The sequence below is a fragment of the Schistocerca gregaria genome, chromosome 5 (assembly GCF_023897955.1).
Source record: "Schistocerca gregaria isolate iqSchGreg1 chromosome 5, iqSchGreg1.2, whole genome shotgun sequence".
In the NCBI taxonomy this organism is placed as follows: domain Eukaryota; kingdom Metazoa; phylum Arthropoda; class Insecta; order Orthoptera; family Acrididae; genus Schistocerca; species Schistocerca gregaria.
This window is the reverse complement of record NC_064924.1, coordinates 156,163,930-156,236,018: the sequence shown is the minus strand read 5'-3', so window position 1 is coordinate 156,236,018 and position 72,089 is coordinate 156,163,930. Positions and strand designations below refer to the sequence as shown.

The 72,089-nt window shown below is 39.1% G+C and overlaps 2 protein-coding genes across 2 annotated transcripts; one reads left to right on the top strand and one right to left on the bottom strand.

Moving 5' to 3' along the window:
- Positions 1-16,799: 16,799 nt before the first annotated feature.
- On the bottom strand, positions 16,800-26,688 carry LOC126272077 (60S ribosomal protein L12). Its single transcript, XM_049974630.1, has 6 exons — positions 26,475-26,688; positions 26,322-26,395; positions 23,264-23,444; positions 20,503-20,621; positions 20,315-20,406; positions 16,800-16,835 (listed from the first exon to the last, which is right to left on the bottom strand). The coding sequence occupies exons 1-5, from the start codon at positions 26,509-26,511 to the stop codon at positions 20,320-20,322; spliced, it is 498 nt and encodes a 165-aa protein (XP_049830587.1). The 5' UTR covers positions 26,512-26,688; the 3' UTR covers positions 16,800-16,835; positions 20,315-20,319.
- Positions 26,689-26,718: 30 nt separating this feature from the next.
- Positions 26,719-70,788, top strand: LOC126272076 (NADH dehydrogenase [ubiquinone] iron-sulfur protein 4, mitochondrial). The gene is made up of 4 exons (XM_049974629.1): positions 26,719-26,857; positions 43,448-43,613; positions 64,241-64,416; positions 70,405-70,788. Exons 1-4 carry the CDS (start codon positions 26,799-26,801, stop codon positions 70,580-70,582), a joined length of 579 nt encoding a protein of 192 aa, XP_049830586.1. The 5' UTR covers positions 26,719-26,798; the 3' UTR covers positions 70,583-70,788.
- The last annotated feature ends 1,301 nt before the right edge of the window (positions 70,789-72,089 follow it).

Sequence of the window (72,089 nt, the reverse complement as noted above, 5' to 3'; positions counted from 1 at the left end):
GTATTGATTGTGTACGTTATCATTATTAGTTAAGAGAAATGTTTTTATTGTTTAGCATCAACATTTACTAGGAAATATTTACTTATGCTATTACATAGCTACTTACATATGTGACTGTTTTGGATTAAACATTAATCACTGTCATTATTTAAGATTGGTTTAGGATACTGATACAAATGCACAAGCATCCACAATAAGGGAATGGAATATATGCATCTTTTGTATCGATGTACCACAACCTAGGGTAGATACTACATCATTAAGCTTAGTATCATTTGTCAACATTAGAATGCCATTGAGAACCATAGAAAATTAAACAAACACAAAAGTTACCAACTTCATAATTATTACTAACTCTTCTTTGACATCGTAGGAAATGTACTCATCTTTAACTACAACACAAAAAAATTAAGTTAGATAATTTTTTGATAGTCCTGCTACTAATTGAAATCCCCATGCCACAGTACTGTAGCATGGCTCTAGACACATTTGGACTGGACAGACAAAGTCGCAATATTCCTTTTGTTGCTGGAAACGAATTACATAATGATACATCACAAGCAGTGGTGAGCATCATTTTGTTCTGGAACCTCTAGGAGCATGACACTACTGTGACACCAGTATTTCAGTGTGTACCTGTCCTACACATTTACCTGGAAATAAAAAAATAATAACTAGGTAACATTACATTCTCTAGGTCATAAAGGAAACTTTATGAATACCCATTGTGATCACAAATTAATTACCTACTTGTTCGACTAATGGAGCATACGAGGCTATCGGCGCTATAGTGGCCTAACCCACAGCACACTGGTTTGTGGGAATGGCCACTGGAAAACATTGACATTTGCAGAATTGATCTGTAAGGTAGTGATTGTGGTGTATAGGAATGATTGTGGTATACATAACGTGGTAGGGTGTCCAGTAATTGGCTATACGTGGAGTTAACTGTAATACTGTTTTTAGACTGCTTTTTGTGTGGTTTAGGCCACTATCGTTCCAGTGCACTCGACCGTAATACACGAAACATGTGGGATAAGCTGTCATTGCTTTACACACTAGTCAAACATTGGACAAGATACACATGAAGTGTTAATGTTCATAATCCGTATCATTATTTACAGGCATGGTGTTGCCACATGGCTGTGCAGATGACTTCAAGTTACGATAATAACCATGGCACACAGGGGGGTACGAATTGCAGCAAGGTCATTAAATCGGTCTTTTTCAACATGCGTGTCCATTGAGATATGGTACGTCCAGAGTCTCAGATACTTTCGACCCTCGTTCAGCAAAACTGACATCGGCAAACGGGACATCTGGCTCATTGGAGTACTTATAAAACATGATATGGAGGGAGGATGCTTTATATGGAAGGCACTGAATATGGAACCAGTGCACCCTGGTATTTTGTGTTGACACTTCACTGTTACATATGTTTCTGTCTCATCGTACTGTGGACATGAAAAAACTCCTTGTCATCAGTATAGTGGTGAAGGGTGGTTGTTTTTGTGCAGTGGTAATGACATTAATCCAGTTATAGGGTATGTATTTGTTCGTGTGAAATTTCCTGTTCTTCGCGATGAAACCAAAGTCCTGGTCACATGATAGGTATGAATGCCCACTGACTAGGAATTTGTGGTTGATTACTTCCGGTGTGAAGTCTGCATGCAGAACCATGAATTGACACAGGCCATTTTTGTATTCTGATTTTGCCTGCCACATTGATGTGAGTACATAATCAGTCTCTTTGTTTGGACGTTATGTTTGATGTAATGCACGAGACACGATCCAGTTTCTTGCAATCCTTGGGATGCTTCGCCTTCATACATACATGGTAGCTTTCTTAGTACATAGCTTGTGTATTCCAAGGCAGTATGTCCACAACTGCTGCTTGTATTACAGATACCTGTCTTGGTAAAGTCCTCATCAAATCAAAGGCAATCATGGTTGCATCATTGTCCTGATGCCTCCCTTCCGTTGCATCGTAATCCATTTCTGCCCACACGCTTTCAGCCTTTTATTTATGTAACTGTCTTTCACACTCCCATTTACCCTTCTCTTCCATGGTGTCGGCTGCAGCATGTTTGATATTATGGAGGCCACATTTACAGCAGGAGTCACTTATAGGTGGATGAAAGGACAGATTAAATCTTATATTAAATATCTGACCAAACATGTACTAAACCAGATCATCATGCTTGACTTTATATAAATGGTATAACTTCCCCATGCTCACGTCTGGTGACAAATACTTCCGATCCACTGTCTCATTCATTCGTGCATAATGGCTTCGATATGCTGGAAACCGTTTTATGAAGTTCTCTGCCGCAACTGTCTTTGCTATTGGTGTTTTGTTTTTAGCGGGGCATGCACCTCACTTATCGATGGGTTGGGTCTGGTGCTTCACTTTGTGCGAAAGAACCTTTGTAATCCTACCGTCCGATATCTGCAAAATGTTCTTAAAGAACATTTTACACACCTTCACATCCACTCCCTCATCAGTTTAGAAATGGTATAGGCATGTTGTTACTCGCCACGACTCTGTAGTACCAGAGGAACACACACACCTCTTTAAAGACATGGGTAAGGCATGAGAACTTTTCATAGCCAGGTTGTTTGTCATTACTTTAGGTTAAATTAAACTTTTATTTTTCCCATTGCTGGAACATTATTCTGGATTCAGAACCTTCCCAGCTACAAATTTTAGGTGTGGGCATAGAGAGGAGCCAATGTGCTGAACACCATGCATATTTTCCAGCCGTTCCATTGAAAAATCGCAGATGTGAGCAGACATTGGCCCAAGGAAACATTTATTCTTCACCAATGCATTTGTCTTTTTTTCGTCCTGTATTGCTTTACTCTATAATCAGGAAGTAGACTTTCGTATCCCCACAGAAAAAAAAGCAGTAGACCATTGTCTTCCTAGCTTAAATAGCCTTTTTCAAGGGTGTTACCAATTCATTCATGGAATTCATGGAATCAATTTCTCAAGGGAGTGGTTAGAACATGTGTCACTAATTAAGCAGCATTCAAATCCAGCTATAGATACTTCAACAGGTACAAGATGGTACAGATTTGGTTTTGGCTATTTCGTACAGCTTAACTGACTTATTGCTTTATTGTATATACAACATAATTTCACTTTGTCTTCATCTGTTTTAACACCTTTGATACATATGTGTCATGGAGCTAACCCTAAATTCATCTATCATTTATTTGTTATCTTTGTAAACCAACTCAGCAACAAAAAGTTAAAGACACCACAACATTCCATTACATATAAAGCTGACATGTTGCTGTCTATAATAAGAATATTTCACTGAGATGGATACAATCAAAGTTTCCTCCTCAATTTAATACAGCATTCATCGAATGACCCAAAGTTCATTGACCCATATTAGCACTAGTCTTAAATAGAAGCAGGGATGGGCTATGATCGCGCTCGAGAAACGCGCGACGCGAAGGCAATTTTTCGTGAATTTCCCGGGTACGCTCGAGAAGTTGACAGTGCTGTGCTCTCTGAGAAATTGCGCAAACCTTCAGTACACGAAGGTCGTATTCGTCGTACGTACGTGCTCGGAAATCTTTGAAATTCCATGATTGATATCAACTGTACAACCGTTATTAATGTGTGCTGAAGTATTAGTGTATGTCTCATAAGACCAAAAGCATAGAATTGTTGTTTAAAACAAAGCACAGAATTCGCAATAAAACAGAAGCTTTATGCTTACATAATAAATTACCTTGTAAATTCTGCTTGTATGCATGCATGCTTAACCGTAAGAGAGAACTGCTATATCCTTTTTATATATACAGAAACTGCGTACATGCGTTTACTTACTGAAGAAACAAAGGAAACAAAAGTTGTTTAGCAGAAGGCATTTTTACATCCCATTGCTACACTGCCGTCGATTTTTATTTATAAATGTGATTTTATTAACCAACTGGCCTTTTACTCTGCTTCTTTGTTTGGTTATAAGAAGTCCTGTTTTCGAAATTATTCTTTCACTGGGAACAGAAGTTGCAGGTATTGGAAGATATTTTTTTGCGACAACTAGACCTGGGTAACTGCTTTCACTTTTTTCCCAGTAGTGTAAAGGATTATCCGTGCGTTGTAGGTACGGTTCTTCCAAATATCATTGTACCTCCAGGTCTATGCTTTCACAACCGCTTTTCATCAGATTTTTATTGGAAACCTCTTCATCGAAAGAAGCCCATAAGGAACTACTGGCGTTTTGTAAGAAATGGTATTCGTGGGTAGTGGCGTTAGTAGCCGAATGAGTAGATCTATAGTCTCTACCACGTTTGTGCACTCTGAAATTAGGCTAGCAGCGGCATGTTTTGAATGAATGGGAATCTTAAATGGTAGCGTTTTGAACCTTGGGTCGAGAACTGTGGCAACAGCATGTACTTTGTTTCTATTAATCCTAGCCGGGCTATTAGTGAGTTGTGCAGATGTTGCTGGTAGCTCTTGCGCTGTCGTGGTAGCCCACTTCCCATTGCATACGGTTAGGATTAGCTGTCTTATAATTGGAATAGCTTTCGAAAGAGAGGTATAGTTTTCAGTTGAGATTTCACTTGTTACCGCTTCAAATGGCACCAGTACACAAACATTCGCTCAAAATTCGCCACTCGTCAGCTGTGAGGTTCTCTAAACCTCAATACAAAGATGATAAACAGGGTGCAATGCATTCCTTGCTCTACTAGACGTTGAAGCATATAAAACGTACCGTTCCGTCGGGTTTCGGTTCCTTAATCAATGTATGAACACGTTTTTTCATTAGATCCTGGATCTCATGGAAATTTTCATTAGTATTGCAACTTGTTTTAAAATAGCTCACAATTTTTCTGGCCTTTTCCCGCATTATGCAGAGCTCACTGTTGCTATTCAAAGAAGTTTTCACAAGTAAATTGACGTTGTGTGCTAAACAAGGCACATGTTGCATATCTATGTTGCAACTGTGAATAAGTTATATGGCTGCCATCATGTTGCTGGCGTTGTCAGTTGTGATGCTTACAACTTTGTTTTCGATGATCCATTTTGAAATCACGTTATCTAACGCCGCACTAATACTTAGCGCTGTTTGCTTTCCTGGGAAACGGAATGTCTCGAGAGCTAAAGCTTTCAGGCCCCAATTAGTGTTAATGAAATGACCAGTTACAGCAGTATATGCCTCATCCAAATATCGGTCGTCAAAGAAACACAAGTAGAGTCTTCCACGGACAAGTTTACAGCCTCTTTCTGTTTATGGTAATCGTCCTCAATCACGAGGCACAACTTTTTTCGATTTGGTATCGAGTATTGTGGGTCCAACAGTGAAACAAAACGTCGAAAACCAGTGTCCTCGACGATTGAGGGTTGGTGAAAATCGTCCTTTATCATGGCCACCAGTGCTTCATCTAGCTGTTGTTGCCGTTTACTTCCCTCTATGAAGAGAAACGTAAGATTTGGATCAGTGCTCCTGTGAGGGGATACGTTATGCTTGACAACTAGTCCAATAAAATTACATATCGTGTCGTGCAAAAGCTAGGATAGTATAGGTTTGATTTTGGGGTATGTTGTATGTTATCGGAGTACGATTAAAACATCAATGTTTTTTAAGCGTGGCGGGCCGCTTCGGACACTATTCGCAGATTTGCACGGAATTCACCTTTTGTTCTATACGTACCTGGATATTTTGTCTGCCTCGCACTATTGGAAGAATGAGCCTCTGTATCCACGGACGTCGCTGTTTTATTGGTCGATACATTGTGAAGTTTTAAGATGTCTAATCATGCCCGTCGTATTTTTTATACATTACGGAGATTTTTACGACAAATGTTGCAAGTAACCTTATCTCCATCCTCTGTAAGGTATTGCCAGCACCATGACGTTCGTTTTCGAGTGTCCATATTCATTTGAATAACAGCTTTAGTCGAATGAAACCTGAGACATACTAGTTTCGAGCACAGCGAGCGTGATTGCCTAGCGGCGTATGTTGTCGCAGCCACCTGGAGCGCAGCGCCACACGCCGCCAAGCCATTTCTCGTGAGCTTTTCGAGAACTGCTTGAGACCTAGAGGCTCGAGAAATTCTCGGTGCGCACGAGTCGCCGCGCCTCGCCATCCCATCACTGAATAGAAGTACAGAATGAGATTCACATAACCAATAGTCATTCGTTATAGGGAATTTGAGAATGTAATCTGATCCACATTAATCTTCTTCCAGAAGAAGAGTGCCAAGATTTTCATTACAATCAATAATTTCTTTTAATCTCTACAAAAAAGGGTAATCTTGAAAATTTTGAGCCTGTTTTCTATTAACTGCCGAGTGTCGACAGGATGAATTGCAGGATATGCCGCCGTTGGATAAGCAGCTGCAGCAGAAAGTCGTATAACCCTAGCTTACTTATTTGTTAGATAGTTTAATTAATTTCTTTGCGTGTTTTGGGTACTTGCATTGTTTAATTCATATATTTCGGGCGTATTATAGTATTTGACAGTGGTAGCATCGCGCTTTAGTTTTTACTTGGTAGATTCTTATTTAAATCGCGTGTGAGTTTCGTATAGGAGGTGCAATTTCGAGTTTTAGTTACTGTAAACGTAAATTCAGCAGATTGTAGCGCAGTCGTTAGGCATTTGTACAGGTTAGTTGACACATTCTTTGCGTGTTTCGCTTGCGTTATCTAGGCACGGACTCGTGTTTCAGTAACTGTTGTTCAACATCGATTAGCATGGACAGGGACTGCGATTGCTGTGTTCGGATGAGGGCTGACTTGGCATCCCTTCGCTCACAGCTGCAATCGGCGCTGACTTCGGTCGCGCAGCTTGAGGCTGTCGCCAATGGGCACCACTGTGGGGAGCCGGACTTGGGTATCACGAGGATGTCAACCTCGTCCCGTCTGTCCCCAGATCGGTCTGCCGCTGTAGTTGCCCCAGTTGCTGCCCGCAGTGGGGCTGAGCCCTCGCCTGTGGTTGATTGGGATATCGTTCCAAGGCGTGGTAGGCAGCGAAAGGCGTCCCCGGAGGCTGATCAGAAAGCCTCTCCGGTGCGTCTGACAAACCGGTTTCAGGCACTGTCTCTGGCTGAGCCAGATGCAGCTGCCTGCCCTGTTTCAGAGGATCATTCTCAGCCTTCAACGTGCGGGCAATCACAGAGGGTGGGCATATTGGTAGTTGGGAGCTCCAATGTTAGGCGCGTAATGGGGCCCCTTAGGGATATGGCGGCTAAGGAGGGGAAGAAATCCAGTGTGCACTCCGTGTCCATTCCGGGAGGAGTCATTCCTGATGTGGAAAGGGTCCTTCCCGATGCCATGAAGAGCACAGGGTGCAGCCAGCTGCAGGTGGTGGCACATGTCGGCACTAATGACGTGTGTCGCTTTGGATCTGAGGAAATTCTCTCTGGATTCCAGCGGCTATCTGATTTGGTGAAGGCTGCCGACTGCGGACCTTTGGTGCAGAGCCGGGTGGAGGGTCTGAGTCAGAGGCTCAGACGGTTTTGCGACCGTATTGGCTGCAGATTCCTTGACTTGCGCCATAGGGTGGTGGGGTTTCGGGTTACGCTGAATAGGTCAGGAGTTCACTACACTCAGCTGGCGGCTACACGGGTAGCGGAGGCTGTGCGGCGTGGACTGGGCGGTTTTTTAGGTTAGAAGGCCTCGGGAAAGTGCGGGATGGGCTGCAATGTCAAAGGGTGCATGGCAATTACAGGACGTGCTTGGATCAAGGAACAGTCGGAATTATAGTTGTAAATTGTTGTAGTTGCGCTGGAAAAGTCCCTGAGCTTCAAGCGCTAATAGAAAGCACAGAAGCTGATATCGTTATAGGTACAGAAAGCTGGCTAAAGCCTGAAGTAAGTTCTGCAGAAATTTTTACTAAGTCTCAGACGGTGTTCAGGAAAGATAGATTAAGCAGAATTGGTGGTGGAGTGTTTGTGTCTGTCAGTAGTGGTTTTTCTTGTAGTGAAGTCGAAGTAGATACTCCATGCGAATTGGTATGAGTGGAGGTTATACTTAACAACCGAATTAAGTTAAAAATTGGCTCCTCCTACCGACCCCCAGACTCCGATGATACAGTTGCGGAACAGTTCAGAGAAAGTTTGAGTCTCGTAACAAACAAATACCCCACTCATACGGTTATAGTTGGTGGGGACTTCAACCTACCCTCGGTATGTTGGCAAAAATACTTGTTCAAAACCGGTGGTAGGCAGAAAACGTCTTCTGAGATTGTCCTAAATGCTTTCTCCGAAAATTATTTCGAGCAGTTAGTCCACGAACCCACGCGAATTGTAAACGGTTGCGAAAACACACTTGACCTCTTAGCCACAAACAATCCAGAGCTGATAGAGAGCATCATGACTGATACAGGGATTAGTGATCACAAGGTCATTGTAGCTACGCTCAATACCATTTCTTCCAAATCCATCAGAAACGCAAAATAATTTTATTTAAAAAAGCGGATAAACTGCCACTAAAAGCCTTCCTAAAAGACAATTTCCATTCCTTCCGAACTGACTATGCGAATGTAGACGAGATGTGGCTCAAATTCAAAGATATAGTAGCAACAGCAATTGAGAGATTCATACCTCATAAATTGGTAAGAGATGGAACTGATCCCCCGTCGTACACAAAACAGGTCCGAACGCTGTTGCAGAGGCAACGGAAAAAGCATGCGAAGTTCAGAGGAACGCGAAATCGCGAAGATTGGCTAAAATTTACAGACGCGCGAAATTTGGCACGGACTTCAACGCGAGATGCCTTTAGTAGGTTCCACAACGAAACATTGTCTCGAAATTTGGTAGAAAATCCGAAGAAATTCTGGTCGTATGTAAAGTACACAAGCGGCAAGACGCAGTCAATACCTTCGCTGCGCAGTGCCGATGGTACTGTTATCGACGACTGCCGCTAAAGCGGAGTTATTGAACGCAGTTTTCCGAAATTCCTTCACCAGGGAAGACGACTGGAATATTCCAGAATTTGAAACACGAACATCTGCTAGCATGAGTTTCTTAGAAGTAGATACCTTAGGGGTTGCGAAGCAACTCAAATCGCTTGATACGGGCAAGTCTTCAGGTCCAGCTTCTATACCGATTAGGTTACTTTCAGATTACGCTGATACGATAGCTCCCTACTTAGCACTCATATACAACCGCTCGCTTACCGATAGATCTGTACCTACAGATTGGAAAATTGCGCAGGTCGCACCAGTGTTCAAGAAGGGTAGTAGGAGTAATCCATTTAACTACAGACCTATATCATTGACGTCGGTCTGCAGTGGGTTTTGGAGCATATACTGTACTCAAACATTATGAATCACCTCGAAGGGAACGATCTATTGACACATAATCAGCATGGCTTCAGAAAACATCGCTCTTGTGCAACGCAGCTAGCTCTTTATTCACACGAAGTAATGGCCGCTATCGACAGGGGATCTCAAGTTGATTCCGTATTTCTAGATTTCCGGAAAGCTTTTGACACCGTTCCTCACAAGTGACTTCTAATCAAGCTGCGGAGCTATGGGGTATCGTCTCAGTTGTGCGACTGGATTCATGATTTCCTGTCAGGAAGGTCGCAGTTCGTAGTAATAGACTAAAGTGATATCAGGTGCTCCCCAGGGAAGCGTCCTGGGACATCTGCTGTTCCTGATCTATATAAATGACCTGGGTGACAATCTGAGCAGTTCTCTTATACTGTTCGCAGATGATGCTGTAATTTACCGTCTAGTAAGGTCATCCGAAGACCAGTATCAGTTGCAAAGCGATTTAGAAAAGATTGCTGTATGGTGTGTCAGGTGGCAGTTGACGCTAAATAACGAAAAATGTGAGATGATCCACGTGAGTTCCAAAAGAAATCCGTTGGAATTCGATTACTCGATAAATAGTACAATTCTCAAGGCTATCAATTCAACGAAGTACCTGGGTGTTAAAATTACGAACAACTTCAATTGGAAGGACCACATAGATAATATTGTCGGGAAGGCGAGCCAAAGGTTGCGTTTCATTGGCAGGACACTTAGACGATGCAACAAGTCCACTAAAGAGACACCTTACACTACACTCGTTCGTCCTCTGTTAGAATATTGCTGTGTGGTGTGGGATCCTTACCAGGTGGGATTGACGGAGGACATCGAAAGGGTGCAAAAAAGGGCAGCTCGTTTTGTATTATCACGTTATAGGGGAGAGAGTGTGGCAGATATGATACACGAGTTGGGATGGAAGTCATTACAGCATAGACGTTTTTCGTCGTGGCGAGACCTTTTTACGAAATTTCAGTCACCAACTTTCTCTTGCGAATGCGAAAATATTTTGTTGAGCCCAACCTACATAGGTAGGAATGATCACCAAAATAAGAGAAATCAGAGCTCAAACAGAAAGGTTTAGGTGTTCGTTTTTCCCGCTCGCTGTTCGAGAGTGGAATAGTAGAGAGATAGTATGATTGTGGTTCGATGTACCCTCTGCCAAGCACTTAAATGTGAATTGCAGAGTAGACATGTAGACGTAGTTCAAAAATAAGAATTTTGTGGAAGTTGACAATAAAATGAACTTTTCTAAAAGATAGTGCCCATTCTGTTCCAACAGATGTTTCAAATATTATGCTGTGGCTAGTTGATTTTTTTTATTCCAGATATTTTATTAAGTAGTTTACATTTCATTCAAATCATTACAATACTATGACAAAAATGGATTATCCTTTTCGAGTTTATATGGTTCTTTTGTCGATATGAGTTAATATATCTTTTATACCCATTAAACCTAAAAAAGAATCTTACATAGCTTGTTATTTTCCTGGATTGTTAACGTAACTCCACGCTTAGAGCAAATGAATTCCAGCAGCTGGTTCACATCCATCTGTGCACTGTCATCTTCCTGATTTGTTTCACCTTCCAGCAATTCAGAAGCTCTGTTTCTAAGCAAACTGATGAGAGCATTGCACGAGTTACTGACTCGGCAGTGCCCATTAGCTGTAGTAGGTGGTTCAGTACCCCTTGATATTTTCACAAATTTAAAAAAAACAGCAAAATTGCTGAGATTTTATTGCCACTGAGACACAATTAGATCGGTCCCATATCTCAATCAAACAGTGAGGTCATGAGTCTCGGATTTTAAAGGGGATTACATAAGAGTCTGTTGCAAGTGAACGGATTCAGTCAGAGGAGTCAAATTATAAAAGAATGAACATTAAACACACACAGTACAAGAGTAAAAGGTGAGACCAAATCTACAAACTGGAATATAAGGGGCAGTCATGGGGTCACAGACTGTGAGAATGGAAAAAGAGTCCCAATCACAACCAACCCACCGCTGCTCCAAGACAAAAGGAGAACCTTATATCTGGAAATAAAATCCACTTTCAAGGAGGAAACTGAGGACCATGTCTACCACCTGTGGATTGTCTGCTAATAATAAAGTTAAGGAAGCAGGAAGACTATACTTAGCACGAAGGGTTGGAAGGAGGAGACGTCACCAATATGTAAGATAATGTTGGTCTGGTGCCACAACCACATTGTGGTGGTGGGTCATTAGGTAGGAGGAAACAATAAGTGAGCCAGGTACGGCCAATGTGTAAACAACATAAAACAGTGGACTCCTTCCGAGAGGGGTGGACAGAAGTGCCCAAACTTTAGTAGACTTCTTGATTGTGTGGAGTTTATTACTATGAGCAGTAGCCCTCCAGATGGCATTCCACTGTTGGGCAAAGGGAGATTTGACATTGGGGGGGGGGGGGGGGGGGGTATCTGCTTCCCTAGCCAAATGGTCATCCAATTCATTCCCTGGGGTTCCCATGACTGAATCCACAGAAAGACGACTGAACATGCGGCACGCTCAAGGGCAGAGAGAAGGTCATGGAGGGCAGAGACCAAGGGGTGACGAGAGTAGCATCGATCAATAGCCTGAAGGCTGTTCATGTAGTCCGAACAAATTAAAACACTATGGAGAGAGGCCTAAACTATTTATTGTCCATGTTTCACTTCCATACGTGGCTACACTCCATACAAATGCTTTCAGAAACAACGTCCTGACAAATCTATACTCTTAAATTTCTCTTCTTCAGAAACACTTTCCTTGCCATTGCCAGTCTACATTTTATATCCTCTACTTCGACCACCATCAGTTATTTTGCTCCCCAAATAGCAAAACTCCTTTACTACTTTAAATGTCTCATTTCCTAATCTAATTCCCTCAGCATCACCCGATTTAATTTGACTACATTCCATTATCCTCGTTTTGCTTTTGTTGATGTTTATCTTATATCCTCCTTTTAAGACACTGTCCATTCCGTTCAACTGCTCTTCCAGGTCCTTTGCTGTCTGACAGAAATAAAATGTCATCGGCGAACCTCAAAGTTTTTATTTCTTCTCCATGGATTTTAATACCTACTCCGAATTTTTCTTTTGTTTCCTTCACTGCTTGCTCAATATACAGATTGAATAACATCAGGGGGAGACTACAACCCTGTCTCACTCCTTTCCCAACCACTGCTTCCCTTTAATGCCCCTTGACTCTTATAACTGCCATCTGGCTTCTGTACAAATTGTAAATAGCTTTTCGCTCCCTGTATTTTACTCCTGCCACCTTCAGAATTTGTAAGAAAGTATTCCAGTCAACATTGTCAAAAGCTTTCTGTAAGTCTACAAATGCTAGAAAAGTAGGTTTGCCTTGCCTCAATCAAGCTAAGATAAGTTGTAGGGTCAGTATTGTGTCACGTGTTCCGATATTTCTACGGAATCCAAAATGATCTTCTCTGAAGTTGGCTTCTACCTGTTTTTCCATTCGTCTAAAGAATTCGCGTTAGTATTTTGCAGCCGTGACTTATTAAACTGATACTTCGGTAATTTTCGCATCTGCTTTCTTTGGGATTGTAATTATATTTTTGAAGCCTGTCTCTTACATCTTGCTCACCAGATGGTAGAGTTTTGTCAGGACTGGCTCTCCCAAGGCTGTCAGTAGTTCTAATGGAGTGTTGTCTACTCCCGGAGCTTTGTTTTGACTCAGGTCTTTCAGTGCTCTATCAAACTCTTCACACAGTATCATATCTCCCATTTCATCATCTACATCCTCTTCCATTTCCATAAGATTGTCCCGAAGTACATCGCCCTTGTATAGGCCCTCTATACAGGGTGTTACAAAAAGGTACGGCCAAACTTTCAGGAAACATTCCTCACACAGAAAGAAAGAAAATGTTATGTGGACATGTGTCCGGAAATGCTTACTTTCCATGTTAAAGCTCATTTTATTACTTCTCTTCAAATCACATTAATTATGGAAACACTCAAGAAAGTACCAGTGTGACTTCAAGCAGTGTTACAGGAAATGTTCAAAATGTCCTCCATTAGCGAGGATACATGCATCCACCCTCCATCGCATGGAATCCCTGATGCAGCCCTGGAAAATGGCGTATTGTATCACAGCCGCCCACAATACGAGCACTAAGAGTCTCTATATTTGGTACCAGAGTTGTATAAACAAGAGCTTTCATATGCCCCCATAAATGAAAGTCAAGAGGGTTGAGGTCAGGAGAGCATGGAATTGGTCCACCTCTACCAATCCATCTGTCACCGAATCCATTGTTGAGGAGCGTACGAACACTTCGACTGAAATGTGCTCCATCATGCATGAACCGCATGTGTCTTACTTGTAAAGGCACATGTTCTAACAGCACAGGTAGACTATCACGTATTAATTCATGGCGGTGAATCAAGGAAATACAGTACAAACTGACTAAACTAAAACGAGCTCTAACATGGAAATTAAGCATTTCCGGACACATGTCCACATAACATCTTTTCTTTATTTGTCTGATGAATGTTTCCTGAAAGTTTGGCCGTACCTTTTTGTAACACCCTGTATACTCCGTCTAACTTTCTGCTTTCCCTTCTTTGCTTAGAACTGGGTTTCCATCTGAGCTCTTGATATTCATACAAGTGGTTCTCTTTTCTCCAAAGGTTTCTAGTTTTCCTGTAGGCAGTATCTATCTTACCTTAAGTGATACACACCTGTACATCCTTACATTTGTCCTCTAGCCATCCCTGCTTAGCCATTTTGCACTTCGTGTGGATCTCATTTTCGAAACTTTTGTATTCCTTTTCAGCTGCTTCATTTACTGCATTTTTGTATTTTCTCTTTTCATCAATTAAAATCAGTATCTGTTCTGTTACCCAAGAATTTCTAGCAGCCCTCGTCTTTTTACCTACTTTATCCTCTGCTGCCTTCACTACTACATCCCTCAGAGCTACCCATTCTTCTACTGGGTTTCTTTCCCCCATTCCTGCCATTTGTTCCCTTACACTCTGCTTGAAACTCTGTACAACCTCTGGTTGAGTCAGTTTTCCAGATCCCATCTCCTTAAATTCCCACATTTTTGCAGTTTCAATCTACAGTTCATAACCAATAGATTGTGGTCAGAGGCCATATCTGCCCCTGGAAATTTCTTACAATTTAAAACCTGGTTCCTAAATCTGTCTTACCATTATATAATCTATCTGAAACCTATCAGTATCTCCAGGCTTCTTCCATGTATCCAATATAACATTTAATAAACAGTTAATGCACATTTCAGTGCATTAGGTCCTGCAATTGAAACCTGACAAGTCTTAGCACCAAAAGACAAGTGACTATGTGAACTACGCATGTATTTTTTCCTACAAGTGAAGAGTAACTTTCAAATGGTTTGTAATCTGTAAGACATCTTTCAATGTGCCCGTCTGCTGATCAATGCCTCCTCTACATTGTTAAAATATTGATAGAACTAGGCATCATACCACAGCTTCTTACATCCTATATGGAAATGCCTCTCCTCCGTAAGAGCCCAAGACCAAGTATAAACCATACCTAATATTTCATAACTACAAACACGCACTTCTGATTTCGAGAACTATATTCCTGTATGTAAATGAGCAAGCAAATATTACTGCATACAAAAACAATGTGCGTGTTTTAGCCAAGTGGAGTTATATTCTTGCTCTACCTACTGCTTCAGATTTGATTTTTCTGTGAAAATACCTTTACCATTAACTGCTATCAATGGCAGACACTTCTCTAAAATATGCTACTTCACAAGAGCAACATTCAAAGACATTAATTTACTTATTTTAAGGAAAGTAGGAAATTTAACGTGGCTGATAGATGAGCAATTGGCAGGGCAAGTGTGGGTAAAGCGGTAGTGCTGGGGGTGCCAGCAGACACTAGAGGAAATGCAGAACACTGTTCTAAACTGAATCCTATGCTCGCAGTTTTTGTAAGCATTTAGTGCAGCCCCTCCACAACCAGACCTGCACGGTATCCATACAAAAAGATGTATTTACATCTGCTTTGTTAGTATACAGAAAGAATTCCACTGAAAAAGCAACAATTTATTTTTTTTGTTACTTTTTAAATCATTTGTAACTTGCAGAGTGGCAAACTTTTGAGTAAAATCTACATTTCTTACTGCCATGTTAAAATTTGCTTATCCTGACAAAAACACAGCATAGTTTACACAATGTTTTACTACAACGGGCAAACAGAATTGCAAGATACACCTGAAACAGGTTTATTAAGTAAAGAACTGAGGAAAAGTTAAAATCAATAGGTTATGAAACAACACATGCTCAGTACAAAAATGTGATGTCTTCACACTAACATGTTAGAAATACCCACAACATTTTTCATTTCACCAGGTATCAATGGCCCTCAAAAAATAAATTCCTTCAAGAAAGTTTGTTATTCCATTAACATTGCTAGATAATCAAGTTACACATAAAAACTGTAAAGCAAATACCTTCCTCTTTGTGTACTATCATTTGCCATAATCTCAAAGCCTTTATGAAATATGAGGAATGTTGTGGATATTTCATTTTATCACTGATGCACGTGACTGCAAATGAGCATGCTACATCATATCAACTTTCTAAACTTGTTACCAGGAGGATCTCCAACCTAGTCTATACTGCACATCAACCCCTGTACCTTGCACAGACTCTGCAATGAATGCCAATGTTTCTATTTAGTGCCCTCCCCCAACTGAACTTTAACCTTTGTATGTATTTCCTGCTCAACATGTATGAAATCTAATGGATTTTTATCACATTTGATTACATCTTCCTTGGTTACAATAAAATTTAATGTAACAGAAAGATACCATCACAAATTTTCATTTCACACAGCCAAAATGTCTATGCATGTTGTGGCTCCACAACTTTTACAGGCTGAAGTATACCAGTCTAAATACAATTGCAAACACTGCAGAAAACTATAATAATAATAAAAAACAATTAGGACAAAGAACATTTAATTTTGAAGCAGGAAAGTAAGAAAAGGAGGAAAGTTTTAGCATCCATCAAATTTTATATTAAGAGGGAATGAAAAAGTGCTGGGGACCTCCCAGAAAATCAACTTCAAAGCATCATCTTTCAGTAATTTCGGAAATCCAAAAATCTAGACGACTGGAAGAAATTTGTTATTTATAAGAATACAAGTCCACAACCTTGGTCTATCACGAAGAAGGGAGTTACTATGTGTGAATGGATATGCTGGTAATAAAAATTCTGATGTATGTCTGATGCAGTGTTTGGTACCTTTTTTGCACCATCTTTAGCAGTTTTGTACTATTTCCCCTTTGCAGAGAGGATATATTCTGTAATACCACCTGGCAAATTTTCTATGTTATATACACCACATGTTACATTAGTAATTCAGTCCAATGCACCACTTTCATTACAATTTACACAGAGTAAATTCATGTTATCCAATCTGTAGGTTGGCACTTAAGAATTTATCAAAGTTTGCTTGGAACGAATATGGGTACAAAATTAAAAGGACAGGCAAATGAAAGAAAAATGCAATTATAGCAGAAAATGTAATTTTATTCCATCACTGACCTGGAAAGGAAAGAAAAATACATGAAAGATACAATGGTACTGAAGAAATAAATACCTATATGGGTGTACAAGTTATTAAAAGGTTAAATTAATGTGATTTGTTATTGGGGTTGTCTCCCCAATGGCAGTTGGTACCCACATTATGTCTCTCTTAACATGCCAGAACATTTCTAAGAAAGCTCCAAATTATCAGCTTTTCCAACAAGTGTGTGCAGTATGAGAATGCATTCTAAGAATAAATCTTTAAGCTGTTCTAATTATTCATTGCTCTACTCAAGTCTGAGTGAACAGTCACCAGCTGCTACAGACTGTAACAGCATGCATATTACTTCTTTCTGAAGGAAAATGTAGCTCCATTACTTTAATTTTTTCATATTGGTATACAGCACAAAAATAAAAACACTATCAAGAGACAAAGTGGGAGGATGGGATGCCAACCCCGACCTTGTGTTAGCTGCTGAGTACAGAGCTCTGGAAAATATATATGAACTGTAAACTTAAAATATAACAAGACAAAATATAACTATTCAAAGCTAGATATAACCCAGAATACTGGCAATCAGAACTCCTCCAGGCACCAGCCACAAAACAGATCCATTTTCCGATCATATTTTCATATCCACAATTACATAAGTAACACTCACTTTTTTCATGTTTTGTAATTAACTGAAAGGTAAAGCAGGAAAAACAAAGTCCATCTTTGGTGAAATTTGAAATTCTTGTACCAATGGATTCCCTGTAAATATTACTACACAGCAACAGATAAATGGAAAAAAACAATATGTAGACCATAAGGAATCAGCATAGAGAAAAGTTTCAAAGACAAAAAGTCATCTGTGTGAAAAAGAGACCACATTTATTCCAATGAGTAATTTACTACTTCAGGAAAATTTGTTTTAAATGTGGGTTTGCTTTTTTTTTAATTTGTGGCAACCAATGCACTGTTTGGCCTTACATTTTTTGCTGATAGCAAACAGCACTATTGTTCAATGAAGTTTATTTGACTGACGTGTACTGGAGCAATTTACATTTTGGCAAGGAATCAAGTGATAAAAATGTTACAGCGGTTCAATGAAGTGGAGCAAAGAAAAAAACGAAACATGACTTCAAGACGCAAGTACATGCATAAGAACACTGAGTCATGTTCCTGGTGAAGACTGGAAATGCAGAAACAGTGCTTCACAAAAATTTCAAAACGTGAATCCAATTTAATTTAGTTGGAAATAATATTCAGAATGCACACTTGTATTCACTAATTTTAGTTTTACCTGTGAAATGAAGACCACAGAAACCAGAGGCTAGTAATAATCTACTGTAGCCTTTATGGTACATCTTAACTATATTTGCCTAAAGAATTAATCATTAAAATACTGCACAAAATGTACAGACATTTCCAAAGTTTCCCACTTTGTATAGATTTTTTGTGAACATGTATCGAATGAAATATAATAGTGCTTTTGGGTACCCCATATTACACAATTGCTCTACATGTGATGAATTCAAAGCAAAAAAGTCACCTCTTCTGGCAATGATAGGTGCAGTGCAGAAGTAGGCAAAGAAATTAAGCAGCTAGAAGCTCTATTACCTAAGGAGGAGGCTGAAGTCTATCAACAAAAATGTGGAGAAAATTAAAACTAGACAAAGGAAACAGATTTCACTGAAAATCTTGCAGTGCTTAATATTAGCCCTAATGATTACACTAGAAGCAACAATTGTCTTTACACGTTTGATGTGCATGTTCTCACCTCCAGGGAAGTGTAATTTTTTACCTATGATGAGAACATACCCAAAATGGGAACTAATGTTGCAATGTTGTTTCACTTGACCCGGCCAGAATATAAATTATTCACATCACCCATACTACAATTCGTAGAAACAATGTGAATCAAAGTAAACAGAGCTAATAAAGGGCACAGTTACATGCAATTTGACAAACAATTGGGGATTAATCCATCACAAAGTCTACTTTGAAACAACCAAAAATTGGAATGGGGACATCAAAAGGTGCCACACAAAACCTAGGCCTTTTTCAAAGTTAAATGTTCAAGAAAAGTTCAAATTGTGGTCTTCATTTCTTGGTAAAGAATACAGAAAGACCAATTGAGACAGCACAAGTAAGAGTAACTGCAGTTATTGTGCCACATAAATTGGTCCTTGGGAGTCCTATGTTTTAAAGTGCAGGCAGTGACTGGCCAAAACATTAATATGAAAGTTTAATTCCACTCTCCATGGGAAAATAAGATGACCTTCAATCCTTTAAGAAATTCTTTTCTAAAGAGCTCTAGTTTGAAAGATTACCCACACTGACAAGTAATTTGATGTAGAATTTATATTAACTTCATTGTCTCTCATTGGTATCACTAAATAATATCCCACAAATATTGCTTACATTTTTCTGAGGCAAGCAGTTATATATTATATAATACATTGTAGGAAGTTGTCTATTTTTGTGAGCATGCGTACTTTCACTGTTAATAAACAGACTAACTCACACTACTAATTTCAAAAGAAGGATCTGTTAAGAACCTTGAGAACTGTTTTAGGAAAAAAAGGTTTTTTTATATATCTCACACACTAAACCTTGTTTTTCTTTAAACTTCAAATTAAATTACTGCAAAATATTAAGAAGTGGACTTTGGATTGTTTTCCCTTGTTTTCTTCAACTTTAATACACAACCACAAAAATTACACACCAAGATTTTAAAAAGATTCTGTCCGTGAAATTTGAGGGCTGATAATGGCAGGCTACTGAAATATTACTACCAGTTACAATCAATCGTGAAGACATTTATGTATGGTGTTAATAAACTGATCATTACACACACACACACACACACACACACACACACTTTCCTTTTCCACTTCTGGCCACGAACTAGTGCTCCTTGCCTTTATTACAAAAACAGACACTACGCTACGAAGATTACACTGCTTAAATAGGTGTACCAAATACTCTGTACAAAAATCTAATTCGTTGAACAGCAAACATGTCCAATAAGTTGCCCACTTGAATATGAAGACAAAAAGCTCTTATCTTCACGAAAGTGTATCACAATATATATACCCACTAATCTAATAGCCACAGATGGAACTTCAGTTTTCAGAAAATCTGTAGTAACTACCTTAACTGCATCAATTACACTTGCCAATGCTACGTAATGAATGACTATGGCTGCTAAGTGTTAGCACTGCAAGTGTATATCTCAAAATATGCTTAGAAATCATGCGGTCAGTCTATCCAATGACTGAAAAAGGATTCTTGTTTTCTTCCAAAGGATATTGTTCAAAATTTCATCAAAGAATACCGATGTATAACTACTGTCCTAGATTAATTAATGTAGTAAATTTCTGCAAGTGCACCTTGTATAAACACGAGAAACTTCGGCGACAGAAGATATTTCATTAACAAAAAACATCTTTTCATTGGCACACATTCTACTAGTGCTTTTCCAGAACTCTGTTCTCAACAGCATACTTACTCATTTCAATCGTCTGGAACTTCCAAATCACCAGCATTTATCTGATCAATTAAATCATGTGGTGGTTTCCCTTCAACAGTACATCCCACAGACTGTAACAGAAACAAAGCAATAACAACACACTTGGCAATAGTAACACACTTTACTTCTAAAGCATCATAATATGAAACAGCCATTAAAAAACTTACCTGGCAAGTCCCAAGGATTTCTTTCACCGTTCCTTCAAGTTTTCTCGACATGGATCTGTCCCTCATTTGTTTGGCAATATTTACAATTTCATCAAATGACAAATTTCCACTGTGTTTTACTGTAAATGAAAGAACACAGTGATGTCACTATTTACTAGCACATCAACCATATATACAATACTTGCTAAATTAGGACAAGAATAGAGATTACAGGAAGTACAAGACATTTATTCTGTCAACTACACCATAAAGACTGCTCCAGGCTGTTACAGCCAGGAACTAAAAGGCAAACAACTTATGCACGGACAGTTAAGGTTGTAACCTACATGATCCTACAGCCTCCGTCAAGCTCCTGTCAGCAAGGGTGACCTAGTGGTTTGCAAATGCACAGAGAACACATTCAACGTGACTGCCTGGCAATAACCTTTACTACTTGCAGCTGCGTAGTACGGGCCACATGAACTCTGTTCAGCACCACCAGAACAGCCTGCACTGCAGAGATTATCACTGTTACTATTGTCTGCGGTTTCACAACATTTCAGTAGCCAACCAAATTCCAAGGGCACATCTCTTAATAAAGGCTGAGATCAACAAATACTGGACAATTTTCCTTAGCCTATAGTTTTAGCTAACACTTCCTTTCAAATTTACAATGTACCATTTAGAAAAGCAAGGGCTCAATTTCTCACAGGTACTCACTGAAAAATCAGTTCACATGCTCAAATCAAGCAAATAACCAGGAATTACAAGCATACCCTGAAATTATATTTCACTATTAAATGAATTATCTAGATGAGGCATTCTACACTGCTATTAGCACAATCAAAATAATGCTATCTAATGTTCTCAGCCTTGTTGCCACACAAAATTAGAGTAAAGACTCATGCTTTTAATGATTGCCTCAAATGCCTGCCAAAGACAGCACCAAATTCTGAGAAGATCAGGCAGTATTGCACCAGTTTGATCAACTATGTAGTGTTTGAACAGTGTGTTGGCTTCCACTACACTATAGCCAATGTCCAAGTTCTTGTTGCATTGATCTCTAGGGCCTCTTTCATGATACTCCCAGTATGCTCAGATGGACAGTACTATGTATGCTTAGGTGAGAGGACAGGATACATATTCCACTGAATGTGATTTGGTGAGTTTTTACTCTGTAATAACACGTTTTTCCACATCTCCATTGTTAACTGGCTATGTGACAAAACATTCATTCAAAACTACATGAATGACATACTACTTGCTTTTGCATTCACAAAAGACAGTTTGAATTCCAGGGACCCTAAAGCCAATACTGAACTTCACACAGCATAGCTTTTTCTGGGTCTTATGCCTTGCCTGTCCAGGAAACTAACCATCTTTGTATATACAATACCACAGAGAGGAAACAAAATGAAAGAATCATTCTCCAATTGTTGAGCAATGTCTCTTTTTGGAAAGCACTAGCTCTTTTATGATTTTCGTTCTGTTTTTCCAGAACATGAGTGAGTTATTTAATTTCTGAATACAAGAAGTCCTTGGCAGAAATCGTTGCAGCTATCCAATTAAAGTCAGTATGTTTACACATGTCACAGTCAAAGAGCTGTTAATCTTATGCAGGCTAGAATAAAACTGTACAAAACAACTTTCCTTCTACCCCTCCCACAACAATGAATGTTAGAGAGTTTTCTATTTGTATTACCAAGAAAATGCTGAACAGCTATGATAGCAAATGGTCAGTTCATCAAACAAATGTGACAACTTTGATTAGGGCAAATCTACAGTTTGAGGAGAGCGAGCCAGATAAAATTATATTACGTCAAAGTGTCATCAACGGAGGAACAGTAGACAGGATGCACAACTACAGCTTTTACCTGGGCAGCAACCACCATCTTAACAGCAGGACTCTCAACAGGATAAACTAGAGAGAAATTCACATGGTAGGACTTAAAGACCTGAGGGTGGCAATGCCCTACAACTAATCACAGGCCATTTATATACTTGATTAAAGAAAATCACAAACCTGTTTTCTCCAGAAATATTAATCCATTGATGCCACCCATCTGCTATGATCCTTGATATCAAGACTGCTGACAACCAACACACAGAAACCCATACACTAAAATATGCACCATAAGAACTATGGATATTCTCATAACACAATCACTGACTCAGCAAAACTCTGGCATTTAAACATAACCTAGACCACCTTAAGCCAAAGCTGGGCTGATTAAGCATGTACCATACAGAGAACATGTAAAAGAAAGAAACTGCCAATACATATACTTCAGATTTTTCTGTGATTATCTATGAATGATTAGCACATAACATTTAAATTACATACACAGTGTACATTTGAACAACATATGTAATTTTCTTGAACTATTTTAGAGTGGTAAAGTGTGCTTTACACAGACTGTCACAGTGTTAGTGCAGATCAGGAAGCTACCATCTTTCCATACACTGCAGCTACAAAATTTCTGAGCTTTGTACAAAAATCTACTGAGGTAATTAAAAAAACCACAGCAGCACTTAAGTTACTACATGGTCAAATAATTGCATTAATTTATACCTCTCAGTTCTACAACAATACAGTACTATTTGATCACAAAATATGCAGTAACCAGTGAGGGGGAACATCTTGTTCAAGGATAACCAGGAAGCAGAACAGTGCACAGTCTACTTTTTCCTCCCAGTTTCAATGACAGGAGAGAGCAAACTACTGAAATTTTCCCCACTTCTAAATTTTACAGAATTTAACTTCCAAATATTTACTACTTACTATTCTTCTGCTTCTTTCTGTCTCGAGGGGGCTCCTTCAAAGCCTTTATAATGAGAGAAGCTGCAGATGGGCAGACTGAAATTGCTGCCTGCCTGTTCTGTATAGTTAACTTCACTGTTATCTTCAAGCCTTTCCAGTCAGCTGTTGCTTTGGCAATGTCATCACCAACCTTTTTAGGTGACTGTAAAAAGCATGTATTCACTTACTAAATCTTATTTATGAATTCAAACAGTAATACATAAAAAAGCAAGTGCCTGAAATGCATTTCAAAGCAAAAACCATTCAATAAAATGTCACAAGAGGAAGACAATACAGCATTTATAAATTATGACTATCACCTAACAGTAAAATGGCAGAACAGAACATATTGATATGACTAACACATTGATAATGGTTAATATAGTAATGCAAAGTCTCTAGTTTACTGATATATATCTTTCTGGTTGCCTGAGATGTCCTTTGTACTTGGATAATCAATGTTGCCACGACGACGTCATGGCCACTGCTATTGGTTTCGATGTGGACATCCTTAAGAAGGTCAGATCTACTTGGTGACATTAAATCCAATATATTTCCACAATGAGTGGCATTCCTAACTGTATTCTAGGTAGTTTTCAGATGAGGCATTTAGTAAAGTTTTAAACGATGTCTTATCAAGCCCATCACTAACAAAACTAATTTTCCATATTGATTGCCGGATGGTTTAAAGTCTTCACGAATGATTACAGTGTGATTGGGGAATTTATGTACAAGTGAACTGAGGTTTATTCTAAAATTTTCAGTTACATCAAGAAATCAGTCCAGCGGGTGACAAAAGGATCCACTTATTTTATGATCACCTCTGTTACTGAATCTTGCCCAATCAATCTCACATGCAGCTTCTATTTCTACCTCGATGGACTGTCTACTGTGACGAATACACCACCTCTATTTACCACTTGCCTATCATTTTGATACATACTTAAAATTTGCCCAGAAGTAACTTTGGATGTGCCCCACATGTGTTTTGGGACTCATGATTTATGTATCATAGTAATGGCCTTGCAGACAATGTTAATAGTAAAATCAGTATTTTTACAGATGATGCAGTTATCTGTCATTAAGTACTCTCTCAAACAAGCTGCATAACTCTTCCATCAAATCTTGGGTAGATTTCAAAGCAGTGCAGAGGTTGGAAGACTGGCAACTTGCTTTAAATGTTCGGAAGTGTAAAAAATGTGCACTTTACAAAACAAAAAACTCAATACCCTATAATTATATTATCGCTGTTGGAAATAGCCAACTAATGCAAATACCTGGGTGTATTACTTTGTAGGAATATGAAATGGAATGATCACATAGGTTCCGTCATGGGTAACTTAGGTGGTACTGTGGTTTATTGGTAGAATACTGGTAAGTTCAATCTACAAAGGAGATTACTTACAACAAATGCCTTGCACAATTGGTTCTAGATTGCCAAAATGTGTTACACCCGTACCAAAAAGAACCAACATAATACTGAACATATACAGAGGCAAGAGGTATAAATGGTCACAGGTTTGTTTAATCTATGGGAGAACGTCACAGATACTGAAGGAACTGAACTGGGAGAATCTTTAAGACAGACATAAGCGATCTCGAGAAAGTCTATAACTGGTACATTGGCACGTACCCTCTGCCATGCACCTCACTGTGGTTTGCAGAGTCTAGATGTAGAAGGGGCTAATGTATAGTTTTACGTACCTAGAAATGCGATGATCAATTTCTACCAGCAAATGGTCACATTTTCTACTGCAACCTGTCTTTCAAGATTGCAATATTCTTTAGTTGTAAGCACAGAGAAGCATTGGTTGTTATCAAATAACCCTACAGCCAATCAACAATATGCTTCATACAGCCAAGTTGTCAAATCTGCAGCCATTTCCAATCCACATGGGTATTAACTTTGTGCGCACCCATGACTGACATTTAAGCAATTTTACTCAAGCTTGCAAATTTATGTCCTGACTTTGTGCAAAATTAAAGGCCACAATGTACGATTTGTTTCTGTGAGTTAAGTCTACAAACTCAACAGCCAATTGTGGTACAGAAAGCATAATGACCCGCTCCATGCCATGCTATTAATGAAATAATTGTAGCTGTTAGTCTGTACACACCACAGTACTGGCATGTGGATGTTGGCTTTAAAGTAAGCCACGGACAGAAGTGATTTACTTTGTGTAACAGAACCATAGATAACAGGGATGCATTCAACAAGGCACTCAAGAGAGTAGTTTCCATTTGAAGGACCTATTTGATTACTGACATGTCTTGTCAAATTTAAGACTACTTTAAATATGTAATATATTCTGTGGAAAGTGGTTAATCGTTTCTATGAATTTGCCTGCCTCTTATTCGCACTGCTTCCTCCATTGTGGAAGGGCATAGGTTCAATTCATAGTACCACAGACTCTTTCTAAGCTATCGAGGTGCGTTAACAGCGTCTTTTCAGTCTTGTGGATCAAAACGAGAAGCTGCTTGAAATAGGGAAGCACTGGCATCAGGATTAATCTACTTGCATGGCAGCTGGAGGGACTGGCGACACACTGATCCCATGTCCTACAAAGATAAGATCAATCCTCATCCTGCCTCGTACGCAGCTGTCTGCCAAGCGAAACTGCTAATCTTTCAATGGTGTTTTACCAGGCATACCAACACGTTTACTGAGTGGCAAAATACATACAAAAAAAAAATCACTGCCGTACTTATCACTATATGTACAAATCAATCTTTCTATGCACTGTACCTGTTAGAATTTTCGGCTGGTACTATGATAAAAATGCAAATTTTACCAACTGCCCAATAGGTGTACGATAGGATTTCATACAGACAGTACGACTCGTTTTAAATCTATCATTCTGTACTAACAATTACACGGTGCACAAACAAATAGACTAAATTATTTATGCTCTACGGATTCAGATACATGCAGATCGACAAACATTTCGACAAGCTCTACATATGGGTGGAATTACAATACAGAACGCAACATGGCACACACAAATGTGCAAATTATTTGTTTTAAAAAAAGGAAGCTTACCAGGCCGAGGGGACCAATTTTTGGTGCAAGGGATGAGGTAGCACCCACTTCTCCACCAACGCACCTCAAGAACACTGTAATACATGTGCCAAATCAGTATAATTTCTCAACGTCAGGCATGTGCAGCGCAACAATAAATTCTAATTCACTTACCAATTTTAATTTCATTTGGATCAAGTTTTGGAGGCATTCTGATACAAATACGTGTAACGATATAAAATACAACGCACTTTCTACTTTGATTACAACAGATCACTAAACATACAACACGCACAGGCACACGCGCTTCACAGGCTAGCGGAAGCCGAAAGACCACGTTCGTTCAAAGATGTTCCAATGTACCCGATACAGAGATGAGAGACATTTCACTCTGCAAGTACCACAGGAAAATCTTTGGCGTGTGTCTGCAATATCTCTGAAGCTGTTCCGAATTTTATTGGTCGGTTGTAAATTATCGTGAGGCGAGACTCGAAAGACATGGCTGGGTTAACAGCGCTGCGAAATGTTGCTACAAAGCGTTCAACTGTATTAAATGGGTAAATCAGCGAATATAACTTCCAAATCTGGCGCAGCTCAATTGTCTCCGATGTTTTATAATTTGAGGGCATATCGTGTTGATGTTAAATTTTGGAACGAAAAAAACAAGACATTGAAATCCGATCAAAAAAAATCGGTGTTTGATCATAGACGTATAAATATAGCGATAAAATAAATGTGCTAAATTATTTTAACTTCTGTTTGTGGTATACCATTAAAATGAGGTTTTTGAATCCGGACAAGTCACTGTGAAGTAGAAACAGCGACCCAGTAATAACAAAATATTTCATTTAGCCCAAAGTTACAGTAAACTACCAGTCAATGGATCGTAAATCACTCCAATTTTGTTTCTGTGATTGGCGATTTATTGATATTTTAACTTAGTCTCTCTCAACTCGTGCCTCCCCTCGTCAGTTGTAATTGACGGCAGGGAATATGATGATTTACGCCTTTGCGAATGACTGAAGATTGCTGCCCTTCATATCTGACCGTTTTGAATATTGAAGATTGCTGCCCTACATATCTCACCGTTTTGAATACTCGATATAGTGAATAACACTAATGCCCCATTTTAAGTTTCCTTCCCGAAATCAATTTGTGAAAAATGTAACATCAGATCCACCGCATTTGCACTGTGTAATAGACCTGTCATGACTGAACATAAGTTTAGACGAGACTAACACATTCAACTCCTTCTGTGCTAACGGTTTTCCATTTGTCCACTTTTGATGGGGCTACTAATGGTAGCTCAAGATTCATTCATTTGTAGTGTTCTGTAGATGCCACCAAGTAGAACAACATTTAGTGACATGAAGCTACTCATGGTATACATTAATGTGAGGCCAAGATATCATAGAAACTTAATCTGTATACTTTAGTAAAATAAGCTGGACATGTCACTGTAAGCTTAATGCTGTAAGAAAAACCATGGGCCTCAATGTGTCCACTTTAGTTATTACGTGTCATGTGGGTATCACAGTGTACCTTGCTTGTCCGTCTAATCAATCAAGTTACTCATTTCTTAATATGTGTAGGCACCAGTATGACTCTTTCTGTATCCCTAGCCTATTGCATAATGAGTAATGTAACATAGTTATGCTTGTGAAAGTTGTGTTGTAATGTTTTGCTGTATCAGTGTGTATATGAAATTCTGTCTGACATTTTAGACTAAAAAATGCCAGTTAAAAAAAAATTAAAATAAATTTTATTTAGGCTTATGTCAGTTCCTATGTAGACCAGCTATTCAGTTGTGTGGAATTTTGAGAACATTCTCATATTAATATATTTCCACATAGTTTACTTATTTTCGTTAGTGATTTTGACATACACATCAAAATTGATTCCAGTAAGCTCATTTACATATGTCCCTATACTTTGAAAGCCACTATACGGTCAGAGCATGCACAGTGTGAGTATTGTTTTCCAGTTCATTTTTCTATGTTGTGCAACTGATGATAGTTTCGCAGTGGAATTTGTTTTAGATTTCATTGCTTAAGACGGTCTTATATCTTCTTGAATATGCTTCTATGTTTCATTTTGAAATATTAATTTTGTGAGAGACTTCATTATTTTACCTAGTTTTAACAAAACAAAAAAAGTATTGTACAGTATGATGACGTGTGCATCAGTGCTGTTGTCAGTGGTAATGTTGGTGACCAATCAATTCAAGCACAAAAAAAATTTTTGAAAGTACTCCACGTACGATTTGACAAGAGTTTCAAAGTATCAATGTTCATAGGGAGACTTTGATTCACTTGTTATTAACTGTCATCCATTCTCGATATTGTATAGTAGGTAGTGTGTCTGCAAGAATTATGTCTTTGCAACTTAATTATCATGTGTTTGTTAACGTGAAAAGAGCTAATCGGTTGATTTACAAATGAAATAATGTGTTCACATTACCTATGCGAAAAAAAAATCACTAATGAAATAATAAACACAGAATGTAAAATATGAGTGTTGGAATTCACAATATATTAAATTGAAAATATGAATCTTATTTAATCATTTTCAGTATGGGGATAATATTTAAAAAACAAAATTAATAAACTTTATAAATTTTATGTAGATATACTAAAGTAAGCATGATAAGAATGTCAGTGAACAGTGTCCTGAAATTCAGCCACTGTCTATGTCATTGTGGAAGACAAGGAATGTAATATATATGCTCTAGCTAATAGGGCACTTAGTATAATCAGCAACTGATTGTTAGGGAATAGATTAATGCTCAGCTGTGACCAAACATGCTGCAATCAGTTTCTCACTTGTGACTTTTGTATAAATGAAATTTTATTACCCCAAAGTAATCAAAAAGTCAGTGAAATCAGCAATTACATTCTAAGGACTGAGGGTAGATGAAAAGCTTTCTTAGAAGTATCACATTCAAGGTCTAGAGCAGAAACTGAATCTTCACTACCAGAATAAACTCTATTGCCCCTGACAATGAATTTCAAAGGCTTGTGTACTGTACTTGCTTTCACTCTTTTTGTGTTTCATATTTTGGGGTAACTGTGCACCACCAAAGAATATTTGGGTCAATGAAGGCGTCTGATTCTACTCGTCTGCTTTGACCCGTGACATAATGGTGGTGGTGGTGGTGGTGGTGGTGGTGGTGTGTGTGATGTCACTGTGGCCCAGAGTTTTTGAGTTGGTTGTGTTTGTAGATGTAGTGTTACTGTATTTGATGGTCTCCTTCGGTGGTGGATGTGGACGTTCTGAGTTTAACGCGTGGTGTTGAGTTCATTTGAGTTTTGGTTGTCATGCTAATGTAGTTTTCAGCTTAGGTGGGTGGTACAATAACATGGGCTGTGGAATTGTTTTCAGTGAGTTGTTAGTTTTTTTGTTAGATCTGATTAGTTTGGTGTTTGTTGTGTGGAAAGAAGCCTAATTTTTTTATTTTTATTTATTGCTTATTTGTTAGGGATGGATATGACATTTATGAGTGTATCATTATGTTTTGAGATGATTGATGATATGATGTATGTCATACAGTTTCTGCAGATGTTTGGTCTTATTGCTGAATATGTTAGGTGTCACATTTGTGACGACGACAGAACGTTGACAACAGCTATATAGGTCAAGGGAAATGTCCAATTCACCATTTCTGGCTTGTAGGTGTTGGTTTTTTTTATATTGGTAGCTGCAGTTGAGGTTAAGTGAAATGGCAGATTCCTGTGGTTTTGTTCGTGTAGTAGAATGCTATAATTTAATTTTTTTGTATTATTTGTTTTGGGATGATGCATTGGTTTTTTTTTAATTGTTGTGTATTTAGCTTGTCTCAGCCCTAAACCTCCAATTTTCTGTGGCTGTCACCCAACTCATTTAATTTTTGGAGTGAGGCATTATTGTGTCATTTTTATCTTCATTTGTGTGTGTATTTCCGCCATTTTGATGACGACATGGGCCAAAGCAAACAGGTAGAATCGGACACGTCTGTAATGCTGAAATGGTAATCAGGCAGATCTGCAATGTCAGTTTTCAAACTTCTTGTTGTCCATTGTTAAAGTTTTTTGGAGCTCCGACTTTACCATCCCTGTGTGTATATTCCATCATGGAGATTGTCGAAAATACTGACGCATTCAGAAGAAACTGCAACATTTATTCAGTGATCACTAGACTGAAAAACTATTTTAACTTGCATAAATTTTCTTAAGCATTGTACTGAAAGGCGTGCACTATTCAGCAGGTTTCATTTTTATAAGGAATCCAGAGAAAGCAAACTACAATTGAATGATAAACCATAGTCTAAAAAATCTAAAATGAAAAGTTTTTGTGGTGCCCTCACATACTGCTCAAGAGTTCCTCACTGTAGTTGAAAACAGTTCTCTGTAATGTGTTAATTTGTCATATACACTCTCATGCTTTATTAATTCCTTATATCTGCATCTACATATATACTCTACTAACCACCAAGTGATGTATGGCAGAGGGCACTATTTGCGGCCAAGTCATGTTCCCCCCCCCCCCCCCCCCCCCCTCCACCCCACAGTTCCACTTGCGGATTGTGCAAGGGAAAAAAACGACTGTCTGAACGCCTCAGTATGAGCTCTAATTTCCCATATCTTTGGATGGTGATCACTGCAAGATTTGAAAATTGGTTGTAATAATATATGCTCTACATCTTCGGCATGATCGGATTTTGGAATTTAGTGAGCAGTCCTTTCCATTTAGCGTGTCATCTGTCTGCAAGTGTGTCCTCCTTCAAACTTTCTATGAAATTTGTAATGCTCTCGCGATGGCTAAATGTACCAGTCACACATCTTGCCCCTCTTCTTTGCAACTTCTCAATCTCTTAAATATACCCAACTGGTAAGGGTCACATACAGATGAACAATACTCTAAGACTGGATGAACTAAAGTATTGTAAGCAATTTCCTTTGTTGAAGGACTCCATTCTACCAATAAACCACAATCTAGAGTTCGCTTTACTTGTTACTTGTGTAATTTGATCGTTCCATTTGAGATCATTTCGAATAGTCACTCCCAGGTACTTGGTGGATGTTACCGCTTACAAAGTCTGAACATTTATTTTATACTCGTACATTAATGGAGATTTTCACTTTGTTATATGCAGATTACACTTATTAATATTGAGAGGTAACTGCCAGGCCTTACACCACACATTTATTTTCTGCAAATCCTCATTGATTTGTTCACAACTTAAGTGTGATGCTACTTTTCTGTAGACTACAACACCATAGGGAAACAGTCTAATACCATTAACAAGATTGTTTATGTAAATCGTAAAAAGCAGTGGACCTATCACACTGCCCTTGGGCACACCTGATGATACGCTTGTTTCTGTTGAAGTCTCCCCATTCAGGACGATATACTGCTCTCTGTCTGTTAGATAACTTTCAATCTAACAGCATATGTCATTGGATAGACTGTAAGTGCGCACGTTTTGGAGCAAGTGACAGTGTGGAAAGAGTCGAACGCCTCTCAAAAGTCAAGGAATATGGCAACAACCTGGGAGTCGGTATGTAGAGCCTGTTGTGTATCATTCATAAAGAGGGCCAGCTGTGTCTCGCATGACCGCTGTTTCCTAAAACTGTGCTGGTTTCTGCAGATAAGCTTCTCAGAGTCTAGAAAGGTCATTATGTCTGAACACAAAATATTTTCTGTGATTCTCCAACAAATCGAAGTCAGTGAAATTGGCTGGTAGTTCTGTGCATCCGATTTTCCACCCTTTTTATAGATTGCTATGACCTGGGCCTTCTTTCAGTAGTGTGGAACTGCCCACTGTTCTACTGATCTCTGATAGATTATGGATAAGAATGGCACTATATTGATAGCATTGTTGTTGTGGTCTTCAGTCCAGAGACTAGTTTGATGCAGCTCTCCAAGCTACTCTATCCTGTGCAAGCTTCTCCATCTCCCAGTACCTACTGCAACCTACATATTTCTGAATCTGTTAAGTGTATTCATCTCTTGGCCACCACCGAGCGAGGTGGCGCAGTGGTTGGCACACTGGACTCGCATTCGGGAGGACGACGGTTCAATCCCGTCTCCGGCCATCCTGATTTAAGTCTTCCGTGATTTCCCTAAATCGCTTCAGGCAAATGCCGGGATGGTTCCTTTGAAAGGGCATGGCCGATTTCCTTCCCCATCCTTCCCTCACCCGAGCTTGTGCTCCGTCTCTAATGACCTAGTTGTCGACGGGACGTTAAACACTAATCTCCTCCTCCTCCTCCTCCTCCTCCTCCTCCTCCTCCTCCTCCTCCTGGCCACCCTCTATGATTTTTATCCTCCGTCCTGCCCTCCAATACTAAATTGGTGATCCCTTGATGCCTCAAAACATGTCCTACCAACCGATCCCTTCTTCTAGTCAAGTTGTGCCACAAATTTCTCTTCTCCCCAACTCTCTTCAATACCTCCTCATTACTTACGTGATCTACCCATCTAATCTTGAGAATTCTTCTGTAGCACCACATTTCGAAAGCTTCTATTCTCTTCTTGTCCAAACTATTTATCGTCCATGTTTCACTTCCATACATGGCTACACTCCATAAAAATACTTTCAGAAACAACTTCCTGATACGTAAATCTATACTCGATATTAACAAATTTCTCTTCTTCAGAAACGCTTTCCTTGCCATTGCCAGTCTACATTTTATATCCTCTCTATTTCGAGCATCATCAGTTATTTTGCTCCCCAAATAGCAAAACTCCTTTACTACTTTGTCTCATTTCCTAATCTAATTCCCTTAGCATCATCAGACATAATTCGACTACATTCTATTATCCTCTTTTTGCTTTTGTTTATCTTCATCTTGTATCCTCCTTTCAAGACACTGTCCATTCCGTTCAACTACTCTTCCAAGTCCTTTGCTATCTCTGACAGAATTACAATGTCATCGGCGAACCTCCAATATTTTATTTCTTCTCCATTGATTTTAATACCTACTCCAAATTTTGTTTTGTTTTTTTGTTTCCTTTACTGCTTGCTAAATATACAGATTGAATAACATCGGGTATAGGCTACAACCCTGTCTCACTCGCTTCCCAACCACTGCTTCCCTTTCATGCCCCTCGACTCTTAGGTTTCTGTAAAAATTGTAAATAGCCCTCCACCCCTTGTGTTTTACTCCTGCCACCTTCAGAATTTGAAAGAGAGTATTCCAGTCTACATTGTCAAAAGCTTTAGCTAAGACTACAAGTGCTAGAAACATAGGTTTGCCTTTCCTTAATCTTCCTTCTAAGATGAGTCGTAGGGTCAGTATTGCCTCACATGTTACTACATTTCTACGGAATCCAAACTGATCTTCCTCAAGGTCGGCTTCTACCAGTTTTTCCATTCGTCTGTAAAGATTTCGTGTTGATATTTTGCAGCCACGGCTTATTAAACTGATAGTTCGGTAATTTTCACATCTGTCAACACCTTCTTTATTTGGGATTGGAATTATTATATTCTTCTTGAAGTCTGAGGGTATTTCGCCTGTCTCATGCATATTGCACACCAGATGGTAGAGTTTTGTCAGGGCTGGCTCTCCCAAGGCTACCAGTAGTTCTAATGGAATGTTGCCTTTTCACAGGGCCTTGTTTTGACTTAGGTATATTTATTTTTATTTATTTATTGTTCCGTGGGACCAAATTAAGAAGTCTCCATGGTTATGGATCGAGTCAATACATGAAATTATAACATGATATTAGAAACAGATAAAATGAAATATAAAAAAACATATTCAGGTGACAAGTCGTAAGTTTAAATAAAGAAAATCAACAATGTAACACTGGAATTTGCTTAATTTTTTAGCTCTTCCTGGAGCTCCTCAACAGAATAGGAGTAGTGAGCCATGAGGAAACTCTTCAGTTTAGACTTAAGAGTTTGGGCTACTGCTAAGATTTTTGAGTTCTTGTGGTAGCTTATTGAAAATGGATGCAGCAGAATACTGCACTCCTTTCTGCGAAGAGTCAAGGAAGTGCATTCCACATGCAGATTGAATTTCTGCCTAGTATTAACTGAGTGAAAGCTGCTATCTCTTGGGAATAGGCTAATATTGGTAACAACAAACGACATTAAAGAAAATATATACTGCGAGGGCAATGTCAGAATTCCCAGACTATTGAGTAGGGGTCGACAAGAGGTTCTTGAACTTACACCACATATAGCTCGAACAGCCCGTTTTTGAGCCAGAAATACCCTTTTTGTATCAGAAGAATTACCCCTAAACATAATACCATATGACATAAGCATATGAAAATATTCGAAGTAGACTACTTTTCGCGTTGAAGTGTCACTTATTTCAGATACTCTTCTAATGGTAAATAAAGCAGCATTTAGTTTCTGAACAAGATCCTGGACATGAGCTTTCCACAACAACTTACTGTCTATTCGAATGCCTAGGAACTTGAACTGTTTTGTCTCGCTTATAATATGCCCATTCTGTCTGATCATAATTTCGGTTCTTGTTGAATTGTGAGTTAGAAACTGTAAAAACTCTGTCAAACTCTTTACGCAATATCATGTCTTCCATTTCATCTTCATCTACATCCTCTTCTATTTCCATAATATTGTTCTAAAATAATCCTTTCTGCTTTCCCTTCTTTGCTTAGAACTGGGTTTCCATCTGAGCTCTTGATATTCATGCAAGTGGTTCTCTTTTCTCCAAAGGTCTTCTTAATTTTCCTGTAGGCAGTATCTATCTTACCCAAGCGATATATGCCTGTACATCCTTACATTTGTCCTCTAGCCATCCCTGCTTAGCCATTTTGCACTTCGTCTGGATCTCATTTTTGAAACGTTTGTATTCCTTTTCGGCTGCTTCATTTACTGCATTTTTGTATTTTCTCCTTTCATCAATTAAATTCAGTATCTGTTCTGTTACCCAAGGATTTCTAAGAGCCCTCGTCTTTTTACCTACTTCATCCTCTGCTGCCTTCACTATTTCATCTCCCAAAGCTACCCATACTTCTTCTACTTTATTTCTTTCTCCCATCCTTGTCAATCATTCCCTAATGCACTCCCTGAAATTCTCTACAATCTCTGGTTCTGTCACTTTATACAGGTCCCATCTCCTTAAATTCTCACCTTTTTGCAGGTTTTTCAGCTTTAATCTACAGTTCATAACCAGTAGATTGTGGATAGAGTCCACATCTGCCCCTGGAAATGTCTTACAATTTAAAACCAATCTCTGTCTCACCATTATATAGTATATCTGAAACCTTTCAGTATCTTTGTGTGTACAACCTTCTTTTATGATTCTTGAACCAAGTGTTAGCTATGATTAAGTTGTGCTCTGTGCAAAATTCTACCAGGCAGCTTCCTCTTTCATTCCTTACCCCCATTCGATATTCACCTACTACATTTCCTTCTCTTCCTCTTCTTACTATTGAATTCCAGTCACCCATGACTATTAAATTTTCGTCTCTCTTGACAATCTGAATAATTTCTTTTATCTCATCATAAATGTCTATACAAGGGCGATGTTCTTGAGGACAATATTATGGAAACGGAAGAGGATGTAAATGAAGATGAAATGGGAGATACAATACTGCGTGAAGAGTTTGACAGAGCACTGAAAGACCAGAGTCGAAACAAGGCTCCCGGAGTAGACAACATTCCATTAGAACCACTGACAGCCATGGGAGAGCCAGTCCTGACAAAACTCTAGCATCTGGTGAACAGGATGTATGAGACAGGCGAAATGCCCTCAGACTTCAAGAAGAATATAATAATTCCAATCCCAAATAAAGAAGGTGTTGACAGATGGGAAAATTACCGAACTATCAGTTTAATAAGTCACAGCTGCAAAATATTAACGCGAACATTTCTAGCATTTGTAGACTTAGAGAAAGCGTTTGACAATGTTGACTGGAATACTCTCTTTCAAATTGTGAAGGTGGCAGGGGTAAAATACAGGGAGCGAAAGGCTATTTACAATTTGTACAGAAACCAGATGGCAGTTCTAAGAGTCGAGGGGCATGAAAGGGAAGCAGTGGTTGGGAAGGGAGTGAGGCAGGGTTGTAATCTCTATATTGAGCAAGCAATAAAGGAAACAAAAGAAAAGTTCGGAGTAGATATTAAAATCCATGGAGAAGAAATAAAAACTTTGAAGTTCGCCAATGACATTGTAATTCTGTCAGAGACGGCAAAGGACTTGGAAGAGCAGTTGAACGGAATGGACAGTGTCTTGAAAGGAGGATATAAGATGAACATTAACAAAAGCAAAACGAGGATAATGGAATGTAGTCGAATTAAGTCGGGTGATGTTGAGAGAATTAGATTAGGAAATGAGGCACTTAAAGTAGTAAAGGGGTTTTGCTATTTCGGGAGCAAAATAACTGACGAGGGTCGAAGTAGAGAGGATATAAAATGTAGACTGGCAATGGCAAGGAAAGCGTTTCTGAAGAAGAAAAAATTGGTAACATCGAGTATAGATTTAAATGTCAGGAAGTCGTTTCTGAAAGTATTTGTATAGAGTGTAGCCATGTATGGAAGTGAAACATGGACGATAAATAGTTTAGACAAGAAGAGAATAGAAGCTTTCGAAATGTGGTGCTACAGAAGAATGCTGAAGATTAGATGGGTATATCACATAACTAATGAGGAGGTATTGAATAGAATTGGGGAGAAGAGGAGCTCGTGGCACAACTTGACTAGAAGAAGAGATTGGTTGGTAGGACATATTCTTAGACATTAAGGGATCACCAATTTAGTATTGGAGGGCAGCTCAGAGGGTAAAAATCGAAGAGGGAGGCCAAGAGATGAATACACTTAACAGATTCAGAAGGATGTAGGTTGCAGTAGGTACTGGGAGATGGAGAAGTTTGCACAGGATAGAGTAGCATGGAGAGCTGCATCAAACCAGTCTCAGGACTGAAGACAACAACAACAACAACAACAACAACATGTCATCAATCTCTTCGCCATCTGCGGAGCTAGTTCGCATATAAACTTGTACTACTATGGTAGGAGTGGGCTTTGTATCTATGTTGGCCACAATAATGCTTTCACTATGTTGTTTGTAGTAGCTTAACTGCATTCCTATTCATTATTAAATGAACTCCTGCATTACCCTTATTTGATATTGTATTTATAACCCTTTATTCACCTGACCAGAAGTTTTGTTCCTCCTGTGACCAAAACTTCACTAATTCCGACTAACCTATTCATTTCCCTTTTTAAATTTTCTAACTTACCTGTCCAGTTAGGGGATCTGACATTCCATTCTGCGACCTGTAGAACGCCAGTTCTCTTTCTCCTGATAACGACGTCCTCTTGTAGTCCCCGAAATTCTGAATGGTGGACTATTTTACCCAAGAGGACGCCATCATCATTTAACCATACAGTAAAGCTGCGTGCCCTCTGAAAAAATTATGGCTGTAGTTTCCCCTTGCTATCAGTCGTTTGCAGTACCATCACAGCAAGGCCGCTTTTATTAGTGTTACAAGGCCAGATCAGTCAATGATCCAGACTGTTGCCCCTGCAACTACGGCTGTATCGCTGAGGCATAGTAAACATAAAATTGTACAGGGATACCGTTTGGGCCAGATGCCTTCCTGGCGTCTAAGGATGTTAACTGTTTTACAATTCCAGATACACTAAACACTATCTCAGCCATCCTTGCGTGTGTTCAATAATTGAAAGGGGGAATGGTGATGCAATTCTGTACCGTAAATGAGTTTTTGAAAGCTAGGTTTAGAATTTCGGTCTTCTGTTTATCATCTTCCGTTACATTGCCTGTACTGTCTGCAAGAGAATTTGTTGCATTTGTAGAGTTACGTACCACCAAATTTTTTGGGGGTTATTTTTAGAATCTGCAGATAAAATATTGCTTTCATTTCACATAATTTCTGTTTGTCAGCAGGGCAGTGACTACGTTTAAAAGGACTGTGCAAAATTCTCTGTTTTCTTAGCAACTTCGTAATATATTTGTTGAGCCGAGGTGGATCCTTTCCCTCCCCTAAATTTTTGCTACGTCCACATGTGTCTAGCACATGGTGGACAATATCTTTAAATTCTGGTCAAAGGTGCTCAATATCTGTGTGTCCTGCGGTGAATTCTTCGAGCTGACTATGAAGATAATCATTAATGACACTTTTGTTTTCCCAAACAAGAAAACTCTACACTGTTTATATATAAATTTCCATTATTTAAACCTTACAATGTTAAAGGAATTAAATAAGACATCAAAATCGGGTTCCAGCAAACCTGACATGCACAGAATAGAAAGACATTAAGTGAACAGCCATGTTACTTATCTTAGTAGAGCTGAGATAACTAGTCATGCTATGGGGTTAAAGATTTTTCAGAAGCTAGTACACTAAATAAAGAATTACAGTATGGCAAAGCTGCTAAACCTCTGTGCAAAGCAAGAGTGCTTTTGTATGTGGACACCACTTCAGGAGATGACCTGCTATGTTTAGGTTTCATAGAATTTTCATGATTGTGTCAGACAAGCAAATGTCAAGATGGTTTCTTGATGGAAAAATGGAAAAATCCTGTGTTATCCCAGAGAGAGAGAGAGAGAGAGAGAGAGAGAGAGAGGGAGGGAGGGAGGGAGGGAGGGAGGGAGGGAGGGGGGGGGAGGATGGTTTAGGAAGAGGCTGATGACCTCTACTGATTTGAGTTTTTTTTAATTGATCCCAGAAATCATTGTGTATAATACTGACAAGAAGTGAAGATTTAGATTTTGCTTGTTTTGTTGCTACAAATACTTTCAATATCTCGAGTAATGTTATGCAATGCCAAACTTAACAGGTCTTTTAATAGAAGTGAGGAAACTGACAATGTTAAAGTTTTATTTGTAGAAGTATTGGTCATCATAAAAGTTGCAGATGATTGTATACAGGAAAGAACTCATATACAGAAAGATATGCTCCTGTAAAGTATAGGATAACCTTTAAACACAGTGAGACTTCGGTCATAGGATATGGAATGTTGTTAATATGGAGCAGTCAGTAACAGTAATGGAAGAGTGTCTTAAGAAATGGTTGTGATGATGAAAGCAACTCTGGAAATTGTAGTAGGTAGCTGATAATACAAGTAGTCAAGAAGTGTCAATTGAAAGAGAGAGAGGTCAGGAATAAACGAACCATGTAATTAATTTGAGCTATAGAAATTAGTTCACAGTGAAATAAGATGCTGATTGACTGTTGATATTATTGAAGAGACGGAGATTCAAGCCTTAAGAAACAATGAATGGTAGAAATCACTAACAACATGAAAATGTTAGGAAAATAAAATGTGAGAAACTAATGAGACCTCCTTGGCAATAATGGGCTTTTTGCTGGGAATATCAGATCAAAGTGAAAAAATAGAATGCGTTTTTTTTTAATCAGGGATGTCAATGTAACTATGGAGTGTACAATGTAGGTTGAAGAAAGGTTGTTATAACACATTCACTAACTTTGCCCACGCTCAACAAAACTATCATCTTCCAACGTAACCTGCATGCTAGGCAACACAATAGTGCTGCCATTAATTCCTCATTAAAGCACAGTCCAAAATACCATTCCCCTCAGCTGATCCAAATCTTTACTAGACCTATATAGGTCTAGTAAACAGCATGGTCTAAGCCACCACCTACAAATTACATATTATAAACAAAACAAGACTGACATCTGAAATGGAAACATCACAGACCCCACTAACATGTCATATGACATCAAAATTCAAAGTAAATAATGGAAAGTCCAATTTGGAATAACAACAGTGTTGCCAAATGGTAATTGCTATTCACCACAGAGGAGGCGTTAAGTTGCAAACAGGCACAAAGCACACTGAAAAGACTTGTGAACATTTAACTTTTCAGGCATGAGAGTTGTTCTTTGGAAGTAGGAAACACATTCACACAAGCACAACTCTCACGCACATGGCCACTGTCTCTGGCTACTGTGGCATTCAGGCAACAGCTAGATCTGAAAAAAAATATATTGTATACTGTTGTACAGTTACAGAGTGTGAGTGAGTTGGAGTCCATTTCCAACACCAACAAAAATTTCTTTAGTTTGGGAATCTCCAGAGTATACTGTTGTGAAAGTAACAAACAAACATCATGATATTGGAAGTGGTTTAAGTCTAAAGCTGTATGCATTTGGTGATGTGATGGGAAGGGGGGGGGGGGGGGGGTGGTATGTTAGAGATCCCATGAACGGTGGAACTTGCTGAGGTGGGGTGGCTTGTATCCATCAGCTACACGGATTGCAATGCTGCAGGTGCAACCACAGTACTCCACTCTCCCAGCTGTTGTCAGGTTTTGTGACTGGTGCCACTACTTCTCAAACGAGTAGCTCCTCATTTGGCCTCAGAAGCTACCAACAGCACTTGGCAGATCCATATGGTGACCCATCCAAGTTGTAGCCAAGCCCGGCAGTGCTCAACTTCAGCGATCTGACAGAAACCAGTGTTACCACTGCGGCAAGACCATTGACCGAAAGGAAATACAGACATCTAAAATTTGTAATGAATAGAGAGAACAAAATGGTTAAGTAGGAATGGCTAGAGGAGAAGTGAATGGGTGTAGAAGTATGTGTAACTAAGGAAAAGACAGAGCTTACCCGTGGTAAAATTAGAAAGACCTATGGAGAAAAGAGAAGCAGCTGTATGAATATCAAGAGCTTCGGTGGCAAGCCATTACTAAGCAACGGAAGGGAAAGAATGCAGAGAGGAACTTTATTAGGGAAATGAACTTGAGGACGATATTACAGAAAGAGAAGAGAAAGTAAGTGGAGATGAGATATGATATTGTGGTTCTGGAGACATATAGGAACATGCAACACTGCACTGATCTGATGACTTACCCTACAAATAAATTATAGAAAGGCAAACCCATGTTATAGCTTTTGTAGATTTGGAGACAGCTGTTGATTGGAATACACATTTTAAAATTTTGAAGTTGTCAGAGAGCAAAAGTTTACTTACAACTCGTACAATTCGGGAGGACGACGGTTCAATCCTGCGTCCGGCCATCCTGATTTAGGTTTTCCGTGATTTCCCTAAATCGCTCCAGGCAAATGCCGTGATGGTTCCTTTGAAAGGGTACACCCGACTTCCTTCCCAGTCCTTCCCTAATCCAATGAGACCGATGACCTAGCTGTTTGGTCTCTCCCCCAATCATCCCAACCCCAACAACTCGTACAGAAAACAGAATGCAGTTGTAATTTTAATCTATTCCATATGTTATTTAATCTGTATATTGAGCAGACTATGAAGGTTGAAAAGAGGTTTAAAGTTCCGGGAGAAGAAATAAAAGCTCTAATTTCTGCCAGTGACACTAATTCTGTTAGAGTTGCAAAGGACTTGGAAGAGCAGTTGAACAGAAAGTGTCCTGAATGATTGATATAAGATGAATACCATCAACAGTAAAAGAAGGGAAATGGAATATAATTGCATTAAATCTGGCAATGCTTAGGAAATTAGATTAGGAAATGAGACTTTAGAAGAAGTGGATGAATTTTGTTATTTGGTCAGCAAAATAACTGATGTTGGCTGAAATGAAGTGTAGAGCATATAAAATGCAGACAGACAATAGCAATAAAAACATTTCCAAAAAAAGAGTAATCTGTTAACATCTGATATAAATTTAAGTGTTCGGAAGTCTTTTCTCCAGGTATTGTGTGGAAGTGAAACATGGACGATAAAAAGGATTTCAGACAGGAAGAAAATAGAAACTTTTGAAATGTTGTGCTATAGAAGGTTGTTGAAGATGAGGTGAGTAGTTCAAATAACAAATGAGGAGGTACTGAATCAAATGAGAGGAAAAAAGAAGCTTATCACAGAAGTTTACTAAAAGAAGGGATAGGTATCCGTGTACTGTCCCATGAAGGTGTTGTCAGTTTGGTAACGTGTGGCGGGTAAAAATTGTAGTGAGACCAAGTCTTGAATAAAGTAAGCAGGTTCAAATGGATGTCGTGGAGATGAGATTTGCACAGTATACACTAGCATGGAAAACAGCAAAAAGATAAGTCTATGGACTTAAGAACCCCTATGACAACAATGAGGGAAAGCTGCTTTCCAAATAGATACCTTTATTGTCTTCTTCTGTGGAGCATAACCAGTTTAGCACATGTAGTACTATTGTCAAAGCATCCATCAGCTTAATGTACTCAGTGGAGGTTTGCATATTTTATAATACAGATTTTCTGAATTTACCTTGAAGATCTAGTTACATATAATAAAATGTGTATGATATATGGCCCGAACATAGACCTCAGGATACAGATAAATTTGAGATTACATAAATTTTTATTAGTCATATTTTAATAACTCTCAATATATTTTCGCTTTCCAGTGTAAACTGTCCCCACTCAAAACCTGGTAACAGTCTTGTCAATAATGTAGCCCAAGGTCCAGTGTAAACTAGACCTTGGGCTACATTATTGACAAGACTGTTACCAGGTTTTGAGTGGGGACACCATAACACTAAAAACTTCACACTATGATTTTCACTATGTGAACGAACCATCAAAATCTAGTTTTTTCAGCCAGGTGACATGTATTTCTACCTAGAATTATATGTTCTTAAACAGGATATGCTCTAACAGGTGAGACGGTAAGGATAGCTGATTAGAAAATAGTTTTTCTATATACCCTCACAGAGAGAATAGTGTAAATTGTAGTTCGAACAGTGTAACTTATTGTCTCAAGCTTGCGCTGCTAATTATATGTTGTGGCTGTGTTTCAGACAAAACACATTGACATTCATATATGTGCCGTCAGATTTGTCCTATAGAAGTTTATAGCTGTTATGGGATTCATGTTATTGCAAATGAGATAGTGCAGTTGGAATGCTGTAATTGGATTTCTGACTAAGCAAATTAAAATTATTGATTTAACAAAGTTGATTTATTTTTCCCTGCAAGCTCTGTCATATTTACAACAATTTCAAATTACTTGTGGTTAAACTGTAAAATTGCTACTGCATGACCTAGACATACTGTGTGTCAGACTAAGAGGTGAGATGTGTGTTTAAGTTCCTTGTCCAAACAGTGCAAAGACTAACATTCATCAGTTACGAAATAATGAAGAAATCCATATATCAGTATTCTTGTAATAGAATGAAGTAAATAAAAAAATTGCAATTTTTTGGTGACTGGATTTCTTTTATCTGAAGATACATTTTTCTTAAACTTTCTTCCCATTACAGATGTAAATATGCCTTCTCAACATGTTCTGTGCGATATGGTGAGGACATTGATACTGCTTTGAAGATAAAAGAAGCTCCCCAAGTTGACAGTAAACGTGCCTTAATGAAACCAGAAGAAGTAGCGGCCCGAAAACACCTCGAAGGCTACATCACTGTTGACCAACCGGTAAGAGCTGGTGACTGAAGAGTTACTGACATTTAAGTGTTCTCAGTAGCCAATTTATAATATTTTCAGTACCATCAAATGGGGTGTAGTTGACTGAAAAGGTTAGAAAAAAAAACATTTTATGTTAAATAACTACATATTAAAGATAATTTTTAGTTATTATATTTACAGTTTGAAGTTTCATAATTTGTGACAGTAACTAAATATACGACATTCTGAGTCTCTGTCTGGGTACTGATTGTTTTCAGGAGGACTGGATTTTATTTTTAAAAATGAGCTAAAACTTTTATTCATGTGACTGGCATAAAACAACTCGTGTGTATGGGTCTTATGTATGTTGTGCATTGACCCTTCATAGTGACAAGTTAATTTTATACTCAACTATTTATAGACACATGAATAAAACTTTCCAAATTCTGGGTGGAATTGGAGTGAAGCTGTCTGTCTTTTCTCGAGCAGTTGTTCAGAATGTCATAAAGCAATTGGTTTCAGAAGGAAGGAACCTGTAGAAGGATGGTGAGGCCAAGTTGGAGGTAAGAAATTCCTGGAAGGTGAGAAGTGGGTGGGTTGGGGGAAGGGGGGGTCATGGTTGAATGGTGGCATGAATTGGCAGAGGTAGGGTTTAATGTTGGTATTAGATTGCCATTGCTTGGCTGGATTGGTGTCAAAGAAGTGTTTCCATTGCAGGGAACAGGAGAAGGTGAGCAGGTCTTTGAGAAATCCAGCCTATTTAGGTGTGGGTGTGGGGCTAAAGGTGAGGCCTTTGGATAGGACTGAAACTCCTGTCAGGCTGAGAGTTTTGGTGAACAGGTTAACAACAGTGTTACGGGAATGTTTCAACTCTTGATTTTGTGGAGTGTTGGTAGGGAGTTTTTGGGGATATGGCAAGTTGAAAAGGTCAGCTAGGCAGGCTTTGGGTGCTATGAGGAGGAACACTGTCGGTAGGATAGGGGTTGCATGGTGGTGCTTGCAAAGGGAGCAGAGATGGTGCCTGACCTTTTTTTTCCTGCACCAGATTTGTAAAGGCCAAGGACTGGCAGAATGTGAAAAGGTGAAGGTCATTGAGAAAAAGAGGATTGTGATCCAGTGAAAGGAATTTTTATGGAGAGGCCTTCTGGGAGAGATTCAATGGTTTAGGCAGCATTTAAGAAACATGATGTGAGACTGGGTTTTAGTCAGGGAAAGGGATACTTTTCTGAACTGGTACATAAAGAGGGAGCAAGGGATGGCATAGGGGGAACAGGAATGACATAGAGGTGGGGTTGGTCTAAATAAGGTGTTAGATTGCTGTAAGGGGAGCTGGATAAAAGAAAAATCATGTAAAAAATTTATAAATACATGCAAAAATACACACTCTTTCTGAATTGTCTCCACACTAGGTTCAGCCTTCCCTGTTCTAGGAAGATCACAGATGATCCCGGTTTCCCTGAACTTCGCATACAGTGTCCTGATGCTTTTAAAATTTGGCGTCTGTCTATGGTATGTTATCTGGAATTTTCACTTGGCTGTTTTTGGTGATTGTGGGTCGTGATACCAGAGGACACTTTTGGCTTTCTCGTGTTTCGAGTACAAGTTTTTTTTGCAAATGGTGCCTGAGCCCCCTGTTGTTAATGTCACTTGGCCCTGAAACAAAGAAAGTAAAAGTAAGTACATATGTACGCAAAAACTTAATATATCACATGCAATTCAAGATAAGAAGTATTTGTCTGTGTGTCATATTTTATGCCTTATGAATGTTTGTGATCAGGGAAAAACTTCTGGGAACCCATTATAAACAACATAGTAGATAACATCGGAAGTTCTATGAGGCTTTATGTGGAAGTGCTGTTGTATGCAGAGAAGTTGCGACATTGAAAAATTGTAGCAAATTTCAGAAAGACATGCAGAGCATCGATGCTTGATCCTAGGAGCAGCAATTGGTCTGCAACATAAACAAATATAAAATATTGTGAATAAATAGATAGAAAGACCCTTTATTGTATGATTACACAATTGCAGAACAATTACAGGAAGCAGTTATTTCCATAAAAGATCTAGTAGCATGGAATGATTAGAAGTGGAACGGCCACATAAAATTAATCAAGATTAAGGTTTATGCCACACTGAGTGTCACTGGAAGAATCTTCGGGAAATACAGTCCATGAACAAAGGAAGTAACTTACATTACACACACTCGACCAGTACGTGAATATTGCTCGTTCAGTATGGGGTCTGTACCAGATAGGACAAATAGAACACATAGAGAAGATTGAAAAAAGATGAGCATGTTTGATTACAGGTTTATTTATCAGTTGTGAAAGTGTCACATAGATGCTCAGCTAACTCCAGTGGCAGATGCTGCAAGTCAGGCATTCTGTATCACAATATTGTTTACTGTAAAGTTCAGAACACATCCTTTCCTAGAAGAGTTAAACAGTATATTAATTCCTCCTATACATATCTTGTGAAATGACCATTAAGATAAAATTAGAGAGAGAGGTTTACCTGCTATCATTCTTTCCATGAACTATACACAACTGGAACAGGTGAAGGGGAAATGACGCTGGTACACAAAGTATCCTCTTCCAAAACTTTAATGTTGTTTGTGGAGTGTGTGTGTAGATGTAAAATATTGTATTTTCTTGTCAGTAGAGAAGCAGCAACACCTGAATGGACCAGTCAGGAGAGCTCAGTGGCTTAAAATGTGGGCAGGTCATTGGATGTCACCTGAGTAATAGCTCTATCAGGGACATTTCAATCCTCATGAAGCTGCCCAAATTGACTGTTGGTGATGTAATTCTGAAGCGGTAGCGTGATGGAATAACCACAGTTAAACCAAGACCAGGCAGAGCTCATGTACTGCCTGACAAGAACATTGAGCTTTCCGATGGGTCTATGTAAAAAAAAAAAAAGCATAAAATCAGCAGAATAAATTACTTAAGAGTTCCAAAACGCTACCAGCAGATCCATTAGCACTGTGACTGTGCGTAGGAAGCTAAAAAGAATGAGGTGTAATGCTCGAACAGTTCCTTATAATTCACACATTTCTGTGGTCTGTAGTCAAGCTAAGTGACACTGGTGGTGGTGGTGGTGGTGTAGAAGTGATGCCACTGGGCAGTGGACAAAAGGAAGGGCTTTTGTTTGATAAATTCCTGGAGAATATTTGATGTCATAATGAATGCTGCCAACAGTGAAGTACAGAGGTCTTATGGGATTATGGTGTTTTTTGTGGTTAAGGTTCCCTTATTGAAGTTAAGACAACACTGAATGCAGAAAGGTAGGAACAGATTTTACAGCCATTGTATACTGCATACAGTAGAGAAAGAGTTCGGAGATAATGCAACCTGTCATCAAGCAGCATCTATGAGGCAGTGTTTTGTAGGCAGTAACAATCCTAAATTGGAATGGCCTGCTCAACAGCCTCGATCTGAACTGAACGAAACAGTTTAGATGAGTTAAAATGTTGGCTTACTCCAGAACCAAGCATCCAGCATAATTTCTTTTACTATTTTCAACTCTGAGGAAAATTGGGCTTTCTTTCTTCCACAGACATCCAGAACCCTCACTGAAAGTGTCCGCATCAGAGTTCAAGCTGTCATAAAGCCGAACAATGGATACACCCCACATTAATCTCTTCTAATAGTTGTCCATACGCTTTTGATCAGATAGTGTGTGTCGCAACAACCTTCGGGAGTAACTGTGATATACAGTATGCTGAATGTTAGATCCAATTAATGTGGCTTGGATGGTGTACATCCTTCTTAGTATTTCAGTTTTAATACTTAGCACTATACCTTGCAGAACATCTTTCAGCACACCAAATAACTTACAGGAAATGAATCTTCATTTTCCAAGGTTACAACAATGCAAATTCGTGAACTGGAGAAATGATTACTAAAGCAAGTATGAACAGAAGTTCATAGCAAGTAAATAGTGTTGATGACTTTATAATTTATCATTGATGGGTAATTTGTTATGTTTTACATGATACTATACTCATTTTGCCTGGTTTCACATATTTGGAAGGAGGTAACATTGTCGTTTGTGTCATAGTTGCAATACTTTTATGTGAACCAACTTTTCGTCTTCTAATGCTTATTTGTTAATGAGTTATGATCGCCTCAGAAAGAGTGACACCAAATTCTTCTGCTTAGAAGCATTAACAAGCACTTCATTTATGTTGAACTAGTCCAGATGAGTGTGGCTCCGTCTTGTGCACCTGTAATTTTCATAACATCATGTTGGAGTGAGACTGAGCTCACAAATAGAAATAACTCGTCTCCCAGTTGTTTTAGTTGACTGGCAGGAGCATCAATACCCAAAAATCTAAATGTGTCAGGGCATCTAGTGCTCCTGATTGTATTGTATCTGGTTTAAAAGAAAATGGTAGTAACAGAACATGTCCTTTTAAATATAAAGTGCGTATCATCGTAAATAAAATGGAGGGAACATTTGAAAAGCTATTGCCAGTTTATATTTATAAAGCAATAGGTTGGTTAGCTGGAACATTGAAATCTGTAAAAGGGCTGTGAAATGCCATTTTACTAGTTGAAGCAGTGACAGCTAATCAAGCAGTGCAGTTTCTGTGTGCCAGTACTCTACATTAATATATGTGAATTCTGAAATATGTAACAAATCAAATTACTGTGGTGGTGTCATCAGCTGCTTTTGTGTGTCTGCCAACATTAACAAATTAAAAAAGTAATTACGGAATAACCAAATGATGGAAGTAAGACATAATGAGACGCTGGAATGGAGAAGTGAGAAAGATTGCCTTTTTTATGTTGGCATTCAGTTTGCCAGTACCGCAAAGTATTTGCAGTTCAGAGTGTGATCATCTTGCCGCCATGAAAAACACTAATGTTTGAATGATTACCAGCCCAGCTCAAGTATCGTATCCACGAATCAGTGTCCTCTGTTTTGCAAAAATATAAAACTAGTTTTGCTTCTTTGAACTTTTTAAATATCCTTTGTCAATTACATTTGGTAATGACCCCATACCAAGCAGCAATACCCTAGCAGAGGACAGACAAGCAAGATGTAGGCACTCTCTTTAGTAGATTTGTTGCACATTTGGAGTATTCCTCCAGTAAAGTCTTTGGTTCACCTTCCCTGCAACATTTGCTCATGATGGTTCCAATTCAATTTGTTCATAATTGTAATCCCTTGGCATTTAGTTAAATTGACAATCTTTAAATTTTTATTTTTTGTGACTCACTGATCTTTCAAAGTGCCGCTGTGCAGTTATGCACATACTCTACGTGTGGCGCTGTCTGCCAGCCATGCAGCAGCAGTGCCACCTAAGCGGCCAGCCAGCCAGCGGCCGCTAGACTTGGACTCAGTTATAATTTGACAGTTAAAGTGTACACACATCTTACTCTGTTTACTTGATCTGTCACTTTCATGTATTGCGTCTTCCTTGAAATATATTTGTTCAACTTGAAGTTATTACAATTGGCGATGAGGATGGGATTTTTCTTTTCCATCGTTGACCCACATGTTTCCATGGCTACTTTACAGCAACTATTGCAAGGTCTCATCGAACAGCAAACGCTTCTCACAAATGCGATTCATGATTTCATCATGGCATCAAATGCGTGGCATCTCTTGTCGTTGTCTCTACCTACTTTTCCTCCTTACGACGATACGGCGGAAGACTGGTCTGATTACAAAAAACGTCTTCGACAGCTCTTCTTGGCATTTCATGTCGCGGGCGAACAAAGATGTAAGACTCTGTTCCTTTCATGGATTTCACCTCAAATGTATCGGTTGTTGTCGCAGTTGGCTCCTGTGAAAGACCCTGCGTCTTTGTCCTTTGCTGAAATGTGCTCACTTCTGTCCGTCTATTTACAAAAGCAAATGCATGTGGTAGCCTCTCGTGTTGCCTTTTATCATTGTCAGAAACAACCAAATCAATCCTATCGCGTTTGGGCTGCCGAACTTCAAGGCCTCAGTAGAAAGTGTCAATTAGTTACTGAAGTTCACAAAAAATCCTACCTCGAGTCAATGTTATGGGATGCTATTATCCAATCAGCACCCAACAAAGAAGTTAGGCAATGTGCCCTTCAGTTGGCAAATCCGACTCTAGATGAAGTCCTATCCATCGCTCAAGCTTTTGAAATTTTTCGTGCCGCTGGAGTGCAAATAGAGGCATGTGCCGACGTCGGGGGGAATACAACCTCTGTGCGATGTTGACGAAGCGTGTGGCATGTCCCCAAAGGCCGACGTGGCCGCAGTACGCTCCCAAGCACAGCCTCGGCCTAACCGTAAACGAACCTCTAAGAAACTGCAGCAAAACCCGCGGCAACTTCCTTCATGTCCACGGTGTTTTACAAAACATTCACGAGAAGATTGTCCACAATGTTGGACCGTGTGTCACAAATGCAAAAAAAGTCGTGTCATCCATTTGCAAATCCGACCGCATACATGATGTTCATGACCATGACCATGATACTGATGCTGATTCTGATTCTGTGTTGTCTGTCAATTGTACTTCTTCCCTTTCAGAGAAGTTATTCCTCACTGTCCAAATACTTGGTCGAGATGTTCGCATGCAGATGGATACTGGTTCGGCTGCCACTATCGTCAATTCTCAGACATATCTTCAGTTGGGTTCTTCAGTCCTGTCACCTGTCACTAGGCAATTGCGGACTTACAATAAACAGAAGATTTCTCTCTTGGGACAATTTGATGCTGAGGTATCTTACAAATCTGTTGTTCCCATATTTGGGGTTGACCATAGTAACGCGGAGAATCTTTTTGGTTTCGATGCCTTTCGCGTTTTTGGGTTCTCCATAGATGACTCTGTCAATATTGTCTCTGATGCTCTCCTTATGCTCAATTGGATTCCTTGTCGACGACATTTTCGTCTCTTTTTTTTTAATCCTGGGTTAGGCACTGCAAACGACTTTGAAGCTCATATCACACTCAAACCCACTGCTCGGCCTAAGTTTTTTCGGGCTCAGCCCATTCCTGTAGCCCTTCGTGATAAAGTCAAACGGGAGCTGGATCGTCTCACTGCTTCAGTGGTCTTACTTCCTGTCTCTTCCAGTGAGTAGTCCTCTCCTGTCATTGTCGTTGCTAAGCCAATTGGTGATATTCATCTCTGTGGCGATTTCAAAGCCACTGTAAATGCTCAAAGCCTTATCGACACTTACCCTATGCCTCGATCTGAAGAATTGTTCACTCAATTTGCTGGAGGCCAGTATTTTTCTAAACTTGATCTGTCAGAAGCTTATCACCAACTTCCTCTCGACGCTGCTTCCCGGCAGTTTCTGGTCCTTAACATGCCTTTTGGCCTCTATCAATACCAATGATTGCCATTTGGGGTTGCCAGTGCCCCTGCTCTCTTTCAGCAATTGTTGGAGCAATTATCTCACTGTCCCTGGGTGTATAACTTAACAGGATGACATTGTTGTATTCTCAAATTGAAAAAGAATCTTTGGCCATTATTTATGCTCTTCATAAGTTTGATGTTTTTCTCTGTGGATCCAAATTTCATCTTGTTATGGATCACAAACCACTTGTTTCCTTGTTTCATCCATCAACATCGCTTCCTGACAAGGCTGCACATCGCTCTTTACTTGTCTCGTTTCAATTACGAGATTCATTTCTGGCCGATGGCTCAACATGCGAATGCTGATGCACTGTCTTGCCTTCTCATGGGTCCTGATCTGGCATTTGATAGGGACGAACTTTTGTGTTTCCACCTGGATATTGCTGAGCAGCGGGTTGTGGACAGGTTCCGGCTGGCGGCTGCCACAGGCTCTGACCCTACCCTCTCCTAGGTTTTACACTGTATTCAGAAGGGTTGGCCAGATCGTCCGTCCGCTAAGACTTCTGATGTGTTGCGGAACTATTACGCTTTGCGTTACCGCCTCACGGGTGGGGATGGTGTTATCCTCCTTTCCACTGAGAATGCTTTGCCTCTGTTTACTTGATCTGTGACTTTCATGTATTGCGTCTTCCTTGAAATATATTTGTTCAACTTGAAGTTATTGCAGTATTATTCATCATTTAACCAAAATTTAAGACATTCTTTTTAGTACTCATGAGGAGGATATAGTACTTCTTAATGTCCTGGGTCAATTGCTGCTTTTGCACCATATGTATGTATTGGTCCACTGATGACTTTCTAGATTATAAACAACAGCATTATGTGTAAAGAATCTGAAAAGATGTTCACATTGTCTCCCAAGTAGTTCATATTATTCAAAACAGGAGGCGGCCTATGACACTTCCTTGAGGGACACCAGATATTACTTCTGTTTCACTCTGTGACTTCCTGTCAATCAGTATGAACTTTCTTATGGAATCATGAATCCAGTCACACAACTGAGACAATACTCCATAGGCATGCAATTTGATTAGAAGCTGCTTGTGACTAATGGTGTCAAAAGCCTTCTGGAAATCCAGAAATATTCAATCAACTTAAGATTCACCATCGATAGCATTTGTTACGTTCTTCAATAAAGGACCAGTTGTGTTTCTCAAGAAGAATATTTTCTGAATCCATGTTGACTGCATGTCAATGGATTGTTTTCTTTGAGATGTTTCATAATGTTTGAATGCAGTTAATGTTTCAGAATCTTACTGCAAATTAATGTCAGTGTTGTTGTTGTTGTGGTCTTCAGTCCTGAGATTGGTTTGATGCAGCTCTCCATGCTACTCTGTCCTGTGCAAGCTTCTTCATCTCCCAGTACCTACTGCAACCTACATCCTTCTGAATCTGCTTAGTGTATTCATCTCCTGGTCTCCCTCTACGATTTTTACCCTCCACGCTGCCCTCCAATGCTAAATTTGTGATCCCTTGATGCCTCAAAACATGTCCTACCAACCGATCCCTTCTTCTAGTCAAGTTGTGCCACAAACTTCTCTTCTCCCCAATCCTATTCAATACCTCCTCATTAGTTAAGTGATCTATCCACCTTATCTTCAGCATTCATCTGTAACACAACATTTCAAAAGCTTCTATTCTCTTCTTGTCCAAACTATTTATCGTCCATGTTTCACTTCCATACATGGCTACACTCCATACAAATACTTTCAGAAACGACTTCCTGATACATAAATCTATACTCGATGTTAACAAATTTCTCTTCTTCAGAAACGCTTTCCTTGCCATTGCCAGTCTACATTTTATATCCTCTCTACTTCGACCATCATCAGTTATTTTACTTCCTAAATAGCAAAACTCCTTTACTACTTTAAGTGTCTCATTTCCTAATCTAATTCCCTCAGCATCACCCGATTTAATTTGACTACATTGCATTATCCTCGTTTTGCTTTTGTTGTTGTCTATCTTATATCCTCCTTTCAAGACACTGTCCATTCCGTTCAACTGCTCTTCCAGGTCCTTTGCTGTTTCTGACAGAATTACAATGTCATCGGCGAACCTCAAAGTTTTTACTTCTTCTCCATGAATTTTAGTACCTACTCCGAATTTTTCTTTTGTTTCCTTCCTGCTTGCTCAATATACAGATTGAATAACATCGGGGAGAGGCTACAACCCTGTCTCACTCCTTTCCCAACCACTGCTTCCCTTTCATGCCCCTCGACTCTTATGACTGCCATCTGGTTTCTGTACAAATTGTAAATAGCCTTTCGCTCGCTGTACTTTACCCCTGCCACCTTCAGAATTTGAAAGAGAGTATTCCAGTCAACATTGTCAAAAGCTTTCTCCAAGTCTACAAATGCTAGAAACGTAGGTTTACCTTTTCTAAATCTTTCTTCTAAGATAAGTCGTAAGGTCAGTATAGCCTCACGTGTTCAAACATTTCTATGGACTCCAAACTGATCCTCCCCGAGGTCCGCATCTACCAGTTTTTCGATTCGTCTGTAAAGAATTCGCGTTAGTATTTTGCAGCTGTGACTTATTAAACTGATAGTTCGGTAATTTTCACATCTGTCAGCACCTGCTTTCTTTGGGATTGGAATTATTACATTCTTCTTGAAGTCTGAGGGTATTTCGCCTGTCTCATACATCTTGCTCACCAGCTGGTCGAGTTTTGTCATGACTGGCTCTCCCAAGGCCGTCAGTAGTTCCAATGGAATGTTGTCTACTCCGAGGGCCTTGTTTCGACTCAGGTCTTTCAGTGCTCTGTCAAACTCTTCACTAAGTATCGTATATCCCATTTCATCTTCATCTACATCCTCTTCCCTTTCAATAATATTGTCCTCAAGTACATCGCCCTTGTATAAACCCTCTATATACTCCTTCCACCTTTCTGCTTTCCCTTCTTTGCTTAGAATGGGGTTGCCATCTGAGCTCTTGATATTCGTACAAGTGGTTCTCTTCTCTCCGACAGTCTCTTTAATTTTCCTGTAGGCAGTATCTATCTTACCCCTAGTGAGATAAGCCTCTACATCCTTACATTTGTCCTCTAGCCATCCCTTCTTAGCCATTTTGCACTTCCTGTCGAAGTCATTTTTGAGACGTTTGTATTCCTTTTTGGCTGCTTCATTTACTGCATTTTTATATTTTCTCCTTTCATCAATTAAATTCAATATTTCTTCTGTTACCCAAGGATTTCTAGCAGCCCTCGTCTTCTTACCTACTTTATCCTCTGCTGCCTTCACTACTTCATCCCTCATAGCTACCCATTCTTCTTCTACTGTATTTCTTTCCCCTATTCTTGTCAGATGTTGCCTTATGCTCTTCCTGAGACTCTGTACAACCTCTGGTTCTTTTAGTTTATCCAGGTCCCATCTCCTTAAATTGCCACCTTTTTGCATTTTCTTCAGTTTTAATCCACGTTTCATAACCAATAGATTGTGGTCAGAGTCCACATCTGCCCCTGGAAATGTCCTACAATTTAAAACCTGATTCCTAAATCTCTGTCTTACCATTATATAATCTATCTGATACCTTTTTAGTATCTCCAGGATTCTTCCATGTATACAACCTTCTTTTATGATTCTTGAACCAAGTGTTAGCTATGATTAAGTTATGCTCTGTGCAAAATTCTACCACACGGCTTCCTCTTTCATTTCTTAGCCCCAATCCATATTCACCCACTATGTTTCCTTCTCTCCCTTTTCGTACTGACGAATTCCAGTTACCCATGACTATAAAATTTTCGTCTCCCTTCACTACCTGAATAATTTCTTTTGTCTCATCATACATTTCATCAATTTCTTCATTATCTGCAGAGCTAGTTGGCATATAAACTTGTACTACTGTAGTAGGCGTAGGCTTTGTGTCTATCTTGGCCACAATAATGCGTTCACTATGTGTTTGTAGTAGCTTACCTGCACTCCTATTTTTTATTCATTATTAAACCTACTCCTGCATTACCCCTATTTGATTTTGTGTTTATAACCCTGTAGTCACCTGACCAGAAGTCTTGTTCCTCCTGCCACCGAACTTCACTAATTCCCACTGTATCTAACTTTAACCTATCCATTTCCCTTTTTAAATTTTCTAACCTACCTGCCTGATTAAGGGATCTGACATTCCACGCTCCGATCCGTAGAACGCCAGTTTTCTTTCTCCTGATAACGACGTCCTCCTGAGTAGTCCCCGCCCGGAGATCCGAAGGGGGGACTATTTTACCTCCGGAATATTTTACCCAAGAGGATGCCATCATCATTTAATCATACAGTAAAGCTGCATGTCCTCGGGAAAAATTACGGCTGTAGTTTCCCCTTGCTTTCAGTTGTTCTCAGTACCAGCACAGCAAGGCCGTTTTGGTTAATGTTGCAAGACCAGATCAGTCAATCATCCAGACTGTTGCCCCTGCAACTACTGAAAAGGCTGCTGCCCCTCTTCAGGAACCACATGTTTGTCTGGCCTCTCACAGATACCCCTCCATTGTGGTTGCACCTACGGTACGGCCATCTGTATCGCCGAGGCATGCAAGCCTCCCCACCAATGGCAAGGTCCATGGTTCATGGGGGGAGGATGTCAGTGATATGGATCTATAATTCAGTGGATTACTTCTACTTATTTCTTGTGTATTTGTGTGTGACATGTGCAACTTTCCAGTCCTTAGATATGGTTCTTTTGTCAAGTGAATGGTTGTAGATGTTTGTAAAATATATAGCTATTTCATCAGCATACTCTGAAAGGAAGATTATTGGTTTACGATCTAGACCGGAAGACTCTCCTATGTTAGTGATGTAAGTTACTTCTCTACACCAGGTATATCTACTTCTAAGTTACTTATGCTGGCTGCTGTTTTTTTTTTTTTATTATTATTAAAGTTCTGGAATAAACATTGCATCTTCTTCCGTGAAGGGATTTTTGGAAACCATGTTCAGCAACTATGTCTTAGTGGCACTGTCATAGGTAACATTACCATTGCTATCATACAGTGAAGGCAATGATTGTGTCTTGCTTCTGGTGTAGTTTGCAGTTGACTGGAATATTTTGTAATTTTCTGCCTGATTTCAGGACAGGACTTAAAAGCATTTCGCTTTGAAGTCAACACTAAATTTTGAGGTCATGTAGAACCTTCCCAATCTTGGAGATTTTACTTGTTTTAATTCTGGTGTGTGTTGTTGTTGTTGTTGATTTTTTTATTGCATCTCTTTTTAATTTTACTTGATATGAATCTCTCAGTTGCCATCAAAACTATTTCTTCATATTTAAGCCACATCTGTTCTATGGTTACATAGTGTGGGAGGAATGGAGAGAGTCTCATAGGAAGCTGCCAACAAAATATTTTATTTATTTTGGTGTACACACATATTGCGCTGTCTCACTACAACCACATTAAGATCACGCATCCCTATATCTGCCATGGTACTTTCTATTTGCTCAGGATTGTTTGTTGCCAAGAGGTCTAGTATGTTATCACAAACATTTACACTTCATGTGCTTTCATGAGCTAATTGCTCAAAATAATTTTTGGAAAATACATTTAGTATAATCTCAGACAATGTTTTGTTCATACCAATGACATTAAAAGTGTATTTTCATCAACATATCGAGGGTAGAGCAAGATCACCTCTAACTGTAATTGTATGAATCAGATACCTGTTCGAAATGACTCAAATTTTCCTTGAACCCTTCAGCAATGCATCATCTGAGTTAGAGAGTCAGTAAAAGGAAACAATTATTAAACAATGGAAAATCAAGGATGGAAAAACTACAGTTTTATGAAAATTTAGCAGAGATGTTGAGTCGCAGATAGGTACAACAAAAAGACTGTTTACAAGTCTGGTCTCAGGAGCCAGACAGTAGTCACGTGTAGCAGAGATACACTTGTACAAATGCATGTTTGTGAGGTCTAATTCGGAAGAAGGCCTTTTGGCTGAAAGCAAACTTGTTAAGTCTTCTTGTTGTGCCTGTCTGCGACTCAACATCTCTGTTAAATGGTGAGTAGCAGTCTAGCCTTTTTATAATATTGTCATTTTCTCTTGTTCTTTCTCATCACAGCTCTGGCAGTTTACAGCTCTAACACCAATATTTCATAGATCTACCCTTGTCCTCTATGTTAAACCTGCAACCTTTGATACAGGACTCTGGATCTTACACTACGGAAAATCTTCTAATTTAAGTATAACTGTTGCACTATCATCTTAGTAAGTTTATTTTATCATTATTATTTGATTTACAGAATGCACAGTTGGCATAATTTATAGGTTTTCATGTTGTTGCTTGCTACAATGTTAAAATACCAAGGTCAGTCTGTTGAATATTATTGACAATCTTTGTTGATTCATCTGATATTGAAAATTGCGTTCATATCACAGTGTGTTGCTTTATGAGTGGTTCAAGAATACTTTCCTTCTCAATGATTTGTTTGCAGTCCAATTGGGAATATGCAAATATATTCCCATATATGTGGAAACATCATATATGATATAATAAATGGTTATTGGCCGTCTATTTGTCTTTTGTTTATGGGTATAAATACTTGTTAGATGATTGTGATAACAGCGCATTTACTTTTGTTAGAATAAAATTTTAACTTTTTTAAAACTGATACAGTTGACCACATTGGCATAATATCTGAAGTAAAATGATGTACTATGAACTACTGTTTGTTGTTTCTTCTGGAAGTTGTTCTGCAAGTTCTTGTTTCGAATATCACCAGTATCCTTTTTAGCAGCTACTGTCCTGAATTTTAAGAAGTATAAAAGTTGTTACAAGTTACATTCTACTGTTTAGTTTCCTTATCTCTCAAGCTTTTCGTAGACTTGCCTTGTGATTGTTGTATGTCAGCATGAAACAAAAAGCAGAGATATGCTCAAAACAAAAAGAAAACTGCCCGTATTTATCCATAGCTGGCCAGAAACTCACCACTGATGTTTGTCATCTCAACAACTCTGTTTTTATTTATTGCCTAAAATGTAACTTCACATTATTTTTTTATTTCTGTTTTGGTGGCTACATTCTATTTAATTCTAGGTGTGCTCTTCGTGGTGTTGGAAGCATAAAACCAGGTGTGTTGCAGAAGGTGGCAATTTAGAGCATGATTTCTTGAACTCTACTTGCTCAAGGGGTTGAGTTGTCAAGAACTACATATGCTATGCTGTGTCAGCACACTTCTGTAGTGTCACGGGTTGATACTCTGCCATTACTCTCTATGAGCACCAGCTCTCACTAACAGTTCTCAGTGAGAAGAAATTGATGATTTGCACTCAACTGACCACTTATCAATCTGGGTACACCAAACAGATAAAACAGTGCCGACTAAATAGATGCACAGTAAGGCTAGCTGGGTAATGTACTGCCAACTGGCTGTGTTACAACATTCGAACAGTGTCTGGGAATGGGTGTGTCACATTACATTTTCAACTCACTAAGCCGTTGGTGATGCATTATTAAAGTGGAGTGTGCTCCTCTGTAATCAGGAGTAGGTGTACTGCTAAGTACAGGCTCAAATGCCGACCAAGTGCAGAGTACCATGGAAAGTTTTGTGCAGGGGGTGTTAAATAAGGTCAAATTGTGAAAGAGAGCAGGGAGAGGTGGAGACAAGAGTTCTTTAACATGACAAACAATCCTGCAAAATCCATTGTGATGTAGGAGACTATCAGGAGGATGGGAGATGCTCAGTTACTGATTTAATGTGGAACAGTGATCTCCAGACAATCGTGAGAGGCACTTCACAGAAAATAATGAAAAGTTTTCCCCTAATTTTTGCCAATGTCAGCAAAGTTACAGCCGTCAGTGCAAACAGTTCCTGGGAAAGGGGCCCAAGCTAAGGACTAAAGCAGCCTGTTTTCCATATGGTTACTGGTTTTGGCATTGTCTGTGGCTCCTGGTGCAGCATCTGATCATGATAAGGTGTAAAACATTGCTGCAACTAACTTGGGTTTCAAAGGAAATCCTCTTCTTCCTGTTCAGCCAAATTTGGGAGACACTTCTCTGACTTGTGGGCGGGATACCATCTTAGTCTCTCTTTTTAAACCCAACATAAACTATAAGGGCTCAAGTGGTTATTGTACGATTGTATTCATAAGCTGCCTAGGAAAGACTTTGAACCATATAAGACAACTGACATCTTGTCTGTGTTCTCAAAGGCTTATGGGCCATGGACTCAGAAGATATCATTCCATGTTGATGCCTAAATATGCTTAAGGCAGCTGTGTAAAAGGGGTGTTGCTCACAAGTATTTTTTTTTCTATCTTTTGAGGGCCTACAGTGGTACTCAGATAGCTCCATCAGTGGTTTCTCTGAAGATATCTTCCCATCTTTGTGTGGTTCCTTCTTCCTAGACACTATTTGCACTAATGGAGTTAAGGAAGTCTTATCTGACTTCATTTGAGTAATTGATAGATCAGTATAGTTCAAGGAAGTGCGGTGAGCAGTACCTTGTTTTCTGCTACTATTAACAACATAATTTTCAGTATAAAGATGAACATTCAGACCTCACAGTTTGTGGGCAATGATACAACATTTTACTCCACCTCTAACTCTGGAAAAGCAGCATGCCAGCTGCAGCATTAAGATCTGCTTACCAAACAGATTCAGTATTTTTGATCCAGAGATAACCATGCTTTTGAGGGCACTGGAGCAAATAAGGAATGTTCCAGGTATGAAATTTCTCATCTGCTTAGATTCCCTGAGTATCCAGCATAAAAATTGTACCAGGTCAGCCTTCTTTAATTAGACAAGGAAATATTGCATGTTCTGTTAGGTACAGACAAAATAAATTAAGATACAGGCGCTGCTCACAACCTAGAGGAAGCTTTGAGGAAGCAAGAGGCTAGCCTCCTACCCCAAATAGTAGTGTGTTGCTTGACATGCTTTAAGCTCACTCTTGCTTGTGCCCATATGACAATCAGAAGAGAAATTGGTGCAAGTGAGGGACAATAGACTATGATTAGTGAAACAGCATCCAGCTGTGCCGTACTTCCTTCTAGATCCTGAAGCAGTGTGACAGCTTATTAACACACCTCGAGATTGGACAGTATCTCTGATATATCATTCACTTTCTGGCAGTGTGTGGTGCTTCTGAAGTACGAACTTCCGTATTTTCCATTTTTAATGAGTGCACCTAATTCACACATGAGAAAGTACTTCATTGTTTGGCTAAATACTTGACCTCAAAGCTAATGAGAACAAACAATCGTTGAGCATATATTAAATTTTTCAACCTTTTAGGTTTTTGATGGTTTTGGGAAGGAACACTTTGTTTGGTTGTCAACTTAATTTAACCAACCAGCCTGATATTAAACATCTTGTGGATTATGAGGTGTGATCAGAAAGCAACGGGAATTTTTGATTTTCTGAAAAATCTTTATTTATTCAACAACATCCACTTTATCCCCTTCAAAGTAGTTCCCTTCATCATTCCCTTGTGCCAGAACTTTTTCTGATGTTGGAAGCACTTCCGGAACTCATTTTTCATTATGGTGTTCAACTCCTTCAGTGAATATATTTTTATATTATGAATTGTAGCACCGTGGCATCCTGCAGTTGTTCTCTTCATCCTCGGGAATAGGAAGAAGTTGCAGGGGGCAACATGTGGTGCATACTGTGGCTGAGGCAACAGTTTTCTTCAGATTGCTTCACAAAAAGGATGTAAAACTTCCAGAAAGAATCCCTCATTGACTGTATGAATGTAAGGCAGGAACTCATGATACACCATGTGATTGAACTTGTCAAAATTTTTCCAGTCCTGGCTCTCCAAGCAATATTCATTGGGACAATTGGGCCTTGGTTTCAATGTCATACCCGTACACCCATGTTTTGTCACATTTTACAACCCTCCTTAGAAGTTCTGGATCGTTGTTGACTTCATTCACCAATTTCTGAGTGATGTGCACATTACATCACTTTCGGTTGAAATTCAACAATTTCAGAACAAACTTCTCTGCTCCAAGTTTCATACACGAAACTCCGAAAAAAAATTGTTTGGCATGAGCCAAAGGATATGTTGGCATCATCAGCAATGTTGCTGATAGAGATTTGGTGATTTTTCAGAACCATTTTCATTACCATTCATCATTGTCATCAGTAACTGATGTGCTAGGGCATTCAGGGCAGCTGTCATCTTCAACATCTTCATGACCATCTTTGAAATATTTGTACCACTCCTAAACTCTTGACTTACTAATAGTAGATTCACCAAAAGCCAAAGTCAACATTTCAAATGTGTTGTTGCACTTTACTCCAGTTTTCAAGCAAAATGTGATGCAATTTCTTTGATCCATCTTTTTTGTAGGTGAGAATTCGCTGACCACTCAAAAGCACATATAACATTTCTGTCTCTCAATAGTAAACTAAATATTCAAAAACCAAAATTGAAAGATTCCCATTATTTTTTATCATACGTTATATATAGATAATTTTTGTGCATTTCCCTTCTATGATGTTTTTATTAATTTATTGCTTTTTTAGATTAATTGTCAAACACTGCCACTGTATTGACTCGGATGAGACATTAATAACAATGATGTGCATTTTTTACCCAAACAATAATAATAGCAGTAACAAAAACAATGGTTTGAATGAAGGCCACCACACACTGTGTAGAGGAAGAATTGTGTTGTAAGCACGTACATACACAGTCAAACTTTTGTTCTTTATCAGCATGTGTTGTAGCTCAGTGTTGATTGTTAGTGACTTTTCTCCAGACAGATAAACTCCACTTTACTGGAAAGCCAATGGATTTTTTTGCTGTCATGTTATTGGATTGGTGCATAAGTTTGTGGAATTTTTACATGAGTTTAATAAACACAACAGACACACATAATGGAGACTTTAGTCATCCATAATGTATTATCCTTCACTATTTGCAACTGTCTGTCAATGTGACTGTAGATTCTGTGACTGTAGAAATCATGTGGTTTTGAAGGAAGAACTCGTCGAGCCATGTTTGGGGCACATTGAAGGTTGTTCAATAGGGAGTGGAAAAGGTGAAAATCTGAGGGTGCAAGATCAAGTGAATAAGGTGGGTGCATAATGATTTCCCAACCCAACTCCTCTTGGTGTCTAACAAAATGCCGGCAGGTGTTATCATGGAGCAGTATCACTTCAAGCAGTCGTCCTGGCCATTGTTCTTGTATTGTCTCTGCAAGATGTCTCACTTGTTGACAGTAAATGTCAGCAGTGATGGTTACACTTCGGGGAAGCAATTCATAGTACACCACACTGAAGCTGTTCCACCAGATGCGTAAATTATCTATTTTGGCTGTGTGTAGGTCATTGTACACGGGGTTGCTGCTTTTTTTGGGCTCAGCCACTCCTTTGTTTTCCTCATGTTAGGATAAAGACACCATTTCTCACCACCAGTAATGATACAGGTTAGGAATGGTTGGTGTTGTTCATGAGCTAGTTGAAAGTGAGCAAGCAGAGATGGACTTATGGCAGTGTGCTAATTTTTGTGATTTTGGCTTAGAGAATGCAGTACCCATACACCTGATTTTTGAACATTTCTCATTGCATGCAAATATCACATAATGGTGGAATGAGCACAACTCATCACATTTGCCAGTTCTTAAGTAGACTGGCTTGAATAATCATTCATTAATGTGTTTAAATCATCTTCCTCAAATCCCGAAGGTCTGCCAGGACTTTTTCAGTCACTAATGTCGAAATGGTCCTCCATCAAACATGAAAACCATTTTATTTCTGTGCTGTGTCCTGTGGCATTATCCCCATACATGGCACAAATGTTTCTGGCTGCCTCCACTTCTGTCACCCAACTATTGAACTTAAACAGAAGAATGTCGGAAATGCTCTGATTTCTTCACTTTGCACTTAATTTTCTGTTGTCTGTAGGTGTACTCGCTGTCTCCAAATGACGATATGTAAACTTAAATAGCAATGGTAACTACAAGTTCAGTTGGGAGGAGCACACCACAGAACTGCAGAAACACCTTAACAAATCTGTATTTGCAATTTGAGTGTTAGCAGACATAGGCTACATAAAAGTGAAAAAGCTTGCATACTTTGCCTACTTTCATTGCATAATGTCATATGGTATAATATTTTGGGGTAACTCTTCAAGTCATACAAAAGTTTTCAGATTCCAAAAGCGTGTAATACGTATTATTTGTGGAGTAAATTCACGGACGTCCTGTAGAAACCTCTTCAAAGAACTGGGTATACTAACTACTGCCTCTCAGTATATTTACTCCTTAATGAAATATGTCCTAAATAATATATCTCTTTTTTCCAACAAACAGCTCAGTTCATACACACAATACCAGGAACAAAAATGATCTGCACAAGGACTTAAAAGCACTTACTTTAGTTCAAAAACGGGTCCACTACTCAAGAACACTCATCTTCAATAATTTGCCAGCAAACATAAAAAATTTAGTTTAAAATAAAGGTCAGCCTGAAAGACTTACTAGTGGCCAACTCCTCCTACTCAGTTGACGAATTTTTTAATAGAAACAAATGATGTATTGTATTGTTAAAAAAGTGTCATGTTCCACATCCATGAGGATCTCCTCAATACGGATCTATGGAATGAAAAACTAATCTAATCTAATCTAAATGCAACAAGTAAAAAATGACAATCAATAAAAAAGCCCATAACAACTGTAATACCAACATGCAAAACAAAAACACTACGAACTTGTGCAACTACCTAATATATGGTGCAACTGTTTGCCATCGCATGTTATGACCGTTATGCAAAAAACATGAGGCTGTGTATGTTGCAAGTCTAATGGGTATGCACACTTATGTAAGTCCACTTTTCTTCAGATTTGAGACTATTTGATGCACACATTGCAGATGGTTTACAACAGAATAAACGTTCATTAATTGATTGTGTGTATACTACCAACACTGACATGTACTTCCTCTTCTCTACCACATATATTGTTTTCATTACTATATATTGTTAATGATTTTTTCCATGGCAAGTACAGTATTGACTTCCTATATGGTTCCATTTTCTCTCAAACTATCACCCTGTAAAAAAATGTTTGTTATTCATGCCTGTAACAAAATTATCCAATATTCATGAAGTTTATTTTCTGTGTTTTTCAGCTGCAGGAAACTGTGCATTGTCCTTTTTATTTACAATGATGCAGATGTAGGATGCATATTGAGGGAGTGGAAAGTAACTCATGACGGATGTAGAACTGGCAGTTTTAAATTACTACATTGGCACCAGAGTTTTTTGTCTGAAAGTCTTGACCAGCTCTATCTGAAAGTTTTACTTGCTTTTATAAGTGACTTGAAACTATCACATGTTTTTCCATTCATAATTACAGAACACTGATAATATGTTTAGGCTGACATTTCTGTCATCACTGGGGTCCCTGAAGAGCACATCAAGACGCGATTAGTGAGGATTTACATGCCTGCAAAAAATGCAATGCAGTCTGGCACAGATAATACCCACCGTTGGGAGATGGAGTTTGAAACACGTGAGAGATGGGAAAACCCCCTTATGGGTTGGGCATCTACGTAAGTATTGTTAAATGTAGTTCTTTGCATTAGATCTTTCCTAATTTCCTTTTCCAAAATGTACAGTTACCAGACCCTCTCCTATGTGGAACCTGTGCATGGAAGCTGGATTTGTCAAAATGTAAATCAACCCTCAGACATTATTTTGTCAGTGCTAAGAGATCTTGAAATTTATATTCAAAATCTGGTTATTGTGTTTCTATACTAAGAGGAAATGAGATATTTTGTTTCACATGTATCTGTTTACATATACTTTACCTTAACTAATTGGAAAAATAGGAAGTGGAGAAACATTCTTTGTATGCAGCAACTATTAATTTTGTGGCAAACAGGACTGACAAAAAAGGTATAGCAATGTATATTCTGTAGAAGTATAACAAGAAAGGAAAAGAACTATAAAGAAGATTAATAGATGTCACATAATCAATAAAAGTAGCAATGGAGATACAGTGGACTCATAAATATGAAGAGTCATTACTGTTGGGTAATTTCTTCTTCTTTATTTCACAGCAGCCATAACTGTGCACACTAAACTTCACAGAAAATCTACTGCATACCTTGTGTGATTAGCACTCCCAGAAGAAAGGCTAATGCGGAGACATGGGTTAGCCTCAACTTAGGAGACTGGTTCCAGAGTGAAGTTTCGTTACGCAGTGTCATGTGGAAACAATCCCCTAGGTTATAGCTAAGCCATTTCTTAACAATGTCGCTTATATTGAGTTTTATTCATACAAAGTGTACAGAAGAACTTGAGTGAACTTTGGAAGATGGGACATGAGGCACTGGAAGAAGTAAAGCTATGAGAGCTGGTCATGAGTTGTCCTTAGATCAGTCAGTAGGGCACTTTCCCACAGAAGGGAAAGATCCCAGGTTAGAAATCCACACAGTTAAAATCTGGCAGGGAGTTTCAAAATTGTACACACTCTGCTGCAGAGTGAAATTTCATTCTAGACCATTGTCTGTTCTTCCAAGTTCTTTGCTATCTCTGATAAAATTACAGTGTCATCAGGAAACCAGAAAGTTTTTACTTCTTCTCTCTGAACTTTAATTCCCTTTTCATATTTCTACTTGGTTTCATTCACAACTTGTTCAACATACAGATTGAATAACATCAGGGAAATGTTTGAACGCTGTCTTACTCTCAACTACTGCTTCCCTTTCATGTCTTTTGAGTTTTATAACTGCCGTCTGCTTCCTGAGGAAATTGTATATAACATGAATACTCTGCAAACCAGTATGAAGTGTTTGTAAGAGATTACTTCCCTTTGTACCATGTATTAGGATATCTACCTGCTCTGTTCTTGGAAGAAAGATTGTATAAATAAATATCTCAGTGCTTACTGTACTTAGTCTAATCTTGCCATTGTGATCCCTATAACAATGATACGTAGCAATTTGTAGAGTATTCCTAGATTCCTCACATAATACTGGTTCCTGGAACTTTGTAAGTATGCTTTTTCAGGATTCTTGCTGTCTGTTAACAAGCATCTGCCACTTCAGATCTGAGTATCTCAGTTCAGTTCCAATCTTACCCTCTTTTTGAAATCTTACCAGTATTTGACTGATTAATGTACAGTTTTTTTGCAGATAGTACTTCATTATAAATAACTTCAGCAGCTGCAAAAAGTCTGAAGCTATTTTAATATTGTATAACAAGTTGTTAAATGTAATATGAACAGCAAGAGTTTTGACATACTTCCCTGGGGTGAATTTTCACTCTGCAGTGGATTGTACACTGGTATGAAACTTCCTGGCAGATTAAAACTGTGTGCCAGACAAAACTAGGGGCATTTTCTAGGTATGCTAGTCTTGCAAGTTTTTCACAAGAGCTTTGATGAAGTTTGGAAGTTAGGAGATGAGGTACTAGTGGAAGTAAACCACTGAGGATGGGTCATCAGTCGTGCTTGAGTAGCTCAACTGGTAGAGCAATTTCCCTCACAAGACCTTGAGTTCAAGTCTCCATCTGGCACACAGTTTTAGTTTGCCATGAAATTTCTACCTGAAATTACTTCTACATCTGTTGACAGCTCTTCATCCAAGATAACATGCTGCTTCCTCCATACCAAAAAATCCTTCACTCAGTCACATATGTCATTTGATACCTCATATAATATTAGTTTTGTTAATAAGCATTTGTGTGGTAATGAAGCAAATGCTTTTTGAAAGTCAAGAAATGCTACGTGTAGCTGACTACCTAGAACTTTGATGATGTCAAATGTAAAAGCCCAAATGTGGTTACACATGAGCAGCGTTTGTGGAATCCATGACTTTTGGTATTGGTGTCACCGTTTTTCCATATTGTCTTCCAGCACACTGCTTGGTATTTACAGCCAAGCTCTTCGCTCTGTATCAGGCCATGGAGTATATCTGGCAACACAAGCATTTCAGATGTGTCCTTTGCTCCGACTCTCTCAGCGTCCTTCAAAGTTTCTGTGCGTTGTCATGTGCCCATCCCTTAGTGCAATGGGTCCAGGGAAACTGTCACTTTCTCACTCTTGATGGAGCCACTGTGAGTTTCTGGTCATGTTGGTATGCCAGGAAACAGGCTGCTGATGCTGCTGCCAAGGCTGCAGTCCTGATACCTTAGCCCACTAGTTCTTATATTATCTCCGATGATATATGTGTCACTGTCTGTCAACAGGTGGTGTCACTTTGGCATCGCCATTGGTCCTCCCTTTATGGGAATAAACTCCACATTATTAAGCCTCTCCCAGTGGCTTGGATGACCCCCTCTTGGCCCTTTCATCGGGAGGAGTTTTTTTTAACTAGGTTGTGTATTGGCCATCGTCATTGGTTAAGTGGTGCTCCCCCAACACTTTGTGCATATTGCACCAAGTTTTAACTGTCCATCCTTTCCTGACAGAATGGCCATTTTTTTTTTGACAGTTTACGTTCCTGCTTGGGTTTGCGGCCTGAGTTATCGGCCATTTTAGCAAAGGGCGCACTGGCTGTTGACTGAATTGTACTTTTCATCCGGCGTAGCAATACAGTGAAGGCCATTTAATTTTTAGTTTTGGATCTCCGTTTCTGTACGGTGTCTTTCATAGCCCTTTCTCCATGTCCCTGTTTTTAGTTGTGTTATCTTACATCACTTGGGATTGATGTATAGTCATTTTTTAACTCCTCTCTGTCTTCGTGTTCTATAGTTTTGACTTGGGTGTGTATGACCCCATTTGTTTTTTTCGCCCTAAAACCAAACGAAACAGTCATCATGGAATCACCTTGTATATACATACATATACAGGTGCCAGCACCAACACTTCAATGCACTGTAGCATTATTGGATGGCTTTTCTGGATTTGGGTTCCTATCTTCATTTTCTCCCTAATACACATTCTACATCCTCCTTGAAGTTTGTTGCTGTAGTTTTGGCTAATTCTAGAGACAGTTGAAGGGAATGGAGGAAAGAAGACTGACTACATACAGATTGCCGTCAGGGGTACAGACAGGACAGGCCTCACCCTTACTTACACAATGTTTATAATTGTGTTCTCCTTTTTCTGCTGAGCATCAACAAAAGCACAACTGTTATTTGGAAGTAAATGATAATTAAGTGCTCTATTCATATAATGTAGGCTCTCATGGTTTCCATTCACATCATTGGCAATTTTTTACGTATTGGAGCATGGCCTAATGCCCATAAAACAAAAATCGCTGAGGATGTAAATTTAACAGTTTCATCTCCCATTTTACCATAAAGAAATGAACATAGTGAAATGATGCATGAAGTCCAACAAAGGCATCAACAGTGTTCCTGTACATAGTGATATTTGATTTGTCTGCCTGACATTTATTGAACGTGTAGTACGGCTGGTCCATAGTCTTCAGGCATTTCTATATTCAGAACTAGAGGTCATAGATGCCAAGAAAAAAGTACCCATATGTACAATTGTCCATGCATAATTACTCCTTTGTTTCCTGAAACAAAATATTTAAATATTTGTTAGTAATGGCAACCTCCATCACTAACACAATACATCGAGTGTCCCCTCCTTCCCTCCCTCCCCCCTCTCAAAGATGACAACATTGCATTTTTCCACATGCAATTCCTTTCAGACCAAAATGAGGTGCAACCATCTGTTCAGCTCTTGCTTACATGATAGTGTGTTAATCATCTACAAGGTGACACAGGAAGAATGGTCAATCTTCAGGTGTAGGACAGGAATGATCATTCAAAGCAGAGATGTCTAGTGAACATGGGCCCTAAAATGCACACCTTAAGAGCTGTGAGCACTTCATCTTCACTAGTGTGAAGTGTGAAAGGCATTTCTTCTATTGAACAAGTGCTCGTAGCTTCAGAGCCCATGCTTAACTAGACTTTTTTCTTGCTTTGGCTCATACTGATTTTTGTAAACCCTTGTTTTCAGTTTTGTAAACCCTTGTCTCAGTTTTGTAAAAGCCTCATTGCTACTGCTCTGGGGGCCGAGTTGTCACTGTTGTTATGGTAGGCGGAGTTTGTGAGTTTGCGGAATGGCTTGTAGTGCAGCACACCGTTAAGACAATTCCTCCCTGCCAATATTACACAGTTATGCCCCAGGGCCAGGTAACAGGATAGAAGATAGATTCTACAACACTCCAACAAATTACTAACAAAGACACACAAATGAGTTAAAAAGGTTTACTTACCTTTGTGACTTGTCGAATAGTGAAGTCTGCAACACTGCAAGTAATACAGCACAAAAAAGGGTCTCAGTGGCCAAGTGCTAATAATCGTAGATAAACTTCACAATACATATCAAATGCAATTTATAACAACTGTCTATTCACTTCTAAGAGTTCACTAAGCAATATTCCCTGTGTAAGTCAACTGTGAACAATGATTTATAACCAAGTAGGTGAGAGTTGCTCTTCTATATTCCAAGTCAGTTTCTGTCTGTTGTTGTCAGGTCATTGGCAGATTGTACTTGGCCGGCAATTGGCCGAGGAAAAGTTGATATCTTCATGCTCAGCACTGCCCATGGTGCTGGTGGAATTTGCACAAGTGGCGAGTGTCTATGGAACCGGTACCAGCTCACATCTTTGCGCTTTTGGTGCTTTTGCCCTGGCTGTGTCTTGTTTGGATGAGACAGCACTACCTCCTCCCAGTATATGAAAAGCAAAGAGCTTGCAGTAGAAGAGATTTTTTCACTGTATTGAAGATGGAGTGCTCATAGGTCTTAAAGAAATGCAGTTTAGAGCCCATGTTTACTTGACTTTTTTGCTTCAAATGATCATTCCTGTTATATCCCTGAATCTTCACCACTCTCTTGGGACACCTTTTACATTGGAGGGCATTTTTTTCCTGTTGTGCATATAGTATCCACACTTAAGTTTTTTGTGGACTATCCAGTATCAGTAATGTCCGCAGTGAACCATGCCCAAAGACGAAGTCATTAATCATAACCATTTCAGTTATCATAGATATTCATCCCAGTTGTCATTTCACATAATATAGATTATTGGGATATTTTTCTGAGCTATAGATAGCCTTAACTGTTAGCTGTTTCATGACAAAGAGAGTGAGGTGATGCCATGGTTCAGACACTAGGCTCACATTTGGGAAGAATGGTGTTGGAATCTCTATCTGACCATGTAGATTTAGGATGTCTGTGGTTTCCCTATACAAATTAATATAAATGTTGGAATGGTTCTGTTTTAAGGGGCACAGTTAATTTTCCTTCTCCATCCAAGCTTTTGCCCTGTTTCTTTTGGTGGTATCATCAACAGGAAGTTAAATCTTAATACTTTCTCTTACTAATGGGACTCAATTCCTTGTCCAGCCTACCAGTTTTTGATTGATGCTGTCCCTAAATTAGGTTAATGATTGTTTTTTCAGAGGACAAGGCCTCTTCCTATTCCTTTCAAATCTAAATTTGCATCCTGTCTCTAATGACATCATCATTGATGGAGACTATATACATGTATTGTTTTGCTCGTAGATGGTAACTAATTTAGATTTAATTCTGTATTTTCTCAGATGCTCTATTAATATATTTTTTCCGTCTCTAGTGGTGACCCATTATCAAACATGAAGATTGACTTCCAGTCCAAGGATGATGCAATAAGTTTCTGTGAAAAGAATGGTTGGCGTTGGTTTGTTGAGGAACCAAAGCCAAAACAAGCGAAGGTCAAAAATTATGGTTTCAATTTCTCATGGAACAAGCGGACAAGAGTTTCAACAAAGTAAATTATTAAAACTGTTAACTGATGCACAGATGCATGTAGCTGAAAAATTATATGGTATGAAATTAAATAGATGATAATGTACTTTGTGTGATTTCTGTAAAATATAGAAACTGTTGCATATATCATCAGTTCAGACCGTGTATTCCAGTGTGAAAAACCAGATGTCAGTGTATTGAGTGTGTAAAATAAAAATTGTTTTGAACTTTATTGCTGTCTTGCCTTATTTTTTGTCAGTTTATGCAGTAACCAGTGTGCCAAAGCAAATGTGATGGAACAAACATGTCATTGGAGAGAATCAAGCAGCAGACTTCAAATAATAAAAATCGTCGAGTCTCTCAAAGAGAAATTCAGTTGGGAAAACTAATAAATTGAGGCTGGGTTGCTGGCCATTACCTACTTTCAAGAGATGAAATGTATAGTACTGTCGATAAACACACAGACGTGATACACTATCTTAACTTGTGGAATTAATACAGTGGAACCTTATCATTGCAGACTAATTGTGTAGAGTCCAGGTCATCAGATAACTGCAAAATATGACAAATCGCCAATGTCAGAACATTTTCTCCACTGTCTTTTTTTTCCCACTCCTATTCCGCCTTCACTTTGGTGTTTGAGGTTCTTCTTCTTCTTCTTCTTCTTCTTCTTCCTCCTCCTCCTCCTCCTCCTCCTCCTCCCTGTGTGCTCCTGAAGGCCAGCCCATGCATCTGACGCGTAACAGGTGACTGTGTAGTGCGTGATTCCCAGTACTGGGTTGACAAGTAGGGTTCGCATGCACCCCCTGGTAAAGGCCAGGCCCAGGGAGAGGTGATTGCCTGAGCTGCTACCTTCCTAAATTGCCAATTGGCCCCTCTGTCACGTGTTTGGGAGATGTGACCTCAGGTGTGCACAATTACGTAAGGTGGGGTGCACCCCCAGTTGGCAGAAGCGCACCACTGGAGATGCTGGCAATCATGGGGGATTTTCTCGCAATGAGCCCATCATCTTTTTCACTGTCAATGTCTACCAAACGTAAATGGAATGAGGCTAATGATTCGAATACCCTCCCAGCTGCACCACGGTTCCTTGTGGTTTCACATACTGAAGACAGTCAGTCCTTCCCTCCTGTCAATCCATTTATTATTCAGAAAGGTGTTGATGCTATTGCTGGCCCTGTGAAATTCTGCTGTTTTTGACACAATAGCACTTCGCTTTTGGAGACTACTTCTGACTCTCAAACACAACTACTGCTTGCAGTTTCGCTCCCCCATGGCTATCCTGTTCATGTCGCAGCCCATCAAATGCAGAATTCTTCCCATGGTATAATTTACACTAGGCTGAGTGATGTTCTGCCATAGGCTGAAATCCAAATGTACCTCTGATCAGGATGTAACTGCAGGTCCTTGGGTGATGAAAAAAGTAGATGCTTCCTTAGTGCCTATATGCACTCTTTTTCTCACTTATGATAGAGTGCTGATTCCGTCAAAGATCAAAGCAGGCTATGAAGTTATCACAGTATGACCATATGT

Coding starts and splice junctions, on each gene's coding strand:
- LOC126272077 (XM_049974630.1), bottom strand. CDS start 26,511: ATGCCTCCAAAACTTGATCCAAATGAAATTAAAATTG. Junction 20,622..23,263: donor CAGAAAGAAGCAGAAGAATA/GTAAGTAGTAAA, acceptor TTTCATTTACAG/TAAAACACAGTGGAAATTTG. Junction 20,407..20,502: donor AAATCCTTGGGACTTGCCAG/GTAAGTTTTTTA, acceptor TTTCTGTTACAG/TCTGTGGGATGTACTGTTGA.
- LOC126272076 (XM_049974629.1), top strand. CDS start 26,799: ATGGCTGGGTTAACAGCGCTGCGAAATGTTGCTACAAAGCGTTCAACT. Junction 26,858..43,447: donor CGTTCAACTGTATTAAATGG/GTAAATCAGCGA, acceptor TTCCCATTACAG/ATGTAAATATGCCTTCTCAA. Junction 64,417..70,404: donor CTTATGGGTTGGGCATCTAC/GTAAGTATTGTT, acceptor TTCCGTCTCTAG/TGGTGACCCATTATCAAACA.